A 72,089-nucleotide genomic window follows, 5' to 3' on the forward strand; every position below is an offset into this window, starting at 1 on the left:
CGTAAAACAGGAGTTATGCTCACACTCGTCTTGTACTTCTCCCATGACTATTTGCTCAGAGATATGTCAAGTCAGGAATCTTGGATATATTCAGAACATAGAAATAAATCAGAATATATGTAATTCACGCAATCCTAAAATTGGACCAAATGAGTGCCAAAAAGATACAACCTTAATTGTATGTTTAAAGAATTCTACTGAAGTACACAGGAAACCTCCCTGAAGTGCCAACCTGTAACTCCATCCCGCAATACTCAATTTACCTGTTCTGTTTAGATCTCTCATTTTAGGGATCCTAATTTTATAATACTTTAAGGCACTTTAAATACTACTGGGGGAGGTTCCTTCAAGAAAAAGCAGAAACAATAAGCAGTTGTGTTGTAACTTCATCAGCATACCTGTAATTTTCTAATTATAAGAGTCTTAACAGTTAGACTGGGGCTGTTAGGTTTTGCGGTTTTAATGCAGTTCTGATCATATCTGAAGTATAATTTGATGTTTTTAGATTCAGCATCTAACCTTCAGATCACATCAGATTACTCTTTTGACAATTTCTACATGGAAATATGATAGAGGTCATCTAATCCTGAACCAGAGGCATGTACTGTATTGCTCTCCTATCTGCATCCATGGTAAACAGAATCCATACTCTCACTCAGAATTCTGAAATCAAAAGCCACCTTAATGAAAGCTTTAAGTGCTACTTATTAAATTTTGTTTGCACACTGTTTGAAATAATATTTAAATAAATCAGAGAAGCTTAACTCTTTTGTCTCACTAATCCACTTACTACTGATTTATTTGTTACAAATAGCACAACAGGCTATACACACATTTCTACTTTCCTGAGACAGATATGCTACAGAAATAATTTAATTAATGATGAATGTCTTCCAATTCCTCATGAACAACCAGCTTTACACACACCAAACTGTTACAAATTTCAACATGAAATGCAGGTCGCTTCGCTAAGGAATTAGTAGGTCAAGTATGTAAAAAAGCCTTCACTTGTTCAGAGCAGTTTGTTCAGAGCAATGCTAGATGCAGTGACGCTGTATCAACCATACCTTAATTTTCCACTTCCCATGCACAGTACACATTATTGCTTCACACGTACTGCAGATATTTCTCAGGAACTTCACATTTGGTCCCCAGAGCTATTAGGGATCCAGAAATCCAACAGACAGTGGTTTAAATATAAACTGTAAATCTTCACTTAGGAAAACTTAAAACACAGTTGCTACCTAAAGAAGACAGTAAAGTTCAGTAAACACCTCAACAGCAAAAAATAAAAGATATATTTATATATTTTAAGTACATTTAAAAAAAAAAAAAAAGTTTTAGCAAAGAGGTGAGAGAATCTTCTACACTGTCTAAGAACCAGGGGAAGAAAGAGTTCCTTGCTTTAAGTGGTAGATTGATGCCCATGAATGTGAAAAGCACAGGGAACTGTCTTAACATTTAGGGGAAAGAAGTGTCAGTAATCAAGAGCTTGATTGTAAGGAAAGTAATGAGCACTTTCAAGAAGCCAAGCACAATCACTTCCCAGTGAAAACAGTTCACTGGTTACCTGGCCAAAAACTGTTGTCTCACAGATCCAAATACAGTAGAAGATGTTTATCTCAGATAACTTAGTTTTGGTTGATTTCCCATATTAGTATTAAGGACTAACTTATTTCTGAAGAAGAGGTTCCACGCAGTTGTAAATGAAAGACAAAATACAAATTCATATTTTTAGAAAGACTCAGCGTAACTAAGAACAAAGAATACTTCCTCTATTTTCTTCTAAATATATATTTATGTTTTGGATAAAAATGATGAGCAAAGAAACACCAATGCAGGAACAGGAAACAAAGGAGGTTCTAGTTTCAACACAGGTTCCAGCACCTGTCATTCAACCTTGTATGGGCTCAAAAACCAGAATGAGCTCTGAAATGAACGAGTCCCGGCTTTAATTCACTGGCAGCATTCCTCTGGCTGAATTTAGTAATCAGCTTTGCGACTGATCTTGTTTTTATTACTTCCCCAGTGAGAAATTATGCCCAGTTATAATTATGCTTGCACAATTGCAAGTAGAGCAGATAGAATAATCAAGCAATGGAAGTACTAGATAATTCAAGGATGCTCTAAATATAGAAATTATTGAAAACTATTCAGAAAGCATCTGTAACTATAAACATCTATGTGATTTTCAGAGTCTCCAATATGAGCTGAATGCCCAGATTTGGCAAATCTCGATGCAATTTACTTGTCTAGAATATCAGCCTAAAAGAACAAAGGTTCTAAATAAAGATTTACATCTGTAATTAGCTTTAATCTTATTACAAACAAGTTGGTAAATTGAACTTCATAACTATGTTTTAGGAGTAAATGTGTTATGTTGTCATAGCACCTAGGAAATTTAGTCCAAGAACAGGGTAGTACTGTACCAATCACTGGCTGAATAAAGGAAGGGAAAGTACAAACCTTGACCAGACTTTTAACATGCACTGACAAGTACTTCAGCTTTGCACGTCTAACAGCAATTGCAGACTGCAGTGACATCTTCTGACTTGAAATTTCACATTAACCAAATCACACATAACCTTTCTTCAGCTGTCTTATATCACAGTGGTTTCACTAAGGCAAACATCTGAAATACAACTTTTGGCCTTGCTAAAGATTCAGCTCTAATCACCTCCTAGATCTGCACAAAAGATATATGAGAAAATATTTTTCACTTGACTGCATCTTGCCATCGAAACAGTAGTAGGCAGTTACATAAAATGGACACTATATAAAACATCAGTGCCAGCTTTCTAGCTATAAAGGTTTGGTGCTTGACAATGTCAGTGCTTACAGACACTGTACTGCCCATAAAGTTATTGAGTCAGAAAATTTATTTTGATAAAATATTGCTCCTAGTGCAAACACACTTAGATTGAAGCCATCCATATTCATTTTGATGGGCTTACATGAAGACAAAGAATACTTCAGATGAACCTGGTGGCAAGCCTGACTATTTTAAAAAGGCTTTCCTGAGGGAAGTGGCATGTTCAAACAATGAAAACTATTCCAGAGTTTACTAAGGGCCTGACTGCTAAATAAAAGCAAGTAATGCCTAAAATCAGAGCTATATTCTTATTCTGCTCAATGGATTTCCCAATGGATGTGAGATGAGAAAATAGGCTTTGTACTCCTCATCTGGCTTAAACCAGAGAAAAGTGATAAAGTACATCCAAAATATTTCAGTAGTAAATATAAGGAGAAACAGATTCCATAACCCCAATACATTTTAACATATAACTCTCTCTCTCTCTCTCTCTCTCTATATATATATATATATATATATATATATAGCATATAACTTCATGCCACCAGGCTGGAAGCACTGTAAAATTTTGTAATATGTTCTGATACCTTCTGATACATCTGATAGCTCTTTGGAAGACCATAACATAAGGCCAAGATGAAAGAACTTCTGTTCACCAGTTTCGAAAGGATTAACAGCACCAGAAATTTAACAGTTTGTTTTGCTTTGATGCTTAGTTTCACAACACACTATAGCAAAATGATTATGGTATTTCTCTTCACAAACAATCACTTGTCACTGTCCTATCAACTGTGTGAAATTACCAGCAGAACAAGTCGTATTTATAGGTCTTGCTTTAAAGTGGAAACAACTACAATGTTAATGACAATAAATGACAGCTTTTGATACCAACTAGCCTTGAAGTAACACCTCATACTTATGGCAATATATCCTTCCACCCCAAATCAGTTTGATGAGAAACACAAGACAAAACATATGGATAAGACCTTAAAAGGACATTTCAAAGATGGCCAGTCTGAGCAGATGAATAGAGGAATAAACAGACATCAAAATGGCAACAGTAACTACTTAAACAAACATACATTTCATCACATTATCATCAGTATCTGAATTAGCGTAGGTAAGATGTAGACTTTCTTAAAAATAATTTTCTAAAGCAGAAGAATACTTGCTAACTGGTGAAGTCAAGTCAAAAGTAGGTGCTTGGTCTGTCTTCCTAATTTCCAATTATTTATATAGATGAGTATCTTATTTGTTTGGTTACAGCATTACACCAACTGGATAGGAGTACCATAAAACACATGCTGCTAGTTTTCAAGTATACTCTAAGGTGTGTCTGAACATTTCACTACATCTAAATGTGCATTTCAGAAACAGCTCTTAAAAAGTAGATAATTCAGGCTGTGCACTAGGAGACAAACTGTTTTGATTTGTTTGAACAGTTTAACACTAGTGTATAGCTCTCTAGAATCCAACAGCACAGGAGCAGATCCTACCTATAAAACACTGGCTTCTCTATAAACCTTCCTTTGCCTTCATTCTTGTGTAACCACAAGAAAACCACATTGAAAATTTTAGAAAGGAGAATAACAGTACTTAATAAGTTTGACTCACCTAACTTTTGTGCTTAGAGAATGCAAAAAATGCATTTTGCTGAACATTTAAATATTTATACACGCACACAAGCAGGAAACAGACATTCTGAACTTTTCTGTGAAGTATTTTATGATATAGATGCAAAATGAATTTTATTTCATACTAAAGCAGGGAACGAATGTCTTGAGCGGAGTATGAGGAACAGACAATCCATTCAACTCAACCACCATTAACTTTGAAATACTAGGGAAGAATGTGTCAAGAAACTGATAACTGCATGCACGTCATCTATAAACCATCTAGTTATCTAACATTTTTAATTGTGCAAGACATTTCATAGGAGATTTCAGTATCATTTTTTGCCTTAAAGATAAAAACAGTGTGAATTTACTCAGGATAATTAACTAGCCACACAAACTCACATCTCGCTACACTTGTGCCTACCTCAGATTAATATGTTCATATAAAACACTGCATAAAAGCCAAAGCTATTCTTTTAAAAACAAATTCTGTCTGTAAAGTAGAGGGGAAAACTCACACGTACTTGAAGTTAATCAAACAACTCTGAGCAGACTGAATTCACTTCACTCAAATGAAAATAAATATTCCAGAACAGAGACCAATCCATCTTGTCAGGATGCCAAAAGCGATCTAGTTATATAAACTGAGATCCAGACGCTCTTCAAAAAAACACTTGTGAAATGTGAAAATGAGATAATTCCCAATGACTTCAAAGTACTTTAGACAGACAGACCCTTCAGGAAGACAGGAGGGTGTCAAACTCCTATGAAAACAATTCACCAAACTGTTGGCTCTCTCCAATAGGACAAAAGGAGGCACTTCAGAGTTTTTTAAATGACAAGAACAGTGAAAGTTCCCAGACCCCAACCCCAAAAGATGGGCAATGCAGAGAGTTTTTTAGCTGTTTAGATAAAATCCTTATAGAAAGATTATAAAAGAATAAGGTGCAGAGAAACACAAGACTGTTTCTAGTAGGAGGCAACATTTGGAAATATATACCTGATTAGAATTTTAGCACAAATTATCCTGAGCTAGAAGGAAGAGGAGTGTGAAGCACGACTTATCCATGTGATCTGAATCAAATTTTCATGTTGAATTCCCTAGTGTTTGGCTGGCTTGTCCTACTTTTTCAGAGAAATTTCAAATGTCTTGTGCTAAGTTCAATTTTTATTTAAAAAAAAAAAATATATATATATATATATATATATATATATATATATATATATATATATATATATGCATCTGATATATTTGCAATGCCTGTCTCATATCTTGTGGTGAAGTGCAAAGTTTTGTGTACAGAAAGATCAAAAAACATACAAAAGGCTAAACAATGGTTACTGGAAAAGGCTTATATTTCAATTGGATCCCATTTCAAGGTAAATAAAGGACCATTTAACAAGTCTGGTATTTGGTTAGCTATACCATTTACCTCTCAGCAGGTTAGAGCTTTCAAGTTACAGTAGAAAGCTTGCATGGGCTGTTTGTTTCCTAATACAGTATATTACACCAAGCAAAGAAAAAACTACCTCCTCTTCAAATTGTCTCACAGCCACAAAAGATATCATTAAAACATGACAACACTGATATCAAGACAGAGCAGTCCCATGGATGCACACCAAATCTCTGCTGCTGCAGAGGCTGACAAGACATCCAGCTGTCAAAAATATATTTTTGTATCAACCTTATAATTGAACTACATGAAATACAGCACTGTAGGTTTGGATGTATTAGCTAGTGATTAAGGCAGCAGGGATCAGAAAAGGTAGTTCTGATTTTATTTCCTGGTATTGCCACTTTCTTTCAAAACTTCATGAAATACCATTGCTGCTACTTTGACATCCCCTGGGCTGAAAGAACTTTCCCCTCCAATGTATGAGCAGCACCTCACAAGAGCACTAAGAATAACAATGAATAATTCACCTTTTGAGGGCTGTGTGTTGTACCACAGTAGTAGAGAGTAACTCAGGATGCACGAGGCTCTGAAGGGCTGTATACTGATTTCTTAAGAAATCGTGTGCCTGCAGCAGTTACGCCAACAAGGCAGCAATCAGAATAGCACCTGGTGGGGCAAAGCAGCATCTACTAAATCCCACTAAGAGACAACCGAAGTGTGAGCTCTCTGTAACCAGGGCAAATAATGCACAAGAGCATCTGTCACTAGCTCTGCCTATTCTTCAGCCTCCGAGGAGGTCTTTGTTCTGTTCCCAATACACATACTGACACACAGCTGACCAGAGGTTTAGCTGCTAATAGAATATCAAGAATAAATATGCAAGTTGTGCCTATCTTAGGGAGATGGAGAAGTACTGTAGTTCTGAATGTCTCCGCATACCACAGGCACATCTTTAAGAGTAGTTTTGGTACATACACACCTGGGAGGATTTCTTTTGCAAGATACTAAACCAGCAGATATACTTTGAAAGCCCATGGTTAATGCTACCCGAGTCATCCACCTAACACCTTTTCCCTTCAGAAAGCTTTAAATCATTTTCAACCACAGATATGGCAGCACTGTGTAAAGAGATCAAGTACATAAAATAGATGTTTGAATTCACATATGGTAGAGTTAGGAGTAGTCTCAGCATACCAACCATACTTTACTGAAATGCTTCTTAACATAGGCAAATAACTCAACCAGTAATGTTTTCTACAAGACAAATTTGGGGTCAAGATGGAAGTGACAATGAGAACTCACGTGCCTTTCTCTCTGAGTTTTGATTTACCACTGAAAAAAAACAACATTATTCCACAAAGATAATGTTTTTCTGTTTTTAATGATAGATCATGTTTTGCACTGTTCTTTATATAGTACTTTTTGTACAGACTCTCTATTTGCTCTGCAACTTCCAAAACAGTGCAGTATACCTTGCTGGGACATTCTGATTTCCTTCTACTAATACCTCAAAACCCTTGTCCATGTCTCTGCTTTCATTTCTACCAATCTGTGTTGCTGTTAACTACATCCAATAACATTTCTCAAAATCTGTATAATGATACAAAAAGAACTCTGCACAACTGAGTTGTCTCTGCTCACCTGTCATCACATCCTACTTCGTAAGTGTTTCCAAGTCATCAGCTGGTTTCTTGGGTCTGCCATCAGACAGACGCTGTTCTGATTGCAACATAAAGATGAGCTGCCAAGCAGCTACTGAACAACTGGACACTCAGGGAATACTGCCAAAGAAAGGAAAGGTTTTCAAAGTGAATGGCTACAAAAAATGAAAGAACAATATAAATCAGATGGTACAGATTACAGTAAAACTCCTTTAACTGAATTTTGTGAAAAAATTAGAATGATCTTTAAATTGATCAGTTGAAAATATCGTACCCTGCATATCACATTCCCTCCTGCTAATTCATACTCAGAACTCATGTTATTTCAGACAGCCGCATGTGTATGTAAGTAGAGGAGATTATTTTTATATCGCATAATTTGGGATGTTACTGAAAGGGTCTGTAGTATGAATAAGATTTATGAATGAGGACTATGTGAGCTTTCATGTTTGTATGTTCACCACCTTTTCATACATGTCCAGTGACTCCCTAAAGAGACACTAATTTCCAGGAGAATTTATCTATAAACTAAATCTTTCCATGAGCAAGCAGTATACAATTTGGAGAGAAAAAAAAAAAAAAACAAACCCTTGTCTGCATGAAACATTCATTGAATAGCAAACACAGCCTTCAAAACAGCAGTATGTCCACAGGCTATTCACAATTAACACAAAGAGCTGATTCACCATCAGGGCAAAGATATTTGGGTACCACAGATTGTTCAAGCACCTGTGGAACAAAAGGACTATATGGAGATGAGGTTTTAACTATTTTTTACTGGTAAGTACAATGCATCCCAGTTCCTTCCCTCTGCAATGGCCTATATTTGCAATCTAAGGAAAGCAAACACAACATTTCTTTTGGAAATGAAAATCTTGCCACGGAATCACTATGGTTAGCGGAATGAGACAGAATAACTGACTATTTTTGCCTTTATATGGTTTCCTGAATGCTACTGTTTGAAGGATATTAACAAATGATTGCAGTTTCCTTCAGAGATAAAGTGAGAGACATACACTCCAGAAAAGCTAATCCCACAGCTCTGAATCTAGTGCCTACAGTCATAATCTGGAGTCATTCCTGGATGCTTTCACACCTTTTCTAAAGCATAGTAATGAAGAAATAGAGAATCCCATCCATTATGTTATTTAGGAACAGAGTACAACAAAGACAGTTCTGTCAGCTTTCCAACAAGAACAAAGTTCTCCCTGGATTCCCAACTACATGCATCAACTGAATTGTGTGAAAGCAAAATCCTAGCAATTCCCAATGTTGATGTACTAGCATTGAAATGCTAATCTGGTTATTAATTAATGTTAAATTAGTAACGGTATAAAATTACATCAACATAAAAATCAAAAGAGCTAAGTGTAACTTGCCACTTAAGATAAATATTTCTGCTTTAAATGGGAATTACAACAAATGATTTTTATGTCAAGTTAATTGATGTCAAATAGCACTGAAATTCCCTTGGAAGTGAATATCATAATCACATTATTTTCAAGAAAAAAAAAAGTCATTGCATTGCATACTGTTAACACATGAATAAGATTCTTACAGACTCTATACTACAGTTTAAAATACAACACCCCACACTTTCCAAATGGAAGAATTTAAGTTTTAAAAACTCTCCCTGTGCTTAACACTGAAATGTACTTGCAAAAGCAATCACTGCAAAGGGGTGTCTTCATCTCAGAGAGCACTGGATATGTCCTAAACATCTAAAAGCATCCTTGGCAGCTAATACTTGTTTTGACTTAATGAAACTACTGAAGGAGTAGATATGAGGCCAAACATCTCATTTCTAATGACATTTTGCCTTCTAGTGATGATTATCAAATTCAGACTGCACTTAACATTGGCTCTTACCTGTGGTAGAAACAAACTGAGATTTTGTGGTTTTTCTCCCCTTCAAAAACTTGTCTCAGTTCTAGACAATATTTTAGACAGCTCTGGAGGATAGGGAAAATGCAATACAACAACCATTTTGGAAGAAATCTGAATGCTCAATTACACAATCTTAACCCATTTTATAAGCAGGATGTATATCTTAATACATTTTTACTGCTATATTATATTGAATCCACAACACAGTTGTTCAGATATGCAAATAAAAGTACAGCATCTTCAATATAAACTGTACACATTAGAGAACTTATTATTAGCATGTGTATGAAAGGTAGAATTGTTTTATGTAACTACAGGCTATTCTTGGTTAGCTAAAATACATGGGATGAATCATCGTGGTCTGTTAACATGAGGGAGCCCAGATATTTCATTTAGACTAAACGTCTAACTGTAACATAGTTGCAATTAGATGAGATAAATCCCCCTTTCACCTCAGAATTTTTCAAGTAATAGTCAAGTCTCCAAGGCTCTTGTAAACCTTATTTCATTTGAGTACGTAATTCCCTAAGTCTTCTTTGGAAATTCGGGCCTTTAGTCCAATTGATCTCAGCAAGTGTTAGCAATGGATGAGTCTTTCATCCATTAGTCCTTCAGATGAATAAGTAGAATTACCCATCAATAAGGCAATATATCAATCATCAAAACGTATTCTGATTCTTTGGAAAAGCTTAAGGTTGGTCAAGGGGAATTGTATATACCTATAACCACATTGCGTTGCCCACAGAATATTTTCATCCACTTCCAACTTAAGACCTAACCCTTATTTTGGGAATAGCAAAACTCCTCGCAAGTAAATTATATCATTCTGCCTTTAATTCTTATTATTAATTTTTTTAGTAAACTCTAAAAACAGAACATAAAAAGCATCAGAAATAAAGCTGTGTTCCTCAGACAATATTCTAAATAAGACATCAGATTTCAATGCTGACTTATTTTTCTCTTTCTATATTTTTTCTGTTAATTAAATTATTTCTTTTCAGCTTATCCTCTTTCTTGGTCAAACAAAAGATAAGAGCTAAAAATAGATTTAATTAGACAAACTTCAGAAGTTGCATTCTATCAAAAATTCTCTCATAATAAACAGGACAAAAAACCCTTCTCTACTCAGATAAAGCAGCAGTTTATCACGCACATAACCACAATGGATTGACATGTTATTTTTTGGATAAACCTCACCAGGATACGTTTTAAGGTGACTATAAAACTTTTCCTCCATCCTCTCTATAAGTTTAACTCATTTTCCAAAAATGAACACGGTATTTTAGTTATGCAAATATATACCAAAAAAAAAAAAAAAAAAAAAGAAAAAAAAAATTCCTTCAGTCCATCCTCATTATTAATATTTGATCATTTAAATTATGTGAGATTACAAGCACTGCAACACCGGTTACATTTTCCAAGGGTTTGTGTCACTGAAATGGATCCATGCATCTGTGTATAAAAGATTAGAGTGTGCACCTGCTGAATATTTTCAAAGGAAAGTTCAAGCAGGGTCTTGTATATAATTTGTCTGTGCAAGCATATAAATTACTATGTAATTGCCAATCTATTTATTTTTCATTTCTACATAATTGTGCTTCAAAACACAAACTTCCATTCACAAACTTGTCAGACTCGTACTCTTGCTCCTTCAACTTCAGGACCAGCAGAGTAACTATAAACTGGGATTAACAGGCTGGTTAGACAGTTTTATAGTTGCTTTATATCCTTCTGGTAGTAGATACCAAGAATAACGTAGTCAAATTTGAGCCTAAGGCTCTGAACATTATTCCAGATACAGAGCTAACCTTTTAAATGTAGCATGCATAGGATGTCTGCCTAAGGCTGCAGACAGCTGGAAACAGTCACATGACAAGGTAGATAATATCCCCATCATTTCAGGGCAGCATTAGCTCTTTATTCTAGACTGGATGGATATTAAGAATGTTAACTGTTTAAGTGGTGCTTACCTTACTATTTTCTGATTTACTGAACTACAGAGAAGAGGAATTTAATTATTAATTAGCTTTAACGTTTCATCTAAAGATTATCTTTACATAAATCCTATTCCTCAAGTCAGCACACAATAGGGGAGAACAGCATCATGTATTTTTCTCTCAGGAATACTACAGTTAGTATCTTTTCTTTAGAAAAAAAGATTATCAAGAGGCTGTAGGGATGAAAGGTAGCTTTCTATAGGCTTAATTTATATTTATTACTGTATTATACATATTTATAGCTTAAATTTAAAATTAAAAGTCTTATAAATTCAATTTCTTGTTTATGCTGTATTTCCTATCTTTAAAGCAATGGTTGGTGAACTGGAAAATCATTACTGAAGCCCTCTGCCTTAATCATTAGAGCGTACTACTGATAATATATGTTGTGTGAATAAACCAGACTCCAATGAGCATTTCTTCTGTTCATATCTTTCCTGTAAGTGGAACATACAGTAGCAAACAACACTGTGATCACTTGCTGTCATTCCTGAAATGTCATGGTGAACAGGGGAGGTTCCTGATGTCTGCAAAAAGCCAATCATCACACTCAAGGGCAAAACCTCTGCTTTGAGTAGGGGCTTGGCCTCACCCCAACCTTGAGCTCACCAACTTTCAGCCTAAATTACTGTGTGATAACTACTTCTACCACTCTTCCACTGCTCTGTTGTTTATGACTGGAAAATTGCCTTTTAAATGGATCTCTGATAGCAATCAGGGTTTGCTACATAAAGTATTTTATAATTCTTATATTTTTATTTGCCTTTTCTAGTTTAGCGTTAGGCATTCATTGGAGAATCCAGATAATGTCACCATCACATGACTGAGCTGAGAACCGCTGATTTAAAATAGAAATGCTCACTAATTAATCATAGTAATTTTCCCAGAAAGAGAAACTAAATGCAGCACAACAGAAAATTACCTTTAAAATAAGCACAGAAGATGGATTATATTTTGGATCAAAATTTGATTAAAAGATATCTAAATACGCTCAAGATTTATGCCACCAGAAACCTTTAGTTAATTACTTCAAGTATTTTATTCTCTTCATCACCAGGAAATCAAGAAAGTTATTTGCTACTACAAAAGCACAGAACATATTTGTCAAGACTTATTTCAGTTCCAAACACTTCAGGTTTGGCAAGTGGTCTAAATATACAATTAATATTAATTGATCCCATTGCCACGTCAAATCCTCTAATCCACAAATACAGACGCTTGACTACTTTTAAGTACCATGAAATAATATAAATATTTTCTTTTTCTTCTGAATATATCAGATAAGATGTTGAGAGGTTTTTAGCCATTAGAGCAGACCAAGATGCTCCAATATGAACTGTGTTATTTTACGTCTTTTTCTACAGGAAAAAGAGATAATTTACAGTAATCCATCCTACAAATAGACTGCTAAATACATAACTTCTCTCAGTTACTTACGCATCAAAATTTAATAACTCAAAATAGGTTTGGAAAACATATGGACTATCCCTCTAATATTGCAATCAACATAAGGCTATGATTGCTTGTCTGGAAATCACTTCTTTATACACAACTGCATTCTGATCACTTCCTATTGAAAAAGAATTCTACCATCAAAACATCTGAAATTTTTGATCTTTTTTTTTCCCCTCATCAAATATATCTGAAGTGTAACAAGGTAAACAAATTATTAAATAACAGGTACCAATTTTTATTGGTGGGGGACATGAAAGCTGTGCACTTGTAATAGCAATCTTAACTATCCTTCGACAAAATCTAGGTCCACTGTTTTTTCAGAGTGCTTGAGGTCAACACTGATAAGTGCTCAACACATGTAGCTCTTTTACCAGCTTAAATGAGAGGATTCTTGTGCCATTTAAGAGATTAGTTTGTCCTCTCCCAGATCAGGTCCTACATGTGATTCTGCATTCATCCCCTTCTGAGAAAGGAGATTGTACATAGCAGAAAGCCAGCCACGATTAAATCTGAGTTATGCGTCGCTGATTAAATTTAAATAAGTCTTTTATGCACGTTTAAACAATGCAAACTTTTTTTATAGCTCCAATAAAAAAAATTACTAAAACCCTACAGCTGTAGAATTCATTTAATAAACTATAGCTAAAAGAACTGTTGCCAAACTCCCAACTACATTTTCAGAGTAAAATGAAATTGGATATTTAAAGAATTAAAATGATTGCGCGTCATCTGTGGGAAAGCAACAGTGCCTCTGAAAATAATTATTGTGCTTCAGCACAATGGGATGGGATCCAAAAAGTGGATTTTAGATGTCCTAAAGGGAATTTTAAGAAGAACCCAGATCTCTTATATCCAAAATTAAGACACAAAATCTAAGGATTAACCACTCCACATCCTAAGAAAGCTTAGTCAGGAGTTCAAAGTTCAATTCCTCTTTACATTTTGAGACACCATTCTCCCAGCTTAGCATCCTCTTATCGAGCATGTTGTTTGTAAATATGCACTCTCAATATAGCCTCCCACAAGATCCAGGCTTATAGAATAACCTGTCCTCAGTATTCACTCAAGACTGATTTTGTTGTTACCTAAACCTCATCAGGAAATTCCGTCCTCTCAATCCTTATTCCTTAGGTGCCTGCTGTGCCTTATTTTTGCAACAACACACAATAAAAGTTTCTAAATATTTATATAACATAATCACGAGCCATTCCCAAGTTTACACAGGATTTCTCTGCAACTGTCCATCTTTATAGTAAAAGGAGAATGCACATAAGAAAAGCACTGGGACATTTTCCTCACCAAACTACTGGAATACCTTACTGCATTATGTATTGAACTCAAGTCCTACATTCCAGTGATTCACTCAAGAAATACTTACAAAAATACATTCTTCAGCAATTAAAATAAACTTTCAAGCATATCTGAAACAGAAAGTCTTTGCCACCTTGTCCCCTTAAACTGTTTTCTTCCCCAGTGGTGCCTATAATATGTACTTATTGAATTTAAGTCTTTAAAATTCTAATATCCCTCCAGGGCTGAAAATTTTAATTTGGAAATGCACAAAGGTACTTCATTTCTAGCAGATTTCTCACAGCATTTCAGATCCCATTTTACATCTGAAACCGAAAGGAATTCATATACACCTACTTTTCTGGAGTGTAAATTAATTAAACTATCAAAATTAAATATAAACACAGTTTATTTGGGCTTCTTTCAAATAGTGAAACAAACCCAGTGCAGCAGTCTAGTTCTTCCAACAATCACTGGGGTAAGAAAAACCAAACTGCCCATCTATTTTTCTGCCCAGCATTACTCAAATTCCTGTCTACCAAGCAAGAATTCTGAACAATTGTTTTACTGACAGTTTAACATGGGAGATAAAGAAAGACATTCTTCAGCCTTCACACTGACAATGTGTTACTAGAAAGAAAATATTTCAGGCAACATAAAAACTAAGTATGAGGGTGAGAGATGTGATAAGAATCACCATTTAAGACTTAGGGAATTGTGCATTTTATTTTTAGTTCTGTTACACTGAAACGTGATCACAATAGCACTTCAAGGCCAAAATTTTAACAGGACCTCAACATTATACTGATGAACAGATTTTGACATTCAGGGCACAAAAGCATTTCACAGGAAATGCTCGAGGGTGCTTGTGGACCTCACTGCAAATGCAAGGTCACATCTTGCTGTGTGACCAGTATTTAATGTGTGTTAGCAAAACGCTAAACACTCGGGCAGTACTCCAAAAGAGCCGCAACATTTAAAAGAAAAAATCTTCCTACAGAAAAATATTAGACAAAGTGATAAGTAATGCACAACTCAGAAAAGCTCTATGCCTACTCAGATGAAATGATCGCCAGGTAGGTTTCCCAAAGAAACACCTCCCAGGCCCATTATCAGGCATTTTACAAAGACATCATGAATCTTCCTCTGAAAAGCGTCCAGTATTTCTTATGACCAAAGAGAGGATTCCAGTCTCAATCAACTTTTATCCTACAGTATAATTCTTCGGAAATATATATAGAATCCTCCAGAGATCACGTGAGAGGTACCCACTAATATGTAGGCATCAAATAGCCTATAATACAACTTAGTAAATATCATTTGAATTACGTTTTACGTGATGTAAACAAAACTAAATTAAAATACAATACAGAAAGCAGAGAAAGCTCATTTGGTAAACAAGATCCTTCAAAAGACAGCATTTGCAGCGCTCAGAAAGAGCATACCAATTTGAAGCAGATAAGTAAAGACTATTATCAAAGGGATAATAACCATCTCATACTTATGCATGCAGCATAATGAACAGAAAAGCACAATAAGGCAGATACGTTAGATTAGCATAATTCTATTCCACTATTTGAATGTGTAAGTTGGAAATGGATTTTGTTTCAATTACTGCTTTTCTCCATGGGTTTTAAACATTTTATTCAAAATCCAGACTGTTTTATTTTGGCTTTAGCCCATTATCTGCAATTACCATTTACCTTGCCTCTCTTTTACCAATGGACACAGCTTTGCAATCTACCTCAACACTCTTAAGGCCAGATAAGGTCACTACTGATATCATCTGGTAATATCTTCATGGTATTTCAGATGTGTTTTCTGTAATATTTCTCTTAGTTCTTTATCTGCCTCTATAGTTAACCTCTTCTTTTAGCAAAACATTCCCTCCATCCGTTATAAAGCATTTGGAACACTTAACTTGTTCAGAATATTTTAATCCTGATAAAGATATCTCCTTTAACAATTTACATCCAGTACTTAGGCTTTAATATGAGTCAGAAGGCTTTGAAAGGCTAACATACCGCATATGAAAAGCCACTGCATTAAATTCATTTGCTTGTATTCAGCCCAACATTTCGTTCTTGAAGGGAAATATTTCTGCAGAGGTATATAGTTTAAATTTTAACTGGGGGAAAAAAAAACAAAAAAAAACAAAAAAAAACATTCCTTTAGGGAAGTGTTTCAGTGGTTAATCACCTTCACTTTTATCCAAAATGAATACACGGAAGGTTTGTATGACTTTTTGTTTTATCTCAAGTACTGTCTGCTGTATCATTTTCTTTCAGACATGGTGTTTCTCTTCTCTCTCTCTCTTTCTCTCTCTCTACCCTTCTAAAAATAGAAAAAAGCAGAGTCTATCCAAAGGCTGCATCTCACCTGAGACTCTCTAAATAGCAGTAAAATAACTCCAGTACTTTCTTTTGGACTTTTTCCATCTTTTTTTCCTCTGCTTTTCCTGAAGTGCACCAGAACTAGACATACTTCTCTATTAACATCCTAAGCAGCATCATCTATAGAAATTAACTTATATGTACATTCAAGGTTTCTTTCTGCCACGATGCTATTCTGATTATTTGTGTTCAGAATACCAGCATTTCCTTCTGCTGGAACCTCTTGCAACTCCAACATCAGAAGCACAAAAAGCAGACTTCTTTCAGCTTGTTTTGAACCTAAAGATAAGTACAGGCTAAATTCTCTACCTAGCGGTGCAGGAGAAGCATTACACTGCTAGTAGGATGCCACTGGCTTCCTCTTAACGATGCCTTATGTTAACTGTATGAGCCTAGTCCTGGCCCAGCAGGCTTGTTATCAACTCGTCGTAAAATCTTGCTGTGTCAATTACAGTTTAACACTGGGTGTCTCCTGCTCTGATTTGCAGTTGAAGTGCAATATAACAGCAAAGGTCTTTAAAACATAAGCACACACTGAAAACTGTCAGAATTATAAACAATTCATTCTCTGTCAATTACTGGTCAAGTAAGGTGTGCAACTCTAAGCATCAGAACGTGATTGCTTTTGCTTTGAGGATACTACAGCCTTCTGAGAAACAGTTCTACAGATTAAAGATCTTTTATAACAGAACAAAGAAATGTACGCTATTTAACAGGAAGACAATTCAGTGTGAATTGTATTCATCTTTAGATGAGCAACTACATTTGTCTAAGTATAAACAATTACTTTTTTGTTCTTATAGAGATACAATAAGGAGCCCAAAGTACATTACTTTCAGTACTTGCGTCTGATAAGGTAAGGTGCACTAGGAAGAAATATAGGAATTTAAGAGACAACAACCCTCATCTACACCCTTTGAACAGGAATCCGCATAATTATCAAGTGCATATCTTTCCAGGATGGGAAAGAATTACCACAGTATGTAGATACTAAATAAAAGCATGGAAAGATAAAGAAGTTAGTGTGAAACCTTAAATAATTTCCTGCTATCTTTCAGCCAGAAGGCTGTCTGTGAATAAGATGTTCTTTTCTGCTAATATAATTACTTAGTGAAATCACTTTCAGTAATATAAAATAGGCAGCCAGGGAGTAATAAAACTATTAAAATAATACACTGGAAAACAACTAAAACTACAATTATTCTGTTCATATGTTGGCATATTTCCCCATATTACAGTGTTATACTTGCATTTCAAGCAGTGCCCTTGAAAGGGTTTCCTCACAGGTAGGAAGAGATAATCATGTCAGCACTATTTCTCAAGGTACTCAAGAAACTATGGTAATAACAAAAGAACTCTTCATTTATTTACCAAGGTAAACAACATTTCCTGTGCCTAGGTTTTCAGTTCCACAACACACAGTTGTATGGCTTCCTATCAGGTTCCTAATAGAGACTACAGATATTTCATTTGGCACAGCTTGTAACTTCTCTGTGGAAACAAAGTCATTCTTCATTGCATATTTTTGCTTCTGCTCCACTTCACATCTTCATATGCTGTCAGATGACATTTGTTACGTCCTGAAAATCAATTTATTTTCTTTAGCACAAAACCAGCCCTTCCCTAAAAGATCTTATATAAAAGCATAAGAATACTGAACTGCAGAGAGCATACATCATTGTTTAATATAATACTGGCCTACTAATGTATTATGACTTGTTTAAAGGCACTTGGTTGTTTTTAAGCAAATCAGCAAACAACTTAAACCCAAAATATGAGTCTCTCCCATAGGTGTGTTTATAAGTGTATAAAAATCTGTTCAATGCTCTGAAATAAAATATAATTAAATAATCTGCCAATTATTGAAAATAACCTGCTACAACCTAATCAAAAGATACAAAGATTTTATCAAGATTCAAAACATTCCAAGAATCAACTGCATCTTTCTGAACCAGCTGCCATTATGTCAGAGCACAGCTGGATTGTTCACAACAGGGAAATCCCATTACATTCATCTTAGTTGTACAACTTCATGAGATCTTCAAAACACAGATAAGTAGTAAATCAAATACATTAAATATACATTTGCACACGTACAGGCTAGTGCCCAGTAAGAGAAATTTAATTTTTAATTAGAGTTGCAATGAAGCATACATTGAAGCTCAGAGTACTTTTACGGCTCTCTGAACAGAAAAACAGTACAACTGTCAATACATTGAAAAAGATGCGACTCCTGCTGTAATTTTGGTATTGCTAATTAACTTGTGACACTGTCAACAGTGTGTGTACTAGATTTATCCTTATCTGGAGGAGGCAAGAAGGCATGCAATGTAATTCTGCAACAAAAAACTGAAGTCATGGGGAGGTCACTTTTCTACCACCACTCCTCTCCTTCATCAGTGCTTGGTTACACACAGTGAATTCCTGCCTCTGTTGTAATCATTTCTAATTCATTAGAGTTTTTCTGTTGGTTTCTTTGTGTTGTTTTGTTGTTGTTTATTTATTTGTTTTAATAGTCTATCCTTTTACTTCCTTGACAAATGTTAACATCACAGGAATTTCACTGTTTGGGAACTTAAATTTATACTCTCCTTAGTATTCATTCTGAAGCCAATTCATTTCCACATGAAGTTGAAAACATTCTTTTATGTTATAATGCATTTTGATAAGAACCATCTTGCCTATTAAGATTTTAGACCAATAAAAATGGATGATATTTGAATATACTTAGGGACGAAATACTCAAACTATCCTGCTTGAGAGATAATTGTATTTCTTCAATGCTTTGAAAAAATAATTTGACTTCTCTCTCTCATCTCTGGACCAAATCTCTCCTGCTCTGTGAGACTGAACACGTACAGTCATATGATCCACTGACACTAAATCCCCTAAATACACAGATAAACATTAAATTTCCCAAACTTTCAGAGATTAAAAAAAAAAAAAAAAAAAAAAAAAAGCCCAGTCCATTTAAGCATTTAAGTTGGCACCCCTTCCACAATCCTAGGATGGGTAGCACAGTGCCTGCCATAGCAGACATTCTGGCTTAATTATCATTGTTTTACAACATAACCATAAGAGTAAGTCAGTTTCTTAAAGTTTGCTCATGTTTCCATAATCTCAGAAATCTCAAACACATTTGTAAAGACACAAAAAGACGTTTACACTCTTACTTTAATGATGCAAACTTAAAACTGATATTTCAAAGTAAGGTGTATGTTAAAAGTCTGAAATTACCACTGACCCTATGCCGCTCAAAACAGTATAGGACACTTCTATTCCACTCTGAACCTACTAAATATGTCCGCTGACAGGTTTCTTCTGCAGAACATACAAAACAACTTATTCTACTCCCTTGCTTTCCTAAACAGTTTTACTTCTACTGACCTAGGAAGGCTGTACCATTATATGAAAGACAAGCTGGTTGAGATATCACCCAGGAAACAGCAATGTTATGTCCACAACACCCTTCCCTAGCCAACAAAACAAACTATCTTGAGAGAAATTGTCCCACTTCCTCTGTAAACACCACTGAGAGAAAGAGAACATGGAAGAAACTACAACCACAGCTAAGTAGACAGAACAGCTATGAGGTACGAATTTTAGCTCTTGACCCTGCTCCTGAGGTTACTGCTTATTTAATCTAATAACCTTCTGGATAAAACTGAGAACTCTGTGAGCTCTGAGTGTTGTCTCTAAACAGACACACATTTATACTGATAGTTCCAGAGACAAAAGGAATGTTTAAGTAAAAAAAAAAAACCATCAACAGAGACAAAAAAACAAAAACAAAAAAAACCAAAACCTTATGACTGAATCATTTATGACTGAATCCCTGCTTTACTAAAGCACTTCAGATTCAGAATAACAAAGAATGTCATTCATTCTTCATGGATATTCTCTGTCCAACATTTGATTCAAACAGCTGTTTACTGTTAATCACCTGTTTAAATATTATAATGAGTTGAGGCCTGATCTGGCACATTAAAGTTAAGATCAAAGGAGATTTCCTCTAACTGCTATGATACACATAAAAATTTGTGCTTAGCAGCCTGAAATATGGGAATGCCTTACTTGCAGAAGCCAAGGCTGAAATCTGTCCTTGGCAACAGATGATATACATAAGGATACGGAATGGGATATCTGTGCATCACCTATGATGTGAATAACAATGTGACCTAAATCCCAAAGCAAATAAAGATGGCTTTCACTCTGTCTAGGACAAGTTGCTTAAAACCAAAAAAGCAAGAAAGACAATGAGAATACTCTTTAAAAATGTGTGTTCACTTTGAAAATTAAAATCAGGTGAGCTTTCGTTGGGCTGCTCCTGCTCTTTAGGAGCTCATTTTAGTCACCACTAAATAATTATAGAAAGGGATTTGAAATAAAGTAAATGGTTTTTGAGCAGATTATTCATAATTAAATATTTTTATTTCATGTGGACATCAGGTTCTGAAAATCTGCATAAATAACATGAGTACAAGATCCAAGAAAAACTATGCAGACAGCTCTTAAAGCAAAGGTGAATGTTCAGGAATCACTGCCTAAAAATACCTTCTTCCTCTAAGTAAAATAAGAAACCCTCTAGGCAGTATGCTCTCTAATACAAATATGGCTATCACAGGCCACAAAAATGCACACAAGCGTACTAACACACTTTCTTTTCCTCTCACTGTACTATTCACACATTTTGCGGTGCTGTTTTCTCACTGCTATGAGAAAGTACTGAATCATTATCAGATTAATCCTAGAATAGCTTGGTTTGGAACATACCTTAAAAACCACTTAATTCATACCCTCAGCCATGGGCTGGCTCCACACAGTAGAACAGTTTGCCCAGGGCTTCATCCAACTTAACCTTGAACATCTCCATGAAGGGAGCAGCCACTATTACAGAAGTTGAAGTACAGTATTCAAATAGATCTTTCCTTATAGGTGATGATTTGATAATTCAATGCAGTTTCTGAATTAGAAAAACAAAATAATTATTTCCTAAATAAGAGATAATCTATTTCTGTAAAACTGTGTTTTCCTTTTTAGACAAATTACTTTGGCCATGAATTACAATATACCTTATCTACTTCTGACTACAACAGTAATGGTTTGGGTTTTGTGGCTTATTTGCCCTGTATGTCATTAAACTGGTCAACGAAAGACAGTTTTGAAACAATCACTTCCCAAGAAAAGGGGTGCAAGTGAGATGCAGCCTACTGTGTCTTGCACTCCAATAGATGTCATTACTTAATAGTAACTATTCTCTGTGGTGTTTCATGTTCTTTAAACAAAGTCCATACTGCACAGCAGATGTATCTATATGCATTTCTATATGCCAAAATGTACATATAAACAGAGTCTCTATATGCATGTGTAGCTACATGATTTCCTCTGCCTACATACTTGAAATTGTACATGTAATGACCTTTAGGACTCTGACCTGAGCACTGAACAATGATATAAATGTTTTCAGTTAATATACAGAACAAAAAAGCTAAATTTTAAACAAATATTCAGAAAATCTGGAACGTATTCCAGTTTACCTGGAACAGGGATTCAATCTCTTATCCTTCCGGCACTTTTACTAAAAATTATTTCTTCACTATAAAGCTTTTATTAAATATAATCATTTTCATTACTTTAGGGAAAAGTAGTTCCAGAGGGACAAATATCTACAACTGAACAAAAACTTCAATAGATTTTGCACAAGCAGAGCAAGCTCATACTGAAATTGTGCTCTAAAATACACTTTGTCTGTTGTGGTTTAAAAGAGTTCTTGCAATATTCCCATTTTCTCCAGTTTTCTAGTAGTCTGGGTTTTGTTTTGGTTTTTTTTTGTGCATGTGTTATTCTTCCCCTCACTCTTCAAATGCTGAGTGGAGAAAGGAAGATAAATTGTGAAGGAAAAGATGAAGACAATGCAAGTAGACTGAAGAGAGTCTTAAAATATTGCAAAATGAGACTTACGGCTATAAAATTTGAACAATATATATTTCTCTTATTTTCTAAGATCTAACCTGTGTTCATTTTGCGTAACATTTAAGACAGCAAGAACTACACATTTACTTTCATTAACACAAGTTTGTATACTCATGGATCACAGGCATGTTTAAACTCTTAATCTTCAGAATAAATCTGTTAATTTTTTCTTGGGGATAATACCAAGGACAAAAAAAGACACTATATAAAATGACTAATGAAAAATTAAGGAATTTATTCAGTGTGTATTAGGTTTACTATTAGAAGACAGCATTTAGCGTTTATTTACATTTCTTCATTGCTGCTGTCTTGGTAGAAAGATTATCCCATGTCAAAAAAATCATCAATACAATATTATGGCTCCCACCATTTAACCTGTCAATTAAGTCAATTAAATAAAGGTGATACAAACCGTAAGAAATAGTCCTGCAGCCCCAGCAAATTCCAGACTTTACCTCCCTCATCTTTTTTTCTGAACAACATAATTTGAAGCTGCAGAAATCCCCCGTGCAGAGAAGTTCAAAAATGCATCACAGTTCCTATTAGCTCTGCAGTCCTTGGCAGTCAGCACCCTGCATTTCACCTTGCAGCTGGTATTTAATATGTATGATTCCAAAGCAGTTATTCCTCTACTGCTGAGCTGCACAAATCCCATTTTTTCAACCAGTAAATCTACTGCAGATATGGAGGCACCCTACTCTGACTCCCACACAGTTCACAATACTCAGAACATTAACCCATTTATTCCTTTCACTTAACTGAACTAGAAAAGTTTTGCTTCATTTAAGTATGAAAGTGAGGATTTTATAGTTTGATACCTGCAGTCATTAGTACCTTAATATTCTAACTCACTTGAAACGTGTGTTCATACAGTCAGATTAATTTCTCTAGAACCAGTTCTGTATTTTGCCCAATAAATCTACATCAGTAATTCAGAGCAAGCCAAGCCATTGCTGGAATTATATATCACAACCCCTTTTTAACTTGTACTAAAGCACTTTCCAGAGCAGAAAAGCTGTATGTTTGCTACTGCAAATACAAAAATGTTCCTTAGCAGAGCAACTCCCCTCATTTTGGCTTAAGTTTAGAATCTGATATACATAACCACACAATAGCAATAGATTGGAAAAAAAAAAAAAAAAGAAAAAAAAAAAAAAAGCAGTCTATATATTCCTCAACAGGTACAGCGTTACCTAATCCAATACTACGCTTGAATTCGCAGTTAGGCAGTGATGATGGTAGTGCTAAGGTGCAGTCACAGAAATGGTTTCAATAAGGTATTGGCCTTAACAGGAGATCAAGAAGAGAAACAAAGGCTGACCTGCCCCTATGAATTTCTGTAGCCCTTTTAGAATCCATTGTGCCATCACAAAACTGGTCTTGCCCTCCACCCAGACTGGTCAAAATAATCTAACAGAGTTTATTACAACTCACATAAAGGAGTCACACTGAAGCTGGTTCTACCACATACAAGTGCTCCATCTTATGTTCCTCTCTGAGTTTTACAGTGAGTTGCAGTGTTTTAGTGACATACAATTAGCTGCAAATAACTGAGAGTGTCTGCTTTGCATAACAAGCTACATGAAGAAACTGCAAGTTCAGTAAGTCAGCGGTTGTCTCAATTTGCTTTTGATTTATTGTCATTGTTTACTCTGTGCTTAATAGATTGTTGTTGGAGAGAGATACAGTAAAAACTCCTTCTGGTAAACAATTTAGCTTAAGAATTAAAATTAGAGATAAATAACGATGCAATTTTATGAGACTGCACACAATTGAGAACACAAGTTGAAGTATCTTGATGATAAATTAATTTGGTTCATTATCTTTCATAAATTGCTTTGGGAGGGATTCACTCTTGGTTAATGAGTATAAAACTGAAGACCAAGTAGCACATTACTTTTCTTTTTTTTCTTTCCTTTCCTCTAAAAACAGTAAATCAAGTCTTTGAAGTAAAAGAGAATCTCCCAAGTGCTTCCAACACAGCCTGAGCCTTTTACAGTTTTAGAAGCAGCCACAGTTCACCAAAATGTTTCCAAAAAAAAAAAAGAAAAAAAAAAAAGAGAGAGAGAAAAAAACGTAAAAATTGGCTCATTCCTAAATCTAATACATAGTCCAGTTCATGTCTTTTTTTTTCTCAAAGGTCTTCATAAAGTGAATGCTTTCCATTAGGTCTATTATTTGCATTATTTACTTGTGCCGAGATAAGTTTGAATTAACATCTATCATAGAAAAAATTGTACAAAAAAGAAATAATAATAATCACAGAATAATTTACTTTTTAAAGTTTATTTTGCTCAAAATGTCAATTTCCAGTCAAATTATGAATAACATTGTCATACAGAAAGTGTACCTACTTAAAAGTATACAACAAGCAATTCCACAGAGTTAAATCAGGCACTACTGTAAAAGTTAGTAAAGTACTGATGATATTTCTTTATTATTAATACTGACAATCAAAATACCTGTAAAATAGAGTGATTTCTCACACGCATCATTTTTGCACCAACTACACTCCCTGTCCCTTCCATTCAGCATACCGTTGACCCATAGTAACAGGAGCTGGACACTGATGAGCACTCTGCATGCTTGGGACCTGCTGGAGACCCAGCCCCATGCCCTGTGCTTCCCTTGCTGGCTCATACACCTGCAGTGCCATGTGTCTGGGTTTGGGTGTTCTTTACCAGGCATATTGTTGCAGATCAGTCTCTATGATTTTCCTACTCATTAATAGGGATCCGTCTGTATATTACTGCAAGGTTTCGATCAATCTGCATGCTACTACCAGTTTTTGTCTTCCTGCCCCAGCGTGTATGCAGAGTTGTTACAAGTTCTCCTGTATTTCTTTGCCTCTTACTCATATGTATCCATAACATTGCAACAAGACAGATGTAGGGCAAGGCTCTCAGGTAAGCCTTTTCTATAACAATTATCTGTGCTTTGTTTTCCCAGCTCACCTAAGAGCTAGAGAGACGCAAGCCAAAGTCTCAACAATCAGAGCAATGCTTTCATGTAGGTTTCACCCTGCAACAGCACTGAGGAAGAGGGTGTCCCCTCTGTAATATGAGGCTTCACCAGCCACTTTACCCTCTTTGCCATGTACCTAAACCATACCTTAAGGCGTTGATTGAGGTGACAAAGTATTTCGTGATGACTGCTTGGCATAGCTAATATAAAATGGAGATGGCAGCATTCAGTCTTCAACAACAGAGTATAATAAGACAACTAACAGGCAGTACATAGTTACTTCACACCTGCCTGTATAAACAAGAATGAATGGCACCCAGCAGATGTAAACTCACCTGCAAGAGTTCTGGCACTTGAGACTACACTAGTTTTTGTCCACGTAGAAGCCTACATAAACCCCAGTAACACACAGTGAAGATAAGACACTTACTTTGTTTCTGGCTTCCCTTGCCAAGGAGCTGTCTGAGCTCACCTCTCTGCCTTGAAGACTTACACTACCAATTCCTACAACACAACCTCAGACTGATGGTGCCATATTCTTCAGGACCAACAGAAGCCCAAGAAAATGTCACAACTTAGTGCAAAATGGGGATTCAAACACACTTTAAAAAACAAAGTATAATACTGGGGAGCCAGTTGCTACTTTCTGATCTCACAGGCTGCAATCTTCCACAATTCTCTCTTTGGCTCAGTGGTTCAAGCTCAAGAGGGCCTCACTGTACTTTGTAATACAACTTCATAAATGTGCCAAAATACGTGTCTCTAAGCACTGACAAAACCTGTGCACAACCCTAACTGATTTCATTCTACTGTACTGAATTCCATGTCAGATTCCATATTGTATGACTAAGGTTTCTATAAAGCGCTCTGTAGCTTTAAAACGTCGTTATACAGAAAGAGAATACCATCAGATGTAGACTGTATAAAATCACACACAAAGTATTAACATTGAGAATTAGTAATTTCTAAAAATTAATAACTTAATGTATTCTAAACAGAGCCCAGTGGATAACCAAATTACTTCACTACTACACATAAAAATGCATTCATTGCTTTGTTATTACCAGACCCAGCCATCTATAAAAGACAATATACACACAAGTTGCTCCTAACTATCAGTTCCAGTGAAACACATTATTTCTAATACTAATTTGGCACACAACGCAACAAGATAAAGTATATCTGCCACATTCTTAGATAAGAGTCAAAACCAATAAAAACAGCCTTATACTAAATATCTTTAGTACCATTTGCGTATTCAGTAATCCATCAAAATACTGTATTCCTGACCATCAAAATGTACAGAAGTCTCTATGCAAAGTGCAGTGCCATGTCCAAAAAGTCCAATTTGCCGAACAAGTACAACAGTGTAATAAAATAAAGTACCATTTTTTAAGCAGACATCACCTTACTGGTGCCCACTAAGTTGTGCATCTCACCAACAGTGTTTCAGATCTTATGATGATAAATAACTATTTTGCATAACTGACATACACAGTAGTGGTAAATAAAAGGAAGAAATCTTTCTGTATATCCTGCAGTGAAACTCTCAACACAATAACATTAACAGAAGTCAAAGTCATAGCAATTACTCTGGGAATACTCTTAGAAGTACCCTGTTTTCTCCATGGCAGACACATCTCCTGTTGGAGCCAACTCCCAACGCTGCATCAGATGCATGATATTTTTTACAGTTGCAATAAGCAAATTAAATAGCATCAAAATCTCTAGTCTTAACCTGAATATTTCCATGACTAATTCTTATTTTGTGCTTACTTTAGTTGATTATTGATTCCAGTAGGAAAAAGCACACTTGCATCCAGAAGATAATATACCTTCCAGCACGTGGGGTTTAATCTTCAGCAGAAGCAGAAAATTTGTGACTCTCATTAGAGCTATGCTGAATTACCACACCTGAAAATCCTAGTTTTAAGATTCAGCACCCAGCCTTTCAAAACTATATGTTCCTATCATGGCATTGATGTCCAAATCTTTACTACAGGTGGTTCTGAAGTAGTTATAGGAGGTATGAGTTGCAGGCAAACAAATTAACTACCACAACTCAATCATTCTGCATGGATTTTTTTTTAATTTTTTTTTTATGATTACATTAAACACTATTAAATAAGGAAATTTAATTCCATTTCACTTCATTGGCATTTTTCATATCTTAAGAAAAGCTATAGAGAAATAAGACAGTCTATTTATACATAATGGATATCACGAATAGATTGCAATTAATCAAAAGCTCTTCAAATTATTTTGACTCATCCTTCAAATCAAGAATAGAAATCAATAACAGGAAATACATGCACTGAACTATTTCAGAAATCAAGAAGATAATTACAGAAAGCTTTGACAACTCAGAAAATAAATAATCATGAGCTCAGCTTTCCAGACTAAATCTCTATGCCGTGAGGTTCATTATCAATTAACTACTTTTATTTTTTTAACTGTACACTGTCCTTCTAAATAATTCAAGTCTAAAGTTTATAGGTGGTACAGTAACTAATTACACTAAATGTAGGGATTTTTACACTATGCTGCATACAAAAACTCTCCCTCAATTTTTTTTTTCTTGAATTTTTCACACATTTTTTCCAGTTGCATTGAGTTTGGATTGAGTGGAATGGAGGAGACCCACAAATTCCTCAGAAGTAAAAAAACCAAACTGTTCCAGTATATATGAAAGAAGACGTGGTTTTGAACTGCAGAATTAAGATTCGGATCTGCAATTCTTCTCATTCTTTTCAGCTAAGAGGATTTGGTCTAAAACTTTGCTTCTTTGCAAACGCCAGAAAAAAAAAGTAATCACTTCTTAAGCCTGAAAGAAGCAATCTTTCTTCTGTTGACTTTTGAATTTTAGTCTCTTAACTAAATATAAAATACTTACTTCAGTAGCTTTGTTTTTAAACATTCAATTAAAAGCGCAATATATAATAAGCTGTTAGTTTCACTCCTTTCTGTTGTCATTCGCTTCTACGTCTTTTGGGTTGTATAAAACAGCCAGAACCCCATGGTTTAGGAGCGTATTGCACTGATTTACTGTATGCATCTAAACTGAAAATGCTAACAGCAGAATCCTGAAAGTAGTGGCAAAATGGAGAATTGAATGAGACCTGCACTGGGAGCAAGTTCACATCAGTAAGAATCAAACTATCCAAGTATTCACTGAGGTTGTGTATGCTTCATCTTTCCAGATAACTGTCTGCCTATCCTATTATCCAAAAAAAAAAAAGGAAACAATCAGGAAATATTGATGACAACACTAAACCGGTAACAGGCAAAAATGGAACATGGTAGAATAAGGAGTGACAAATATGCTGCTGCAGGCACAGGGGAGGTGCAAATCCAAATCACTTCTTTTTTTCCTCCCCAAGTCATTTATGTAGACAAGGTAAGGAACATAGAGATTTACAAATACCTGTGGTTCTATAGTCAGATCATTTACATCAAGGACTCCCCACTTAAGTCTCAGTATTAAGTTAATTTCTGTAATACCTTTAGTAGAAAAAAAGAAGTCAGAAAACATCCAATTTCCATCACAATTTTTGAGGCATAAGCAATTAATGGGAGCCCCAATTCATCCACCTTGTAAATGAAGTTCAAAGATCAAGAAAGAGGACCAAGATTGTTAAATACAAAGTTTCATAATTTAGCCAGAGCTTTTTTAGCCAGGGCTTAGTTAGGTTAGTAAAAGTGAAGTGACAAGACTTGCCTAAAGAACCACATTTAGGGAAAGGGAAATGTAAGATCTGCATCCTCAATAATAACTTCCTTTTTAACTTCACTTTCAAACAGCAACAACAGGTATCAGGACAATACTGCAAGGTCATGCTAAATGTTTCATACTCAACACCTCAAGCCCAAGTCTGCAGTCAAATCATTCTAAGATGCACACTATCCACAGCGGAACAATTCAATGACTTAGACAGTATCTGAAAAAGCTCTTTTGACATCTGTCTACAACATAGATCAGAGATAAAAATCCTTATTGTCATCCATAGCATGACACAGGATAACAATAAAAGGCACTCTCAATGGTATCTTCTCAAACTGCCATTGGAAAAAAACAAACAAACAAAAACAAAAAACAAAACAACAAAAAAAAAAGCACCACAGATTAAAAAAGAAAAATAAGGTGCACTTACCTTAAATACTAATCATATTAAAGCCATTTTAAAGTCAAACTGAAAGTATTGTAGTTACACAGCATCATCACTATCATCAGTGTTAGCTCTCATGCAAAGAGTGATAAATAAGGCAAAACCAACCTGATGTGTTTATAAAGCATTAAAAGTTATTGTGAGACTGGTGCTTCCCATCGATACTTATATACAGCTTTCTAACCAACTACCCTCCTCTAAGAGGAATTTTTTATGCATTCTCCATTTGAAAGGCAGTACTTCAAGAAATGTATAATTCTTTCAGTGTGATCTTCTGAAAACCACGACATTTCAGGGTTTATACTAGCTCCCTATTCTGTTCTCTGAGAGGATTTTGGCTTTGTACAAAGCAGATGCACAGCACCTAGACATGATTTTTATCTGCTAGAATGCTCTGGTTGAAATCTTGAGCCTGTTCAATGGTAAAACTCTCAGTGACTTCAGAGATGCCAGACTGACTTTTCCAATATTGCTGATTTTGAAGACAGCACAGAATTCTTCCATGCAAGAATGAAGTCAAGCCAGAAAAACATCAAATGTGTATAAAAAGGAAACACGATGGGGAGCTTGGAAATCTTTCATTACAAATTTGAGCTATACTTGGCTCAGACAAACATTTTGGCACAAACATCAGCACTCTGTTAGTCTTTATGCTTCTTCAAGGGATGAAAGGGTAGTTTATTCCTCATTTACCAGATTCCTTAAGCTAGTTAAGTACCTATAAAAATGTGCTTACTGAAATCCAGTTTTTAAGTTTTTTAAGGATAAAATTAATAGGATTCACAATATAATCCACCCTGTTCATCTACACACAGCAAATAAACACTTTTTTTCTAACCAAATAATCTCCATAAACAAATAGATCAGTTGACTTGCTTCTGAGATCTGGACACTGAGACGTCATGAGCTGAAATGCGGGATCACCAATGCAGAGTAGAGGTTATTGATTTATCTAAATGTGTAACATTATGACTACAATTTATATTTGTATTGTCTCAAAAATTCCTCACCACAGAGCAGAACACAACCCTGTCACTACATTTTAGAAAGTAATGGAGTCACAAATGAGAGGACTGCTACTACCCTATGTGTTACTGCATGTGCAGACACATAACAGTCACCTTCCAGTTTGCTGCTTAAGTACCAGGCTTGCTTTATGTATTAGTGAGCCAAGAACTCAGTCCAGCCTCCAAATTTATTCTTGTAAGTCAGCTGGAGACTTGGAGCCTTTCATCTTGATTATAATGAATAGTATCTAATTTCTTAAGTAGAAAGCCAACTGTGAGCCAAACTTTTGGTGTAACAAAACTATTTAAGTAATGGAGAGATGGAAAAAAACTTCTGATTTTGGATCACAGCTGCACACAGCACAGAATGTTTCTTTACTCAACTATTTAGCATTGATTATATTATCACAAAGTACAAATCATATTTAGGTGAATATGCTGACAGCCAACTGCAGCATTAAGACTGGCTTTTCTGCTGGCTTGCCAAAGAACAGCTTGAACCTTGTCTTCCCCCTCACAGAAAAGGTTGCTACTCTTTTCAGTAAACCTTTTCTTTGACTTTCTCAAAAGTGGGTCAAGACATTCCCAGACAAAATCTGTGCTATAGTTCAAAGCATGTATTTTCAATGGTTAAAGTAAATGGTCAGTAGAAATGCTGTAAGCTCTTTCCAGCCCTGCAAACACAGACTTTTTCAATAAACAAACTTGAGAAAAGTCTCCAAAACCAAAGCATAACTGAAACTAAGCGATGAGCATCTACACCCATTTTGACCTGCTCTTCATATTTCTCACAGTTCTAATTGTCTAAACAACTACTTGTTCTCTAGATCTCTAGAAAATAAATAAACAAAGAAAGAGACTGTTAAATAAGCTGACTGAAGCTAAGAATTTCACAGCTATGAAATTCACATAGCTCTGTCATCTTCCATAATGGTCTCTTATCACAGTAAGCACCAAGAAAGATATATGAGATTTTTACTTCACATGCACGGGCCTTCCAGATAATTGGCAGAGATCTAAGCAGAAAGTATAGTCCCAGAGCACTAGGGTTGTAAATGAGATGGTATTTGAAACTGAGCCAATTTGCAGTTCAATATTTCAATGATACAACGGGCAGAAAGAATTGTGTAATCAGAGCCTTTGTCAAGGAATGGAAACTGGTAAGTTAACCTATGCTCATTGCAATTGTCTAATTGTCCAATAAAATTATTTATTACCAGGACCTATAAACTCAATAAAAGACCTTTTACAGGATTTCTCGTTTTTTTTTTCAATGTAGACTACACAATGACAGGATAAGCAACTCAACTCTGTAGCTTATAAGTGTATTGTGCATATAAGCCAACAGCAGATATTTACTATAAGGAAGTATGATTTGGAGCTTTTACACTGTCTGCAGCTTCAGCATTTTTAATAAGCTTTGTCCATATAAGCATCAGAAAATGAAAATCAAGTGATTGCTGCTGCCTCCTTCAACATTACTGAGAAGCAACAAAATTCCCACATACTTCTATTTCTGAGAATGAGATTCCTTGGTCCTGCATCTTTTTCCTTGAAGCTCTTGGTAAATAATCTCTCCTTCTCCTGCATATCAGCGTAAATATGCACAATGCAATTACTTGCACATTAGTTATTTATTTATATTATATTTACACATTACTTATTTAATTACAGCTACCTTGAGGCTGCGGATCCTGGAGACAAAGACTTTCCAGAAAAATGGACTATAATGAATCCTGATCAAATTCTGTGATTCTCTCCTTCCCCATCACAACTGCTAAGATTTTGTAAATAAACCAAATAAATAAATAAAATCTGTGGCTCTACAGAGATCTAATTTTATTTTTTTCCTTGCTATCTCATATCAGGTATAAGTCATAAATGATGCATTTGAGTTTGGGATAAATAAAGAAATAAACTCAATATGACTCACAAGTAGACTTCAGTCAGGAGTGCCTTGGGAGGTTGCTGTTGTCATTTGTGTTCAACTTCTTTACTTTGTGACTGGTGCAAACTTCCTACAAATATGGGATTCTTTTTAGTGAAGGGCATCTTCTAAAGCTGCATCTCCCCGTATCTATAAACAACAAATGCAGTTAATAAAGACTGGAAGGATAAAATATGCATCTTCTGTTTGCTCCTGTTAAGTTGGAATTCTTTGTGCTTGTTGTTATTTGCGTTTTGGTTTTATTGGTTTTCCTAGTCACAAATAACTCAGCATGAACAGTTTATTCCCCTGAAGGTGAGGCAAACAAGCCTCATGCCTGCACATTACAGTTCTTTGCCAAGTAGTAAGATGGATAATGGGGTAATATAATAAAAGAGTGGTGCATTTTAGCCTCCCAGTTCTACCTCGTTCCTGAGTATTCTCATTCTACTTCTGTTCAAGATCACACCTTTTTTTTTAGTTTCATTTTCCTGTTAGAAGCAGTAAGATCAGTACTAAACAATAAATCTGCAGGTAACTAGATGGAGAGTTTCTATAGCCAGCGTAAAAATCAGATCCTGAAGAAAGATTTTGCATTATTTTGTGAATTAGAAGTAAAAATAATATTCCCAACATATTTATATTAGAAAACAATTTGGTTTGCAGGACTGTTAGAATAAAATATATTTCCGATGTTGCCTTTTTTTGTATATGCATCACTAAGTTTCTATAACCAAGAAATTAGAACCATCACTCAAGAAGTCAAAAGGAAAAATGTGAGGAAAAACATGTAGAGTGCCTGTCACAAACATAATTATTTTCCATACATTAAATTATGATACGAACAAATGTGACAGCAATGTGAAATCACATCTAAGAACGCAGGTAACATATTTCAGAGCAGCCTGCTAATAAAAATTTACTTATTCCAGTTTGCAAACTGAGGGCCTTTGAAAGTCTCTATCAAATACAGCTGGAGGAATAATTTCCTGGATGTTCAGTGAGCATCAGCTTATCAAGGGCACAAGAAATGACTGCAGAATTTTGCGTGTTTATGTACTCACAATAGGACATACACGTGTTCCTTATCTCTAATATTCAAATCCAAACTTGAATTTCACCACAACTGATAGAAGAGTAAAGAGTAAATGTCTGAATTATGCTACTTCACATATACACAAGGGGCAGAAATAGTTTAACACTTGTCTCTGGTTTTGTGTTTCCAAGTTTCGGTCTTAATTGCACGAAGTCTAAATGAACATTAAAAATATAAGCACTCAGTTCTAATTCAGGATTAGAAAACTGCTCAGTTCTGCAACCCTTACTCACTGGAGAAATCCTATTCTTGTTCCTCCCATCAATAGTGAGCGATGCAGAAAAAGTTTCACTTTATACATCTGGAAGAACTGTATTGCATGACACTAATGGCATATACACTGAAGCTAAAGAAAGGAAAAAATGAAAGGAAAAAGTATAGGAACAGAGAGGAGGGCAACATTTGCATTATTTCTACAACCTAAGCACCTTGCTTTGGATATCTTTAATAAAACAGAGGAGTTAAATAAAATCATCCAAAGGAATTTCTCTCTTTGCTTTATTATACAATCAAGGTTTTTCAAAGTCTATACTAATAATGCACAGTACTATACGTTGTCCTCCTGTCACCGGGAAATTAAAAAATATTATGTCTTAAAGGCAGATTAAAACATTGCATTGTTAGTGAAAAGGTGAAACAGGCTACAAAAGCCTATTTTGGAAGACAGCGGTATTTGGTTTACATGAGAACTACCACCACAAACTCATTCACTCCAAAGTCGTGTAATACTCCCCTGAGGAACTCCTCCCTCCCAGTGACTGCTCTAAAACAATTCTTTTCATTTATTTTATGTTTACTTTACACTCCAGGCAATTGCCATTCCATATCTGAGCCATCCCAGTACAATCTCCAGCTTTTCACCTCGTGCCCTTATCTCCTCCTTTGGCGCTTCATGCCAGGAACAACCGTGGAACACAGCTAAAAGCTGCTTTCAGATCATTCATTTTATCAACTAAATAAAAGAAAACAGTAGCGTAGGGTGTAAACAGCATTCTATGAAATAGGAAAAAAAACAAAAACCAAACCCTTCAGAACAGTCCAAGCTCATTCCTTATCCCTACCCCTCCCTTTTCTTAAATCAAAGCAGCAAGAAAGATCTCTACTTATACATACTGAAGAAAAGAGAACCTTTCCAAAACTAATGCATTCAGATGAAAAATACTGTGTTAAAATTCACAATGTACCATGAAACACCACAATAACATGACTAATAATCACCCTTAAATATTAAAAATCAATTAAAACATGGAAATGTGGATCTACACCTCTGACACTACAAATCCACCCTCTTTTTATTTTACGTTTTAAGAGTCTTGATTCTTCTTTGGAAAATGCTGCATACTTAGATGTCTAAATGAGTGATCACAGATGCACACAAGGACAATGTGCTGCACTGAAAGCATACGAAAACATGCATTTTCTCAAGGTCTAATTAACCAGAAGCACTTTAATGACTAAGCTATTACGTTAATATTATGTGAGCTTGCCAATTAATAACAGGACTAATCAGAGCATGACAGCATGGGCACAGTCACTGACTGTTCAGTTAATAGACAAAACCGAAGTGTTGACTTGAAACTCTCCTAAATCAGAGACGTGAATATTTCTTTCATAACATTAAAGCATCAGCTAATATTCCATGCCATTTCCAACAGAAAATTGCATGCATTTTTCTGAAAAGCTGAAAAGTACAGCAATTCCACGGAGTTATTTTCAAGTCAGGTATACCCAGCACTCCTCAATGTAGGTTATTCTGCAATGGCTGGACTTGAACTGTTTTGAAAAAATCTCGTTTAACATTTATTGCTTATTTGGATGTTTAAAAAAATTACCAAGTCTGAGAACCTCCTAAAAAGACGGCACTTGTTGCTACAGGAAACTTGTGGAAAACCTTTTGATTTTCTCCCCAGAAATGTCTCTCTAAGATCTCCATTACAACATATAAGAACACTGCTTCTGTGCTTACATCACAGAAAACAAATCAAATTCAAGCAGTTGTGGATTCAAGGGTGGCAAATCCGCCCAGCATGAGAACACACATTTCTCAGCTGTTTTGTCAGTTGGTAAAAGAGAAATTTGAGGAAAAGCAGAGACCAAGAGATAGCTAAGTTGTACACGCTTATGATCAAAAGACTGCAGTTATTTCCTGATCACTTTAACACAGTTTGAGAAGATTCCTATGTGAACCAATGAAGGAAGAAGTAGTTTGAACACTTTTAAATTGATTAGAAAGCGAAATGAGAGAGGATGAATAACAGCTAGTGAAGGGTAAAACATATTCAGGTCAGAACACATCAGTCTTAATTCTGGGGAAAAAAATGTTGTATATATATATATATATATATATATATATATATATATACACATATACATATATATATACACACATATACATATATATATATACACATATACATATATATATGGATACATAATGCAACCAAACACAAAATACCAACAATCAGTATAGAACTAACCTCTTGATGGCTTAAATGCAGGAGATGGGGCAGAGAAATCTTAGCAAACTAGGGAAGGGTACTTAACCCGCAGTGTCCCAGTTCCTTTCACCCAGTAAATAGAAGCAACATGCATCAGGTCACAGCCATCTCTGCAGCAGACACAGAGAGATAGTAACTGTCTGACATGTATACAGCAAAACAGATTAAAAAGTTTAACAAATCCCCTGCAGCTTGTATTTCTGCACGGTTACATAGAAGACGGGGGTTTTGTTTGGTTGGTTTTGGTGGTTTGTTTTTTTTTTGCGTGTGTATGTGTATTTAGTAGTTTAGGTTTCTTTTGTGTGTGCTTTGCTGTTTTTTGGCTTATAAAAAGGCAACTTACTAATAGAAAAGAGACATTCACAGCAGGACAACAAAAGTATTCATTCCACTTTTCCTGTTTCTCCGCTAAGGAAACTTCTGCTCACTTGATGTTGGTATTCTCTGAACTTTCCTTCCTTTAAGAAAAAACAGGCAAGCACTGGGGATGAGCATGCTCAGCTTTCCCTTATTCTCTTCCTGGAAACACTGCTTCTGAGAGTAACAGTGCTTGCAGCAGCAACGTCTTGAAAAAGAAAATCACAATTTGGGGGTACACAAACAACAGAAGTACTTTCTTAGCTATGTAACGACTTGAACACTGAAGCACTTCATCTTCTTTCAGATTATATTTTGCCACCAGGCTTTATTGATCTTCTGGGCATCTCACGAGCAGTTTTCTTACGAAGCATATTTTCTTATTCATAAAAAGACTGCTCAACATCCCGTTAACAGATACCCAGCATCTTGAATAAGTTTATTTGTTTCATGTGGTCACTGGGCAAACTTCCTTGTATACCTCAATTTCCCTTACTTTGGTTCAATTAAGAATAAGGACTACAAACAATATTTATTTCCTGCACCAGTACCCTGTCTAAAAGGCATATAGACTAAGAAAGGACAGCTGACAAGGATATTCAGCAACTGATCCTTTATTTTTTTCAAATCCTATTATTTCTCATTCATTTAAAATCCATTTTTCGCTGCAACTTCATCCATCACCAAGGAACAGTAAGTAGACAAGCACAAGCATGATTGAAAGGAATGATTAGAAAGGCACTACAACTCCCTCCTGGGTTTAAGGTTTCCAGTGCAACAGCAGATGTTTAGCTACATTTACTTCCATGAACAGCACTACATAATCTGTCAGTTAACACACATTTACACACTGGTATTGGTAAGAAAATACTCAAGCTGTAACTTCTCTTTGGAGCACATATACCGTTCACTATCAGCACTGAAAATTAGATCATTACTGCCTAGAGGATATTAACTGAAATACATATTTGCTCAAGCAATAAAACTTTTCTTGCTCATTACCTTAAAAGTATTCCAACCAAAATTCACATCAGTTGATGACCAAAAATAAATAAATAAATACCTAAATATTTTAAAAGGATGAAAAAGGAATTTGGTAACAACATTAATTCATCAGCAAGTCTGCTTGTTTTCAATAGGACTCATTACAATACCTTAACCTGTACGAAACCACTCAGAGAAGATCACAAAATTTGGGACCATGGCATCAACCTGTGAAGTTATGCTGAGTTCCTGGCTGTAAATCCATAAAAACTGCACCACCAGAAAACATCCCGTTATCCCATTCTTTCAAAATACACAACAACTTTGCTCACTTCTGATTTGTATTCTCCGGCTCCTACTTTTCTTCATGCTCAATTTTAACACCTCAGTACAGAGAAGTTACAACTGTCATAGCAACCACAAGAGTCCATTTACCATTACTTCATTTTCATAGAATGAATGGAGCTTTAAGTCAACCTTTTAGGCATGCCAGCTCTATACGAATAATATTAAGGAGTATTATCAGTATTAAGAAAGATTTTAAGAAAAGTCTGGCAAATTTACTTGATGCAGCCTATAGATGAGAACTAGAGACCATTGTTTGCTGCAGCACTGAAGTTCCTGTAGTTACCAACTTTAGTTTATGTGTTAGATGATTTAAATAAAAAGTTCCATGATCTAAAAAGTGCTTAGATCAATGTCTTTGACACAAACAAACATCTCATACACATACCAGGTCATCCACATAAAACTTCCAATCAGTGTCAGTTTGACAGACTACTCTAAACGCAAAGCATGTAAATCAGTGGAAACTGAGATGAGCAAATATGGTTAATATTGTCATGGACATACTTTGACTACTACTGTGTATATACACGAGGAACCAATTGCAATAAGCTCCTGCCCTCCCTAACTGGCAAACAAATATTTGCTTTTCCCCCAAACAGAAATGCACTTGAATCGGTTTCTAACATTCTTATATTGATTTTAGAATGTGTACTACGCATTCTCATAACAAACCTGCCTTCTGATAAGAGGCATTCACCATTTATTTCAATCTCATTATGATAAAGATGATTATATACATATATATATATGTGTATATATACATATATTATGTGTATATATATATATATATATAAACACACAAACATACAAACACATATAAAGTATATAGAGGCAGTTCTTTATATACACTTTCACATTATCTTCTTACAGGCAGATCTTGAACCACGATGATCCAACCTATCAGCTACTTCAGCACACACCCCACTATATTATATCAGGCTCAGGTAGTCTGTGAAATACAAACACTGCTATAGTTCACTGTCAGAAAACAGCAAATAAGTTAAAAATAAAAAGACAGCAAAATGCTCTTAAAACTCATCAGGGGTGTAATTAAAGAGTCAGAGAACTGCAATAGTTTCACTTAGCCCCTCTAGCAAAGGAAAAATGATTGCAAATTTTATTGAAGTTATATTTTCTGACTTTCACACAGTTTTAATTCCTTCCTTTATCAGAAGGAGACAACTTGTTTGGAACTACCTAATAGGAAGACCAATAAAAGAATATGTTTAGATGACAAAAAATGTTTTAGTAGAAATAAAGGAAAAAACACTAAAGATTAGAAATCTTTAAAAATGAACAAAAATATTTCTTTATTAAGTGATCACAAATTCTAAATTGGGCATAACATTTGAATACAATTTAAGATAGCTCTTTGCAGGGTATACTGACATCTCAGTTTTGTTCTTCTAGCCATAATATCTGACTGTGGGGTAGTTACTTTGTTTTATTGTTCTTACTTTACATGTCCAGAGGCAATTTTCTACAAGGCCACATATAGACCTGGAGCCACCGACACACTACTTTTCATTCTACCTCACTATTTACTATCATTATAAAATCACCAGTTGATACAACTGATGGGAGGAATGCCATTCAGAGAGACTTTAACAAGCTTGAAAAGTGGGCCCATGTGAACTAAATGAGTCTCAACAAGGCCAAGTACAAAGTGTAGCAATTGGGTCAGAACAATACTAGATACATGTACAGACTGGGAGCTGAACTCACTGGGAGCAGCCTTGCAGAGAAGGGCTTAGGAGTGGACATATAGTGGACATCTCATTCTTGGATGCATTCAAGACCAGGCTGGATAGGATTCTGGGCAGCCTGATGTAATAGCTGCCAACCCTGCCCATGATAGAGGGGTTGGAACTACGTGGTCATTGAGGTCGCTTCCAACTTAAGCCATTCTCTGATTCCCAAATTCCTTGGCGAAATGAGTTCTGCTCAGGCAGATTTAGTTGCTTTTTAAAATGCTAAAAAGTCACTGAGAATAGAACAAAGCCTATAAAAGACAACAACAGATCAAAGTAAGTATAAAAGGAAACTGTGAGATTAGCTGTTGTAACATTTGACAGCAAGAAAAATGAATGGTATCTCCAGGTACCTGCACAGATATCTAAATAATTTGATATTTAAATACAATGGAACAACTCTTCTGCACATTTAGGGTACTCTGATTCATAACTTCCTGTTAAGAAACACAACTCTGATTCATTTCAGACAGAAATAATTTCCTTTAAATCATAAACTTGGGAGAGTAAACCATCTTCTTTTTTTCCTTCAGTAACTAATGATTTTCACATTGTTTCATAGTTTAGTCTTGTTTACAATTCCATTCTGTTTGCACCTGGTTAAGCTTTACTAATATATCCTACTGCAGTAATTGCTACCTTATAATTCACATTTTCCACATACCGTTATGTGATGTTATCTCACATTAGAAATATGTGAATTTTGTATATTAACTATACTCTAATGCTATTCAGAACACTATCTCTAAGTTGTCAAGCTAGTAGAATCTACAGTGTATTACTTAAGTACCAATCCAATACTGTATAATAGTAAATAGCAAGTGAACAAATTAAACAATTCGTGATTAAATAAATATGTCAAAGGCTACTTTCTCAAAACACGCAAGTATATAAAGGTATAAAACCATCTGCAAAAGCTGAAGATGCTTCAGAGGTTCATTAGCAGAAAATTTAACACAAATGTTTTACCACTGAGAAAAACCATTTCCACAGTTATAATATTCAAGTCACACACGCACTTCAAAGATCTCATATAACAATGCATTTTTTCAAGAGGTTCCCGCTTTTAATTTCCACAAAGAATAGGCACAACCCAATTCACACTTAGCTGAAGCATCAGCACTCCACACCTCCCTTCTCTTTGTCATTTCTCATTCCCCCATCTTCCCCGTTGCATATTTTTCTCTTAACCTCACAGGAATAGCACTTTACACTCAATCTTCTTTGAATTCACATTCCTTGATCTTGAGCAACCAGAGACAGTCACAGTACCCTGTGACAATCTCACCAACTCTTTGTACAACTGCACTTCTTTCTCTGTGAAAGTACCCTGGCTGAATAGACAATAAATTTCTGTCTCAGTCATCCTATGATCTGTTGACGCACTTTCTCCTTCCCTTCTCATTCCCTATTCAAAACATTTCAGCCATCAGTAGGAATTTGGTTACTAGTTTCAAAAGCATAAACGTGCAATTGTGGATTAAACAATGGTATTTTGACTGTAGCTTATATCAAGGACATCCAATTGAAGTCCAACAAAATCTAAGCATCCTTAGGATTTCTTTTAAGGGAGGGAGAGAAGGAAGAAATGTCAGGGGGGCCCCACTCACTGCCAAAAAAAAAAAGGCACAAGGGACCCAGGGATTTACATGTTCTTATTATGCAAGTTTAATTGTTCACTGCAGAACATAGGAAGTAAAATAAAGAACTGAAACATTACAAAGTATCAATAGCAATTTAAAAAAAAAAACCAAAAAAACAAAAAAAACCAAACTGAGCAATATCAAAAAATATAGTTCTTCTCAACTAATAGTCAGGATTTCACACACAAACAAATTGGGTTTCAGAACATCTTCCTAAAACCACTTATTGTACAGTCATTATTACAGCACTGCTCCACTAGAGCTGCTGGATGCGATGTGGACTGACACATCCGTGACAGGAGGCTCCAGCACACAAGGAAGCGAATGACAATCCACATTCTCGCTAGGACCAAAATAGAACAATACTGCAAAAATGTTGCTCAAGATCACATCCCTTCTCTTTCTCAAATATTTGCATGCAGCTCTTCTCAAGATTCATAAAACACGTTCCTGTTTCCATAGCAAAATTAATCAGATGGCTGTAATTTAAACACCAAAGGTCACGTACTTAGAGAAGTGAGAAGTTTAGAAGTAGAGTTTTAGGGATTTCAATCACTCTTCTGTAAACTTCAAAATAAAATAGCCTAGCAATATGATCAAGAAACATCATGAATGCTGAACAGCCATTTGTGGTAGCTAAATTAAGTCCCAGCTTTCCAGCTCTCAGCAGAAGATTCATGATTTTGGTTCTGTGGCCAAAACTGAAATTCAGAATACACAGACTGGAATTGAAATAGCAAGCAGCAGAACAGAAAATGTTTGGGACATTTTCTACTTGATTCAAATTCACAGCTATTTTTGGAGGCCTTTTTCTTGCCAGTTTATAGAAAAAAGCAAGTTATTCAAACCGCTTTTGTTTAGGGGAGCCCATCTAGATTAGAACCCAAGGCACACTCAAAGAAAACTGGCCTCTTGAAGTTGGCCTCTAACATGGTGCTTGTATGTTTTTTTCCTCTTGTATTCAATGCTTCAAATAATAATATAAAAAGAAAATATGTGTGTGTGTAAATACCCAAGCACTTCTTGTTTGTTGTATTTTAAAATGCTTCACGTTCACCTGCCCTGTGATACAGGGCTTGATATCAAGGCCTCAGAACATCTTGAACAACACTCTGTTCTGAAGCCTGCAGAGAAAGACAAAAACCTTATAAAGACTGTAATCTACCACCTCTCCATTTGATCTGTCATGCTGAATACTTCAGACCAGCTGAATACTTTACCAGCTCTTCTGCTTTTCCACATCAAATCCAAGGGTTTCCTTAGCAAATCACTGAACAGAGACAAGAAACTCTGCATAACCACGCCTGACCAACAAGAATCTGAGTGTCAGCACGTAGGCATCCCAGGGTCTGCTACACAGTGACAGTCTACTTTTCAGTACACTGAATAACAGAAAGTAGTTTCAAGGTCAAACCAGGAGTGAGGAAAAAAGAGAGGATATCAGAATTTTCCATAGATGTAGGTCAGACACTGTACTCCAAGTGTAACTATGTTCTGTCAAAGTCAGCATTGCTGAATTCTTGTATCACCGTGAAGATTCTCAGGGTATTATCTCTGCCCATCACTCACTGACTGTACTCCTTGCATCTGCTGGCATAGGAGGGCGCAAATGAGGCAGCTCCATCAGACTCTGATGTGGCTGCTACCAAAGCAGGGAAACCTTACATCAGGGCACAAGGATTCCTAAGGTGAGGAGAAACACATGGTGCAGAGATTCACTCACAGACCCTGAGCACGAGGGAGCTGAAGTTTGGATGTCACCAGCAATCAGAAATGACAGCACACTCTTTCCTTTCTTAGCCCAGTGCTGTGAGCAGCAGCACCAGAAAAGCAAGAGCATCCCATTTAGTGACACTGCAGTTGAATTTCTGGTCTCCTGAGACAGGGCAGGAGTGACTGCATTCACTGTCAGAAAGCACAGGTGCTGCAAGCTTAACATGCTTCCATCTCACTGCACTGTTTTTCAATGCATAATGATCAATTCCTCATATAATCAGGAGAGCCTCTTAATATACAATACACAGAATCACTCTGCATGCTTGCATGTGCATCAAGTGGATGGTACAGTTTCTCTGTTTTAATTACTTCCACACTTACATTCAAGTTCGTACTAACAAGACCCCTAACTACAACCCCTAACTGCAGTGACTGCATATTTATGTTGACTGTTCATAATCAAAATTCTCAAACACATCAACTGATAGAAAATACACACAGCAAAACACAGCTTGTGTATAGTGACATCATTGGAGTATCGTATCCCGGATATCAAATTTGAGGCTAAATAGAAAACTCTTGAAAATACACAAGTAAATCAATGGTTACCTGAACAAATGAGCCGGCAGCTTCATTCCAGCCTGCCGTGACAGTCTGAGTAACTGATCTGGACACTACCTAATTCTCAACAGTCACTTATGTCAGAAGTCTTTTTAGCACATGTCATACATTTGGAGTAGTCTTCTCCTCCTTATTCCATCTGAATTTCAAGCATTAAGCAAACAATTTAAAAACTCTTTTGCATAGCAGTTGTTGCAGTTGTTCGATTGTATTTGCCTATTTTCTTCACCTGCCCTTAACCTACTATCATTTTAAATTCATAATATTTAAAAGAACATTGACACTGAGATCAGTTAAATAAACAGACTTAGTCTGCAAAGAATGTGTTTTTGTAAGTATAATTATATTTCCGTCCTTTCTATTATATATTATGCTTCAAGTGAAGAATTTAACCCAGGACAAGGACACGTTGAAATTGTGTAACCATTTTGTTAACTTTAAGAGAAAGTATTTTCAACAGAGGCAATCCTGTACTGTCAATATTGCCTTGAACTTCATTTTTGATATCTGATGGCATACATTACTGACTATTAAATGATAACATAAATAGTGAAACATTGAGCATTCAGTAATAAAATGCTGTGTCATTATAGAAAAAGACAGTGCAGGTATTCAGTTTTCAAAGAGGTTTCTGCCTTAGACAAATTCCAAGATGCTGGAAAAAAAAAAAAAGAGAGAGAGAGAAAAAAAGTCTCATTCCACTTCAATTTACACAATGTATTTCTTAACACATTTCAAAAGCAAATTGAAGTACGTACTGGCAAATGGTTTCAGATACAAATTTGAACTTCACAGCTTCTCTGCAAAAGCCTTTTAAGTATTAACAGCTCAATCACACAAGATGCAATGCATTTTATTTTAGTATAACTTTATTAAGCAGTATCAATGCAGACTAGCACCCTCAAACTACTCTTCTGACAAGACAGAGGAAGGACCACACACAGATGGCATAAACTGTACAATTTCCAATAACAGCAGTATGTTATTCTTTCTACATTCTGCCAGTCTCATTTTCATGAGTCCTTCAGACACATTCATTAAAGGCAGTAACAACTGAATTTCAGCAAAACATGCGTTCTTTCTATCTAAAAAACGATCAATCCATCAATGCCATACCATTTTGTTTCCATACATTATCCATACGTTAAGCGAGAATGATTTTTTTCACAAGCCGATTTCACAAAACACTTTGAAATCTTAATCAAATTGGTAAAAACACATTGGTGTCGCTTTTCTGGTGTCCCTTTTCTTTTTGGGGTCATAAGTTTCTTGGCTTTTTCAACGATACATTTTAAAAGCCACTGAGGACATTTCCTCTTCAATAAGGCTATGCAGCATGCAGCTGCAGGAGAGAAAGGAATAAGAGAGAGGTGAAGTCAGCAAATACTAATAGGAATCTCCACTAGGAATTTCATTACAAGATGCCTGAGACATGGCCATCAGTCACTTCCTCATGGAACAGACCAGGGTTGGGAATGTGGGCATTAAAAGAACGATCAGGAAAAAAAAAAAAAGAAAGAAAGAAAAAAAAAGCAGACTTTGGTAAGCACAAAGGAAGAAAATTTTTACACAAATTCAATACAAACTGCCATTGTGATGGGAAACCCTGCACATAACACGGGGGTTGTAACTAGGATGATCATTATAGTACTTTTCAACCCAGGCCATTCTGTGATTCCATAACACATCTCCAAATAGTGTAGCTCCACCTATTTTGATAGCGGAAAACAAATAAATTTATGTCTTTAAGTATTTATAAGTCCTTTATACAGGGCACTGGCCTTTAAGCGCTTCTATTTCAAAAAATCTATTTCATCTGAATCTAACATAACACTTCCTCTTTATCACACACTTACTCATATTTCTTCATCTTCAGTGTCCATAATTGTTTATGAATTAGTTTTAGTAGTCCTCACTGAATTGTGAACAATTTTTAAATTCCCTTTTACCTTTCCTATACTGATATCCTCATAGAAATCTGGAAGCCTTTAACTCACCTACAAGGTTTTATGTTACCACATCTGACATATTCGGTTAGTGCCAACATATTCTTGTCTTAAAAATCCATTTTTTTGTGTTTTTTTTTTTTTTTTTTTTTTTTTGTGGGGTTTTTTTTCCCCACAAGCACATAAGAAAACATTTCAGCACACTCCAATGCTGATGCACCAGCATAATGAGTGTTTTTGCCAATGCACCTCTGGGAAAAGTGTAAGCAATTAACTGCAACTGCTACAGCTGAGAGGATACAAAGAAAGACTTTGTGTTGATTTCATGAATGCTTCAGCTATCTAATAGTCAAAGAACACTTTTCAGTTCTTTTTATATTAAGTATAGGCATTCAGAAAAACATTTTACTCCTTTTTATGGAGTAGAAAATTGTATTAAGTGCAAATTGTGAGACAGTATGAACTCAGAAGGCAATCATAGCTTCCAACACTGGTTACAAAACTCTGGGTGACTGCTACGTCTGAGATTTCCAAGTCTGTATTAAACTTCCTAAAAGTAAATATCTATTCAATGTATAACACATGCAAGGATTCCTCTAAGGAAGCCTACTGAAACTACTGTCTCATTGTGGCCAACTTACTGTCAACTGACTAACACCAAATACTGTCATACCCACAGCTGGTAGAATAAGTAATTCTCATCACCTAATTACATTATTTTTCTTGAAAGAGGAGACAGCAGGTAAATAGAGCAGAATGGAAAGAAAGAACCCAAGCCTTTGTTACTGCTCTGTATTAGTAATTTTTTTAAATATATACATTTATATATGTATAAATATGATATTCATTCACAACCTACATTTCTGCTCATTAGGCAAGCTTAACAAACATGTAACCCCCAAAAAGCAACATATCAAACCAGTACAAGCTTTTCAAGAAGTCCTGCAGGACCTTTTGTTTTACTTCAAGGCAGTCCTGTATTAGGAACTTATATCTTTCAGAGTTTTGACCAGTTTTCTGAAACTGAAATACAATCAAGGATATAAACTGCACTGGAATCCTTAGAATTGTTTTTGTCCTTAATTCAACCTAGTCACTACTTTGCCAAACAAACCAGATCATCCACTTCCTTTTTTATGTTAAGAGGTTCCAGGCTATCCAGAGATGCTTGACAACGCAAATTGGCTCAATTCCAAAGGCTTCAGGTTTGGTTTACAGAGCTCAAGTTTTTCAGCACCTTGAAGAATCACTGAAGCACAAGAATTAAGCTTGTCATGGCATTTCTAATTGCAGAAATTTACGTCTAGATGCCCTATACTGAGAAATAATAGCAAACATTAACCGAAGAGGCTTTTTTTTTACTGCCCATAAAATTAATGAGAGTCAAACTGAAGGACAGATCAAGTGAATCTGCTTTTTTTCCAGTATGAATAATTAATTTTAAAAATCCAGTTTTGAAGCTAGAATGTAGAGGTTTGTATTTTTTAAAAGTGACACACTAAGGGAAGAATCCAAACCTGGGCATTCAGTAATTTAAGTTACAATTTCTCATAATTTCCACAATTAAATTCAAGTGGTTTCCTGGATGTCCAAGAAATCTCTTTCCCACAGGTGACATTTTAAAGTATTACAAGGTTTTGTGCTTTTTATTTAACCAAATCATTTGATGGTTCTCCTTTTACTATCTGTAGGTACTCATAAGTCATATGTAGCCATTATCTCTATCTCTGGGTTTACTTCTTTTAAATGTCAAGATCTAAGACAAATTTTAAACACACAAGTAATCTCTTTAATAAGGTGAAAAGTCACACAGAGTTAACAATCTCACAAGCTGGTGATCAGACATATTCCTAAGCCTTTTTAGAAAAGGGGTTTTGAAGGTCACAAGTAAGGCCTCTAGCAAGGACTGATGAAGCAGCAGTGCACATGCACTGTCTGCAGGACGCAGGTTAACAGGAAGCTCTCTGAGAACAGTGGCCCAAGTATGCTTGAACTAAGAAAATATCACCTTACTTCAATTATTATTAGCTGGGACTCGGCTCAAACTTACATAAAAGTGACTCTTCAAGCTCAGATTCAGGATCCTTTGCTACTACATAGATCACGGGAAGCTGCGGTTGAACCTCTTCACAAAGAAAACAGCTGTAAAGGCTACACTCAACATGACTGCTAGATTTCGCTCTATGAAGATAAACTCTAATTCCTAAGAAACATTCAAGACTGAAGTAATGCTCCATAGTTTAATAACATTAATCAGAATAAATTTGCAAACAAGCTTTAGCTACATGTATTATCAGCCTGACTGTATTAACACCAGGAAGAGCAATTCTCTTGCACAGCAAAACTTACTGGGTATTTACTGTTCTGTATGCTAACTTCCCTTTACTTTATCTGCATATTTATTCAACATAAGTACTTGAGTTTTGCTGCACAAGCTATCCAAACACAGAACAACAGCAACAAGAACCACAATCACCTCTGCATAATTTTCTCTGCATCAGTCAATACTTTTTCCTCCAAAGAAAGATTTACACTCTAGTCAAGGGTAGAGTCTCCCAAAGTGCAGTTTTCCTATGTAAATTCATCAAAAAGACAGAATTAATAGCAGTGGTACACAAAGTAAATGCTAATTGTGCTATGAAGAAATATATGAGCAGATGGATCAAGGCTGAGCATGGCAAAGGACAGAAGGGAAGCATGCAACACTAACCAGAGCCATGAGAATGAAAAACTTCCCTCTGTGTCTTACAAAAAGATCCTGAATTCTGTACTCAAAATGCTTGTTTTTCAAGTTAAAAAAAATAAAAAATAAAAAATGCTGTATTATCAGTGACCCAGATTTTTTAATTAGTACTGCATTACACAGTGGAAAGTTACTGTAGAAATGGTACCCATCATTAGCAGCACACATACTGACCCATGAGGGATACATACTATCTACTTTCAGATGTGCATTGTAACACTCACTGACCCGAGTGTCACAGACAACTTGTGTTCAACTTCTAATGCACAAGCACTGAATGGAGCTGAATTCTAGAACAGAAGTTTTCGATTGAAAGCATCTTTTGACAGACAGAAACAGAAAGCTGAAAAACGAAGGGCAAGCCAAGGAAAATCATGGAAGCTGAACCTCAGCACTAAACATTGTTGCAGGAAAATCAAAACCTTTTTTTTTTCCTTTTAAATTTCAAACCTACCATATATTCTGCCATAATCAAGAACACACGACCAAAACCAGACATAGAGATAAATTAGATATAACAATGTCTTAATTCAGAGTTTATAAGAAGTTCTTAACAGGTGAAAGCAATTCTGAATTTGGTCTTTTTCTTTCTCGGCAAAATCAGATACCATTGTCAAATTATTGAACTACATCAGAGCATCAGATACCCAAACCCTTATATTTATGTCTGCAGTGAAAATGGCTTTACTTACATCTAAAAATGAAGAATAATAATAATAAAAAAACCAGCAACAGAAAAATATCAGGAGATTCTCCTTACATTACCAAAGAATTAACGTTGAGGTATTTATTTCTTTGTATTGCCAATGTAACCAGAAGACCTCTGCCTTTTTTGCTTGTTGCAGTCTACTTCCTCGGCAGGTGTAAACATGCTGTGAAAGCTGGAACAGAGTGCATTTAGGCCAAGCCAACCCACCAAATGTTTCAGTTGCACATGAAGGCACACAATTTGAACAGGTATTGCAATCACGTTAATGCTATCAGCTTCCACTGTCACAGACACATTTATTCAAGCCTTATTTCTCCATTCTTGTTTATTTGAAAGCCTGATACACGCTTCTTTGCCTTTACATTTAATGTGAGTTTTTCTAACTAACTAACTAGCTTCCTCACTTGTGTAGGAATGGCAAGAGTAAAGCCAACCACCTGCTTTGTAGATGAATCCCCCCCACAAAGAACTACCTGTTAATGTGAAAAAATAAAATACTGCTGTAAGCTGCATTGTTTCACGTGGCTTCAAGAACAAAGTCTTGGCTACGCACAGAACTCTGAGTACAAACATCTCCTGCATGACCGATTTCTTTAAAATGAAAAACCAAACCAAACAAACTCCAAAGCACCAGAAGCATGACTCCACTTTAGACTTCAAATGAAGGCCTGAAACTCTGCATCCTTGCTGATTGCTCTTTTTGCTGGGTCTCAGAGGCTGGGAGCACTTCTACTCTGTGCTCTTGAAAGGCCTCAAGTGGAGCTACAGGAAGCCTTTCATCTGTTGCAGCTGTATCAGGAACTTCATTTTTCTACCTTACCATTTTAAAAAGTAGCATCTCCCCTTCTCAGTGAAAATCTGGACATGGTAAAATGAGACAGACTGAATCGTGAAGCATAGAATTTACAATTCAAAATGCTTTAGTGATTAACAGGAATATTCCATTTTGGTCTAGCCTGAAAAATACACTTATATTCAGATTTACTAAATCATGCTTCCAAGCAAAAATTAGGCAGGTAATGCTTGTTTTTGTGGCTCAAATGTTTAGTTGCAGAGTTCTGCTACAAAACATTCTGGAATGACTACAGCAAAACAGAAGCACTACCAGGTTTTGCATCAAAGTTGAAAAAATAAAACCTGAAAAGTTCATTTCACGCCTCTGCTCAATTCCTGAAATTCATTAGCATCCTTCCAGGAAACTCACAGTAAAATCTTGTGTATTCTTTCTATTTGATTACAATTTCAGGTTCACAACCACTGAGAATACATCCATTTTCAGGGGTGTAATGTACACAAAACGTTTTATTTATATCTCTGTGATCTACTGCAGCTAAAATAAAGCTGTAAGAAATTACGCACAATACACATCACTTCAGAAAAAGTAGCTACAAAATCCAACCTAAAAATGACAAAGGATAGCTGAATGAAAAGGCAGGATTTGTAAGTTGCCAACATTTGTTACAGTGAGCTCGCACAGAGTTAAAACTCTCCTGTGATTAATGTAAAGCTTCCCTGGTTACACCACCAGCAGCAGAAACCTTTGTATTGCTCCTCAGCTATGAAAACCCATTAAATGAAGGTTCCATAAAGCACTCCTGCTTTTCCATTTAGTACTATCCAATGCTCTCAGAAGTGATTTATATAAATGAACAAATCCACAAATCAACTGCAGCTTGAAAAACATGAGTTGCAAGGCAAATTGCAATCTCTGTCAGCATTTTCCTGATTAACTAGAGAAATGACAAGAAAACAATAAGATGCACTTGGACTAAGAAAACTACTACATATCAGAAGGCAGAAGCTCATTAAGAAAGCCATAGGTTTGGTAACTACAGTCGAACAAATATTGGGAGAAATGCTAAGAATTATCAGCTGAACAAATCAACAGCTCAATTGCTCTTGTGAAAAGAATAGGATGTGTTCAGTCACAGGACAAAGCAGCAGCACTGTCTCCTGAAGGATTGTCTACTCATCCCAAGGGAGATCTCTAGAGTACTGAACATCATACTTCTAACAAATGCATGAAGAAATTGAAGATCAAGTTGTTGTTTTTTAAATACGGATCAAACCAGATTAAGGATACACAAAGAGACTAAGAGATAAGTCTGATGTGAAAAGAACTGATCAACCTTTATAATTATTATCCTAGGTGAACATTGGAATATAGTATTTAATTTAGGTTATGAACATCCTTTGTTGGCAGTTTCCAAGAGCAAGTGTGCTGTTGAAGGTTATGGTTCCTGTTGTATGAGAGGAGCCGACTAGCTTGATAGTCTGTATTTCCAAACAGGTACTTTTATGACTATACGTCCCTCTAACTAAACATGAGATTTAGTCTGTGCAGCTGCTGTGAGAGCATCCTATACAAGAGCTCTGTTCTGACACTCTTGCCAAAGCTGAATTTTACATCACTGGAGCAGAAAAGTTACACTAAATACTTTCAATCGATGCCCGAATGACAGGGACACATCTCCAGCACTGTCTGTATCTTCAAAAGAAGCCTTTTCTGCCAGCTCATTACTTCACAGGAATGGCCTGCTTCTGTACTTCTGCTTGATCTGTAACACCGCTCTGCAAACAAATCCTGTTCTTATCTACCTAGCTGTAGAAAATGTTACTCATCTTCTACTTCCTGCAAACTATTCTGGGAAATACACGGAATACAAACATGTGCTTTTCTGTAAGAGATGGGGAAAGAATCCAAAGAAGTAACTGGCTTCAAAACTGAGTGAACAAATGTCACCAGCTTATGCAAGAGAGAGTGATGCAGAAGGAAGACACAGCCCAGTCTCCTGCTCCTCCTGCAGGCTCAAAGTGGGTTGCAGCCCAGCCCGTCACCGGCAGGGCGCGCCCGCAGGCACGGCGACGGGAGCCGCGGGGCAGCACGGGGAGCTGCGCTCCGCCGACAGAACCCGCAGCTGATACCGATTAACCGGGGGTGAAATTGCATGTAAAATATTCATTTAGCACGTACGTCAAATATCCAAGCTTCTCTACTTCCTGCAGGTTCTGCTCGTTTTTTTCTGGGTCTCATCCAAACCCGTCCAAAGTTATCAGCAGATCGGCGTTATGCTCTGGGTGGGGGAATGAGGGAATTGGCTCTGAATTAGGGAACGAAGTCAGCGTGCTTGAAGCCAGCAGCTGTTTTAGCTCAGAACTGTGGCTATGGTCTGCTGCACAGTCACCCTCCACCCTCAGGAGGAAACAGCTCCATTATTATTTCCTAGACAATCACGTTCGTCATTAATTTATCCAGGGCTATTAACCCCACAAAACTAATATCATTTTTAAAAAGCCTGTGTATCCCTCCCCTCCAACACAGTTAACACAGATTTGTTGCTAACCCCAGCAACAAGATTCAGAAGCTTCTTTAAAATAAATAAATAAATAAATAAAAGTAAATCTTCTATTATCTCAAGTGAAGATTGTTGTAAACATCCGTGCCTGACATTTTAGGGACTGTTTGTCACTTAAGGAACTGCAGCGTAGACCTCTGCTGCTTTCAGAACATGCTGAGAAAACTGTGGCTGGCACATAATGCCTGCAGCAAGATTAATCACCAGCACAGAGAACAGCCGCTGCCATGCTGCCCCTTCTTCAGTGCCTGCCCTGATTTCTTAAAGTTTCAGGCTCATTTACAAATGATTATTCTAATGTGGAACATCCTGTAAAGCCATGCCCGTTCTTATTGGTTTGAAGAAACATGGGTCCCTTTATACTTTCCATTGACAGTTTATGTTCTCTATAGCTTAGTCTATTAATTATCCGCAAATAGAAACACAAGCTGGCAGACATCAGAGCTGTTGTACATTCTGCCTCATTGGGACTGCTGGGTTAGACATCCAGCAGTCTGTTATGTATATGAGTCTAAGAAAAAAATAAAACATTTCTGAGGATTTTCTGCAGGCTTTTAAGTGCATCTGAAAATATCTTTCTGCCTGAATCCTTCTCCCTGCACTAAGCTTGTTACACGCCATTATTAGAGACTCTTTAATAGGAGATTTATTGTACTCTGATACTCAACAAAGACTGAAGCACAATCTCAAGTAGGTAGCAAGGCCTCCTCACAGAGTGACTGAACTCAAAAAAAACACCAGCAAATGCTAATAAGCTCACCATATTGATGGGAGTAAATAGACCAAAATATGTCCAGCAACAACATATGCATTCAACAATTATAAACNAGAAGGCAGAAGAGATAAGAGCAAATGCTAATAAGCTCACCATATTGATGGGAGTAAATAGACCAAAATATGTCCAGCAACAACATATGCATTCAACAATTATAAACATGCTGGCTAAATATTAGCTCTCTGGACCTTATACCAATAATAATTACTTAAAATCAGGGCAAGAATAAAAAAAAAAAAAATCAACTCCTTGTAGTTATCTCTTCTCAATTGAAAATACTAAAGGCAACATAAAACACACACCAGTGCTTCTAATTGCAGCGTGATACTGATCTACTTTCAACAATTTCCAAGAAAATATTTTCCTGGGTTCCATGTTCTTACTGTATCTGCTCCTCCCTGCTTCCTCATTTCCCATTTCAGTCCTCAGTAGGAAAACCATTTCAAGGAGACACTGAAAAAATGCACGCCGGCCAACACAAAGCACTTTGTTGTGATATTTTGTTCCCTCCTCTCTCCCTTCCAGTGGTCAAACAGACTTTTTCAAAACACAAGCGTTTTTATAACCATAATAATGAAAGAGCGCTGACTGAAATCAACACTTGTGTCATAGGAATGATTTTCTTACTCAGGAACAGCTACAACTCACCCACTAGAAACTCATATTAGATTACATCTCCCTCCACTTATCTGTCAGCTACTTGTGAAAAGTACTGCAAACATCTGAGACAACCTCTATTTAGTAATCTGAATAGTTCTGGATTAAGAACTTTCACAATTACATTTACATTATATGTATAAAAATATGACTTAAGTTTGATGCATAAATATAAAATTAATAGAGAGAAGCAATTACTAGATTTTTAATACTTACAAAGGCAACAACGACGGGGTCAGATGTAGCGATATACTGAAAAAAACAATCTGCTGGCACTAGCTAGGAGTCGGTGAGTCATCTAACTTTGTAGAGTGAAAAATAACAATATGGTGAAATCAAAATCTCTAGGCAAGATAGCAATCTAAATAGTTTCTTCTTTAAGTCTCCAACATGCAAGTTCTATATTATCCTCAGACCTGAGGCTGGCCTCTCCAATCACACAGGATTTTTTTTCCTAGCCAGAAGAGAGTTACTGAATTAAGTTCCTCATAAGGCCTTGGCCATTCGGTCCAGGCTCTGAATCACCTGCTTTCAGCCCCACAACCCCAGGGTTTTATTTGTTTATTTGTTTTAAACAGGACCAGCAACATCTTCAATATGAGCTGGGGGATGAGATGCTCCTGCATCTGTACCTCAGCAATAAGAAAATCTTCCTTTGAAAATCCATGTGTGTTTGAAAGAATGTGAGAATGCATGATGGCCATATGTTAAGTGCACAAACCTTATTAGGCTGCTGACTTAGTAAGCTTCACATTGTCTCTAACCTTTAAAATATTTTAATTTCATGCTATGACATATTGCAGTTCATGGAGCAGCTACGATAATACCTGATAATAACAGATGTCATTACTGATAGGAAAAACAGTTCCAAATCTGTAAGCACAACAGCTCCCCAGTACTGTTCATCTTGCAGGGATCCAAAGCCTCGGCCTGATACAATTAGCAAGATGGTTTATTAAACTGCTGTGCTGAGCAGTGAGCAAAAGCCCCAGGGCCTTCACAGGAGGAGGAACTGCTGAAGTCAGGACTGCTGGTTACTCTGTTATTCAACAAAAATACACGGGGAGATAGAACGTTATACAACCCTAACAAATCCAACAGGCTGTGTCTAGAAGAGGGCAAGTGAGCAACATCGTAATTCTGGTTTGGCAGGGCCAAGATTAACATTGTCCTCTCTCCTCCTAGTATCAGCCTGCTAGCCAAAGTTCTTTGGTCTTCTTATAATGAGCAGTGAACATACTAATCCTGACATTAGTATATCATTAAGTCCTAGTTATCTACTGCATGTGTTACCAATATACAACTGTTTTTTTAACAGCCTGTTCACAGATTCTCCTTTCAAGTATCTTCAGTTGTGCACAAGACAACCCCAAAATAAAGAGTAACAGCACCAAATTTTCAAAAGAATTAAGAAGATTAAGCATTGAGATTTTCAAACCAGATCCAAATCCTAATTGGATTTGTGACTGTTAAGAAATTAAGATATTTCTAAAAATCCACAGTTACCATTTACACATCTAAATAGCTCAGAAAAAAATTACCAGCGTTGATCAGAAACCAATAAGCAGAACAGGCCAGTAATCTAAAAAGCAACACAACTGGGACTACAAATGAGTAAGGTCCCAAGAACCATAGTACTCAAGCTGGGAGGTGCTGCATATCTAACTGCTGTCACTGCATGAAATCTCTCTACTGAGGAAAGGAACACTCATTCTTTATTGAGGGAAGGATATTTCCTCCACCACAAGGCTGGCAAGGCATCTGCACAGACTGCCCAGAGAAGGAGATGTTCAAGGAATGGTGGGATGGGCTTTGGGCAAGCAAACCTAGTGGGAGATGCCCCTGCCCATGGCAGAGGTAGAACTGGATAAGCTTCTAGTTCCTTCCAACCCAAGCTATATATGATTCCATGCAAGATAGTTTGTGGAAATTCAGTCTTCCGAGTTTAAGGAAACTGGTCCCACATAACTGCCATCTGGTCATACTGCTCACAGGACTGATATCAAAGAGCTTCAGATGAGGACTGAGGATGTGCGTGGGAAAGGCTGTGTAAATTGTTCACTTCTTGAACCTGAAGTGCTCTGTATTCATCTCGTGCTGGTATATTTACCAGTTTGTTAAGCATGGTCTTGACTGTTTAAAACTCCAAGAAATTACCAATTGAATCAATCAACTCTGATTGCTCAACATTTAGAAAATACCTTACCTTGAAAGAGATAGAAATAGCATAAACAGCTATTCGCTGAACATCCAGCCTTTATTATGTTCTAAGGACCTCACTCAGGAGACCCAGTGCTTTCTTAAGCCATGAATATGTAAGCTCAGTTCTCTATAGGTTTTCTTAAACTCATTTTACAATGGACTTATGTATTATCTTTTTTTTCCTTCTTTTTTTTTTTTTTTCAGTGGCAGTTCATTCTCTGACTTTTATTCTTTCTGCACACCCACTTTTTCAGTGTGCTTGATTCTGCACTTTGTTTTTTGCTGCCATGAAGCAAGCATGCAGTAAAGTTTTACATACATTGCATACTCTGCACACGCTGGTTTGTGTGACTATAGTCATGGAGTAGCCTCTGATATAATGAGGAAAAGGGAAGGTGTGCAGGGAAGGTTATTTCTGCACACAAAGAAAGCAGACATTAAAAAAGACACAGGAATACTATCAAAGTGCCTCAGTGCAGCAATAATCAGAACTGCAAGGTCACAATCATGGCACTAAAACTAATTCCAATACTGCATTTCATTACTATTAAAAACACATGCATTGAATTACTGATAACTCCGATCCTACTGTACTGTATTCAAATACTGGTCCGCCTCTAGAAATATGACCCAATATCATCAACAGCCCATTATCAGGAATGGCAGAAAGAGTAGGTCCCTGAAGATGAGCCATGCAGTACATCATACATAGAAAAATGAGACAACATTCCCAGTCTCATCTGCAATCTAACCTTCATTATACTATCCTATTCAGGGTGGGTACTTTCTGCCTTTTACTGAGACAAGATTTCGTGTACTGTCATTAGCTTGGAGCTTTCCTTGAGGATTTTGAAGCCTTAGTGCAAGACAGCTACAAATGCTTTAGTTGTACAGATACTTAGTTCAATACTAATTTTCTTAATATATTCTAAAGCCTACCATTCGACCATTTAAAAGTAGCAGCTCTATTTTTCCAGGGGGAAAAAAATGCACTCTTGCTTTTTATTTCTTCATGACACTCCTTTTCCATTTTTATATAGTTTTGAGTAACACTATATTACATAAACTCATTGCTTAAGAAATGTTAACAATATTAGCCATCTTCTAAAACTCTAGCTTGAGGGTTTAGAGCTAAAAACAAAAGACTGAGTAGTATCCTTGGCAGGAAGAAAAAGGGCAGGCAAAACAAGACTTCAAACAACTCTATTCATTATACATGAAGTACTTCGTCTTCCTCAGCATGCTATGTCTGAAGTCTTTGAGCTACACACATTCTCTATTTTTTTAATTTATTTTTCTCATTTTTCATTTTAAAAAAAGGAGGGGCAAAATGTATTCTAATGGTAAAGGAAGTGATGTTAGAAACCAATTTACTGCCATAGAAGCAGGAGCATTCATTGATGCACAAAATGTATATCTCAGTACATCAGGCAAAGGACAGAACTGCCTTCTGGAATCCTAAAGCAGTATTTTCTTTAACATTTAGGAACAGAAAAACACCAAAATGACTGTGAACTTAAATCACTTTTCTTCTTTCCTTGCAGTTGCAGTAATGTTTTATGTGCTGACTACAGGCATTTTACTGTATTTTTCTCCCATTTTAGGTGGTACTCAACAAAAAAAGATGGTTACCAAGCATTGGATTATGGTATTTATTTTGAGTTACCTTTCCTCTAATATTTCCATGGTTCAGAGTGGAGAATATAAACTCAGATGACGAAACAGAAATACTCTCTACATTTGTAACAGTAGCAAAACAAATAATGCTTCTGTGTATACATGGTCTTACTAGGTCTTGTAATATTCAGACAATCTTTCTCACACACAGAGAGTCATTTTCATTGGGACAAATCTAAAGGTTTTTCTGACACCAAGTTTTCCTCATCAATATTTCATTAAACATCTTCACTGCTGACAAGTGAACTAATATGTTCAGAATTGTCTAAGAGCTAAATTAAGAGTCCGTTGTTGCACAGACTGTACCTTACTGTGATGTTGTGTTACATTTTATCTGTAATGTTATTGTCCACCACACAGTGAGGTGTGGAGCAATTGTTGGCAGATAGCATTAGCTTTGATTAAGTACCAGCTTTGTATGAAATAATTCACTGAGTTAGTAATGATCCAATATTAACAGCAACTAATAACTTACTTTCTTGACTGCACGGTCAAAGAAAGACAGCGCAAGAATTGAGACAATAAGTGCAGCAGTCAGACCACTAAGGAAGTCCTGCAGTCAGGTACGCTATGCATTACAAGTTCATCTACATGCATCTGAATTCGTCTTCCCAAAAAGCTCCACATATAACTTTGCTTGAATTTTAATGCAGAATCTGCAAATCACTTGAATGCTGCTCAAATTTATCAAAGTGTTATAAACTTGAAAATGGAAGTTTGCCTCATTTACATTCCTCTCTGCACTTTCTCCAACTGCCTCAATTGCTGCCTGAACAAGCATTTATAGCACTTTTCATATTATATACTATGCATGATGCTGTTTCTGTCAAAAACAAACAGTAAAATGAACAGCAAGCTAAAACCAGATGAAGTAGTTTCATCACTTTTCTAAGTTGTATCTTTGAATTTGAACAAAAAACAATAAGCTACAAAATGCTTCAGCTGACCAGTAAATTGGATATGTTCTGTATTAGGCATAATACATATTACAACTGGATAAGCCACTGCATTGCTGAAACAACCAACAACATCCTAGACTTGCATAGTTACGAAAGGGGAGGCTTGGATATTATATCAGATATTTTTCACTGAAAATAAAAGAGGGGAAAATAATGCAAAAGTTGTCTGTTAAGTCTGAGAAAACTCAATTGGTTCCTCTGATTTTAATAACAATGGATTAGAAACCTAGATGGAAAGTTTTTAATTGGCTGGACATAGAGAGAAGGGTTTTAATGCTCAGGTCTGTTAAGATTTCCTGTGAAATTCAAGTTTATCTTCATTTCCAAAATTTTCACTAGGAAAACTGAGTTTTGGGGCCTAAGCTAAACAGGAGAAAATCCTTAGTAGGTAACATAAATGTCAAGTAATTGCTTCACATTTACTTTCCTTGCAAATGGTGTCATTCTATACAAAGAATTTCAATCCCTTTTATAGTCTTATACATTAAGTGTAATACAGTGCATGATGCCATGATATCTAATGAAATGCGAGGGGAAAAAAAATCTCAGTATATATGTAAGATTTTTACACAGTAATTATTATTATTCATATTATTGTATTTAATTCTCATAATATGAATCTTCATGAGAAGCACTCTCAAACCATTGTAAAAAATAATTAAGACTCACATAGTAGCTACACAGTGATATATTTTTCTCAAGTTTATATCACACCTTTTAAAATAGCGTCCAATGTAAAGATTACAAGCCTTCTGGTTAATGAGTTTAATAAATGGCATCCTTAAAGGTCATGAGGAATGTGTTGACAACATAACATAAATTAGCTGTTCTTATCTATTCCCAGATGTCTGCTCAGGGCATTTCTCCTGCCACATTAGTCGTAATACCCCTAAGAATGACAAAAAAAAAGGTGCATATATTTATATGTACTTTAAATATAAAGTATTTAAAACATAAAGAATTTATATTAATGAATAAAGAAGATTGTATTTGAAATTTATTTGTCAAAGGTTCACTTTAGATTAAAATACACAGAAATTGATGGCCATTTAGAACTTTTTAGTCCAAGTCCAGCTGTAAACAAACAAGTATTTATGAGTGAAGATAAACACAAATTCTCCATAATCAAATCGTCATCGCCAATCCCAACTAAGATCAGGAGAAATACTTCTCCTGACTTCATAAGACAATTGGATTACAAGAGACTTGGGACCAAAGCCTGCATGTAGTTGAAACGGGCATGACACATTAAGAGACTTGCCTTACCCTACCACTAAACAATTAAACCAGGCCTCATAAACAGATCAGTCAAAAATGTTATTTCATTTGAACTAAAAGAGGTGAGAAACCAACTGAAAAAGGAAAGCGTGATCATATAATATTGGTTTTGTTTCAATCATTCAGCAATCATTCAAATGCAGAAATTTTTCAGGACAGCTTAGCTAATGACAAACGTACCAATGTACTGTACCTGGGAATGGCCTCATTTTTGACATGAAATGTTAGCAAAATTATTTTACTAACTAATAGTGAAAGTATTTCCCATTTCTGAAAGTAGTTGAAAAGGCAAGAAAACTTCACCTAAAAACTAAAACCATTAAGAAAAAGTGTATTGATTTCAGGAGTGATAATGCTGACTTACTACATAAGAGGTAGTTATGTGTAGGGCGTGGTATTTGTCTAAACAGACACTAAACAAGACAACTGCATAAAAATTCAACTATGCCATTAGCCAGTCAATAAAATCTTACGCAGAGGTTTTTAACAAGGAAGAACGGGAGACAGCCCTGCAATATTGTTAAGGAACTTCTGAAGCTGTTTCTTCAATTTATATATTTGAAAAGTTCATCTGTTTAGGATTATACAGCTATAGTAAATGAAAGTAATTTATAATGCAAGATTAGTGTGTTACTTTAGGTTATATGAAAACGTAAAGTAATTTCTTTTCTTCCTCCCCCAAAAGAAATATTTTTCTCCTCTATGCATTATTTACCATCTTAAACCTTCAAGCCATTGCTTTTTGATGCAAGCTTATAAATCATCTCTTCTACATCTACATCTACCCCTTAAAAAGCATACCAAATAGGACTTGTTATATGTTATCTCTCTAAGCGTAATTACTTTACCAGATATTCTGTAAATACTTCAAATGGAAGCATTTTTCATCCACAGACTAATATGAGCTGATTTTTATATAGTACTATGTTAGATCATTAGCAAATAAATGTCTGTGTCTGACCCTGATAGAGCTATTTCATGAGGAAAATTTATTCATGAGACAAGCAAAACAAAACTGGACTGTCCCAAAGCATGTGCTACCAATATGGAAAGTCATGGCTTTTATTTTTCTGTTTCCTCATAGCAAATAGATAAAAAAAAGGGTCAGTACCAGCCTCAGGTTCAGCCTGTCACAAACAATTACAATACACACTGCATAATCTCTAGAAAACGTTTCTTAGTTGTTTTTATTTCACCTGTTGTTATCATTGATAAAAGATGACAACATTTGTTATGGTTAACTTTCCAGTCTGAAGCAATTACATTTTCCCTTATCTGCAATGTGTTCTAGGAAACAGTAATCACTTTCATTCACGTCAGGCTTTCTGGAGGAAGGGTGATTCTTCCAATGACAGAACACCACAAAACATCACAGATTGCGACAAAAGGTCAACATAGAAATAATTACAATGTATTTAGGAGAAAGCATTCAGTAAAAAGTGTCCCTCCCAGTAGCCCTCAGCTCTACCAGGTTAAAGAGAGGACACCGAGAATTACATACAAACCTGCATTTGATGGTTTGCCTAAATATTATTATTTAGAGTTTGCCAATCCATCTATCAAAAGTGGCACCACTGAACTCCAGTCTCAGCGCACGCAGTGTGATGTTTATGGAAATGATGGTTTCATTCACCTAGAAAGCCACATGCGAATTACTCTGAATAAATAATTCTGAAGACTATGAAAACTATCAATACGTGTGTGTATAACACACACACTAGACATTTTTTTATTTAAAACACTAAAAAAACCTGCAAGTGCAGGTATACAGTAACATAACCAAGGGGACGCTGTCTACCTGTTCAGAAAATCACCTGGTGCTAATTGTCAGGATTCTATTATTGACCAGTCAAAATACCCACTGCATGCAGCTATACACGTGGCATAAAACCTAAGATTAACACCATGTTTTAACTGGTTATGTATTGAACATTCACTGTGGCAGGTATGTATACCAACAAAAAAATGGGAGGAAAACCACACGCAGACAGAGAGAAGGCAATAGCTAATGATGGAGAGAACGGCTCACTAGCACTTATATAAATGGAAGCCATCAGTACGAGCACACTGAACACTAATACATGATGAAATAAAGCCTTGGAATGACAAAGGCTGGCTAAAGGAATGCCAAAATCGATAGAAACTGATTAAAAACACAACACAAATATTGAGAAAATTAGAAGACTATTATAACTGCAGAATGTTAAAGAAAGGTAATTGTCAATATAAAGTAGAAAAATTTTAAAAAACCCTCTATCTTACAAAATGTATCCTAAACTCCCCACCCCTAAATACTGTTCATGTCAACAATTAAAAAATAAATAAAAAAGGGGGGGGAAAAAAAGGGGGGGGGGGGGCTTAGCATCTACATCTACTATTTAATGCCTGTCGTAGGATGAGAGCGATATGAATACACCAAAGAACAAAAGTAAGTACATTTGTCATGTATCACTTGCTACATTTCTATACTTTTCTTTTAATTATTTCAAAATATGTCTGTCACGCTGCTATCAAATGCCATTCATTTTGTCACACTATGTAGCTTTTCATTTAATTTGACTTGTTTGAATTTTTTTTTTTAATACTTTCCTTGTCTAATTTTATCAGACTTGAGCAAATATAAATGAACTTTAATACAGAGGCAAAGGACACATTTTATCTAGCATGACAAGCTGAACCACCTTTAGGGTGTCCATCTACTGAGGAAGTCATATTCTATATTATCCAATGCTGTTATGAAATGTGACAATACTACCCAGCAGATATCAGCGCTCTTGAGCAGACTGTTCAGTCGGGCCATTACAAAATCTATTTGACTGATTTCCTCGTGGTATTATTCATGAGTCAGGACTGCAAAGCAGGTCCTAAAACATCACTTTCACACACATATGTGACAGTCTGCTTGCTATGGTCTGTCCACATTAACAGATTACCTTTAAATCATCTTTATATGCATTTCAGTTCTACATAGAAGAAATCACTTGTTCACAAGTCTGAACAAACACAGCAGTTCCAGTTCCTACAGTTTTATGAAGTGCATCAGAATACTTGTATGTTTTCTTTCTTCCTTGAAGACCAGCCAGCTGATGTGAATATCAGATTTATTTTTCCTGAGCAATAGTTAGGAAGATACAAATTTTTGGTCTTCATAAGCTCTGGGAAAAGATACTGAAATCAGGGACTCCATGAAGCTTTTGAGTGTTATAGCTAAAAGATGTTTTACTTTTTTCTTTTTTAATGGTTCCGTGTTTCTGGACACAAAACCATATAACGTCTGGTTCTATTCACATGAACAGCAATAAGCTACATAAGATAGGCAGTAGTTGTGCCCTCCTCCTTCAGCAGCGTAATCTGTAGGAAGGCACCAGCCATGCTGCTGGCCAGCAGACCACAGAGCCAGCTAACCCACTTAACTGCTTTGCAGGAAAGGCTGCTCTCCTGTCTCAGCAGCTCTAGAGATGCTGGGAACACTACCAGGGGAGCACAAACCATAGGCTTCATACACTGCCAGGGTATTGACTTGACAGATGTATAGTTTTGCTCAAGCCACTACTGAGATAACTTCAGAAATGAAAATAGAAGTAAATAGAGCTGACTGTTTCCAGCACCATAAGAGACTACCGCCACTGAATGAGACTTACAATCACTATTGAATTTGCTATTGAATGATTGCTACAGAATCATTTTTATAATTCTCTGACTATTCCATTGGATCATTCTCAGTCCTGACAGGAGATAACTCTTTTCTATAGAGCACTTCTGCAATATACTTTGATTCAACTATTTCAGTGTTATATGCTGTCACAGAGTGAAATCAACTCAATAGCATCACTCGAGAGAGAGACCTTGACTGTATGTCTGCCCAGTTCTGTCTCATGGGCCCATGTGCAGCAAAGCACAGCTGATGAAGACGATCATATTTTCTTCAGAAACCACACTCCTGACCCTGAGAAATTTTACTGCAGAGCTACATGCTATTTTAGATTAAAAAATGAGTACAGATTATTTCTCCTAACAATTCATTTACTGTAAATAATATCCCCACATCATCTGGAGCCTTCTGTATGTGTCTAACTTTGGTTTCCACAAGCTATGCAGGTACTTAAAGTGGTGTTCAAGAGCTTCATTGAGTAAGGCTTTTATGACAAAGCAGCTGAGTGGTCACAGTTCTGGGAAGTCTGTACCAAGGAGCACGGGAAAAAAAAACAAAAAACCAAAAAAACAGTGCCTTGCATATATTTTGTTAACAGATTAGCATTTAATCTATTCTTCCTAACCTTTTGGCCTACCAGCACTACGAAAATGACTGATACTGTGCAAGTTCTTAACACTGGAGCTCTTAGAGACTTTTAAACACCAACATGACACAACAGATGAAGTACAGTTATCTTTCCACTGCTGGCAGATGAGCACTCACCATCTTAAGTGTGTCAAAGCTCTATAAAAACTGTCACAATTTCCCAATGCCTGCTGAAAGCTCCGTGATGTCTTCTTGATTTGTTAAAGCTCCATTCTATTAATCCCTCAGAAAGGTGGGGATTCTGTGAAGTATCTACCTGCATATGTCTAAACATAGAGTGTATATACTGTAAATGCATGGACATTAAACGTGATATTTCATTTTCCCCAGTGCTCCACTCGTCACAGTATGATATAATAGACAACACTTCAAACACTTTGCATTTTGTGCTCATCCCCAGGGTATTCTGTGATTCTCAGCTCTGTGTTGTTTCACCATAGCTAAAGTGAATGCTCCTAAACGATATAATGCACACCTATCTTCTCATGCAACTCTTGTAAAAATTCCCCCTTTCAGGAAGTGACTTCTAACAGATGCTCAGTTCATAGCATACAACAAGCTTCTGTGCATACGACTACGGTGGCATGAATAAATACTAGAAAAATTAGCACAAACTAAAATCCAAACAAGTTACATTCAAAGATCAGGTAGTTTTCAGCAGGAAAAAAAAACAACAACAACAACAACAACAAAAAACCACAGCAGAATTATTTATGGACTGCACAGTCCTTAGTACTTTTTTTTTCTTAACAAAATCCTTCAATGTAATCTTAAACTTATGGAAACAAGAACTTTTTCTTCTAGGCTAGAAACAGTCTTGTTAAATACTTTAACCATATTACAGTATGCCTGCTGATACACAATTCATATCTTTTGTCACAAACCTGCAACCTTTGCTTTTATTTCTTATGCTGACTGTTTTGCTGCTAAGAAAAGATGAGTATGCAAGCTTAAAATTAGACTATTTGTTCCCCTATAGTAAAAAAATCCAAACAACAGCTTTTACTGGCAGACTGCCTATATAAGCAGTCACTTCAGTGTCGCATAGCATAGATATTAATTAAACCAGTGACTTTTTCCTCTTTTCTCAAAGAGAGAAGCAATGATGCAAGTAAAGTGAGCTTCATTTTTAAAGATGACCTTACACTGATATTTCTCCTAACAGACCACTATTTGCATTATTGATTTTTCAGAATTTAGCTGCTTGTGGTCACCTTGACTAAATGTCAAATACTTTCAAATGTCTTTTTTTTTTAAAAAAAAAAAAAAAAAAGAGGGCTGATTTTCAATTATGTGCACAAATGAACAAAACATTCAAGGAATCATCCGAAATAAATCATGGTCACACCTTAAGTCTGACTCGTGATTTATGATTCAGTGCTTTCTGAAATCAAGACACTATGGTGCAGCTCACGCTGTCCTTGTGCAAGCGCTTTGTTTCTGAAGTGCTCTGGGGTTTGAGGCACTACAGGAATGTCACACTTACCTTTGCATATTGCTCATTAAGATTTGGAGTCCACCTTTAAGTATGACAGTCAAATTAACATACAGAGACTTTATGGTTACTAAAGTTTGGAAAGCCTACAGATTTTCGACATGCACTTTGTCAAAATCCTCTGAAGGTAACCTATCTCTCTGGAGCTAAAGTTGTCATATTCTGCATACACACACAACAAAAATACAGATTTATGTATCCAACAGAAAGATTTCACATGAGTGATGAAGAGATGCACAGCTCAGCCATCAGAGAGAACTGGAACTTAGCAGATTTAAACTAAGGGTGACATTGTTGCTACAGATCCAGCTCAAGTCACCACCAAGCAGCCCCTCAATATACAGTATAATGCAGTCTCCTTCCTTCACCACCCAACCGCGCACTCTCATCCCTCCAGCCAAACAAATCCCTGCCGTCCTGTTCTCAGAAACTTCTACCTGACAGCACTTCAAGCATGCAAGGCTTGAGAATGCTGCTGGAGAATGGCCAAATTAGTATTTCTACAGTGTCTCTAAAGCTAAGAAATCACATGAAAATAATATTTGTCTTGCTTCATTACCCAATTAACATTAAGTGAAGTCTCCATCACAACCCTATATAAACTGCTTATAAGAATCAGATGCTTGCAGTCTAATTTTCTGGGACAGTGTAAGTGCTATAAATAGCTATGCTTTTCCGTAAAATAGAGAACAAACCATTATTTATCCTAACATGTTAAGTGCTGACAATTTTCTTAGCTGCTTTTAGCTTAGCACATCACAGACAATTTACAAGACTTGAGCTAGCAAGATCTGGGGGCAGACTATTTTCACTTCAGAGGTGACTAGAAGTGCAAAGGGTCCTGAAATTACAATGTGAGATGGGGCCATGGTCTTCCTGCCACAGGTTGTGAGAGTAGGCAGCATCAAAGGCAGGGGTGATGCACTTATAGAACCCCAGTCCTCAGCGAGCCATAAACTGGAGACAGCACAAGCACCTCTGATAGGCTTAACTTACAACATTCTCAGGAGTGCTAAACTGGGCTATACTCCTATCAAACAACCTTTAATATTTATATGCTCTTCTCGAGTATTTGATCCATATGATTTTTGTCTAAAATTTAAAAAATTGGGCTAAAAAACAGACGTTTACAGTTTACACTTTTGCCACATGGATCTGAGTCCATATCACAGTGTCTTCACCAAAAGAAATGTGCTTCTCATACTGATTTACTGCTCTGCTGGCCAGCTTGGGTTTCTTTCTGTACTCCTATTGTTGCACAGAAACAGCTTTGCTATTTTTTTCTAGGCTATTTTTAATGCTGTAGCTGGTTCTCATTAAATATTTGCAGTACTGCTTAGTTGCCACGTTTCACACACTATCAGTTAAATTTAAAACAGTTTCAAGTTTCCCAGATTTGAGATATATTTGGGATTCACCATTTTGACTTAAATAGATCTTCAGTAAATATTAATGGTCACCTACAAGTGAAAGGATTGTTATTGTTCTTCATGTCTCATTCGTAATTCTGTTGCCTATACAAAACAACTGAAGCAGGTAAACTAAAGCTTCTGCCTCAATAATGGCATGATCACAACTGTGGATTGCATTTCAGACTCAAATTACAGTGAAAACTCCAACCATGCACAGTAGACTCATTTGCATTAACAACAGCGTCCTAAGTTTGATAAGGTAACAGCTCCTGAGATTTCACTTCAAATAAGCATGACTTGAGGTTCTCTGTGTGGCAGAAATACAACTCTGCATATAAAGGTTTGTCTAATTAGGAATTATAAATCCTAAATGTTGAGAAGGTGTGCCCTTTCATATAGACTATCCCAAGAAGAAAAGAAGAATGACAAAGCACAATTACTGCCAATAAATTACATTGTGCTAATAAAAAGCGAGGATCGTGGCCTTGAACTTTTACTAATACCAGCAACACAACTCGATCACAATAACTATTACTATCAGTAATTACTGTTTAACTGTGACAGCACAAAAAATAATAATAAATGGAAATCCTTCACTCTCAGAGATATTTTAGCTGATATGCTGTTCTGACAAAAAGTTGAATATCCCTGATTCTGTCAGCAGCTGTTAGACTCAAAATTGTAACTTACATACTTAAAATCAGCAAAGCGACATACCCTCCAGATAGTTCTTTCTCTAGAGCAATTGCTTCTCCACTGAAAATACTCTCCACGTTATCTCCAAGTCTGAGAGAAACTGCAACTCATTCGGCATTTGTTTCTAAAACAGTGAAAGACAATTAAAAATATCTGTCTTTCAGATTTACAGGCACTTAGAATCTAGTTATCATCCAATTTTATCAGACTGCAGTTTCACTTTGGTACACACTTAAAAGCTATTCTTGCAAAAGATAACTCATTGAGAAGCAGTAACTTTATAAGCAATAGTTAGGGGAATCATATCAGATTAATAACTTCTTTTGATAGTTTTGTCCATCAAAATCAGGAAACAATTTTCCCATTCTGTGTATGCAGCCAAATAACTCTGAGTTTCACTAAGAGTTAGAAGAAGCAGGTAAACAAGGAAAAAGGACTGGGAGAAGGTCTTGGCATAATGAGTAATTTATTTCTTAAGCATTCCTTAAAATTGTGTTTCAGAAAATAATCCACTGAATGACACACATGCATAAAAAGGGTCAACTCTGCAACAGTATTTCACCATTTCCAGAGCTTTTTGGCCCATCGCATTTTTAACAGTAGAGCTGATTAGCTGATTAAAGACACTTTCTGAAAAACAGCTTGGGTCCATAATCAAAAATCATTAGAAGCTCTAATTTAAGATAAGTCAGCAGAAGGGAAATGTTTCTTGCCAATTTGGGCAGATAAATTGTTAATTATTAGAAGACATTTTTTTTGATGGATAGCTATATCAGAAATAGTCTACTTCCCTTAACGCCTTCCTTTCATGCATTCATCCCCTCCAAAAGAGAAAAGGGTAAGAAAATGAACACAGCTCACATCCCACAACACTGATCATTACAGGTCAAACCTTTCTCCTTTCTTGTCTCTGTGGGCCACAAACTGAACATGATTTGATGAAAAATATGTATGCTTGAGATAAGAATTTCTTTGAATAATACTGCATATTCCTAAAAAAATGAAAACACGTTTCACTAAAAAACTCTACATTGAAGAATATTGAGTTACTTGTTAATCAGTATGAGGACACATCTATGAAGCAAATATTGTTATTACATCTCTCTGCCAGATGGTTAATCCCTCTTCAATCAGCATAATACCTCCCCAGAGAAATTACGCAGGACTGGAAGGACCCTCCCTTAGCGGACTGACAAAGACTCACTGCAGCATCCCATTCATTTCTTATTTGCAATTACTTAAAAACACAATATTCAGACTTCATTTTTTTTCTGGATATAGAGATATTCTGCAGACACGTATGTAAAATTATTGTTCTAGCATCTTAAATATGACTACCTACTATAAAATATCTCCTCAACTAAGATTCATACAAATATTTAAATAGTTGTAAGTAACAATGCTTAATCTAAGATTAAATTCATCCTCCAGAGTAAAGATGATAAGACCAGCAGTTCATATATGTAACAAGCATGGCTTTAAACCACAAAATGTCTAGGAAAACTCCCTAAGAAGCACTTCCAAGAAGCTGACCTCCTCTATCAGTTTGAACCTTATAACAAAGGATAACCATCCCGAATAATAAAGCTCCTTAAAATTTTCTCTTAATTCTTTGTAAATACTTTGGGTAAAGTTACAGACAACCATCAAGAGGACTTCAAAAAACACAGATCTGATTCTGCCACTCAGAGACACCTTGAATCTGAAAGTTTTAAGCAGACTACAGACTTGAAAAAAAAAAACATCATGCGCTTCTTATCATTAGAATTAAAACGGTACCACCACTGACTACCAAATCAGATTTAGATAGTCAAAATTCACCTCAATCAACTGGAACATTTCTACTGTCTTCTTTTATGTTTAAGACAATATCAAATGCTTATTTTGGGAGTTTCATTATGGCAGCAGCTTTCACTAAAGTCAGATGATGCAGACAAGAAGAAACCCCAGCTTTACAGCATGCCTGCTGCTTCCTGCAACCTGCTAATCCACGCACTGCTAAAAAAGCTGTCACAGTGACACATACAGATATTCATGGGGTTCCTGCTGCTGCCATGACAGTCTTTGAGCTGGATGCAGTTGTTACATATTTTCATGTTTCTTTCAAACTTCTAAAAGCTGTCACCTTTGTTTCACATATCTATTTAATCACCTATTTTTTTGTTTTGTTTTGTTTTACTTTCAAAGACAGCTATGTTTAGCATGATCACTTTTTGGACCAATGACCTCTTGGGCAATTCTGTCTGCTCCAGACTTCCTCTTACAGTCCGTTACACACCCTGCACATCCCTCTGGGCCATTTCACCAAGAGAAACATCCATCAAGAACTGTACCTCCACACCCTAAAACACACTTCTTTATGTTTCCAAGGTTAAACAGCTGCCATGGGTTTTACTTTTTCTTTCAAATAAAATCATTTTTATCTTCTCTAATGAACTTCAAAAGTTTTATCAAACTACAGAACTGACTTTAAAAAAAAAAAAAAAAAAAGGTACAATCCCTTTGCTCCTTTTGAGTTACAAATATGTGAGGGAAATGTCCATAGACTAACATGAAAATACCCGTGCACTGGATATCTCCAAAAAAGATCTGTAGCTCACAGAAAATTAAAGGGCAAATTTAAGACAATGAAGCGTAAGTTCCTTCCCTAGAGGATCTTTGCGCACACTTCAAGGGGAGCAATCATCCATTGATTTTGTATTCCAGTGAATACATCAAGAGTGTCATACATAATAGACTAAGACTGTTATTACTATTACTGGATCCTCACTCCAAATATCAAATATTCAGGTAATATAATAAGATAATATTTCATTCTTTGATGGCATTTTCAAATTGAAATAACTGCATTTGAATACAGACGAGTTGTAAGATATCAGGTTAAGCTGCATTCTCTGAATGTAGCAGAGTGTGAAAGAGAAAGAAAAATATACACTGTAATAACATGAGCTCTGTAGTTAATGAAACGGCAATGAATCAAAGTAATCAGATTTTTCCAATGACCTTTGCAAATGGATCCATAAAAAGTCTGAGACAAAATATAGTATGGTACATCACATTATCGTAAAGTACAATAATGGTTGTACCATGACCTGGTAAGCACCAATAACTGAAATAAGTTTTTTGCTCTCCTATCCTGTTCATATTTGGAACAGAACAGCTGCTACCCAATATAAACACACATTGGCCAGTAACAGGACAAAAAATTATGAATTTTCTCAAAACCTAGAAATACAGCACAATTCTCAATCTATCGAAATCCTCATGAGATAAAATTATACCTTTGGAGTTTTCATGTACCAGAGCATGTTTTTAATGCTTAAGCATACAAATTACCAGCACCAAGGAGTCATGATCCATCAGCAAAACATTTTCACTCTTTGTACAAAAGAAGATTNAACTGAATTGTATGCAGTTCCTGACAATGAAATGCATTTTCCTTATTGCAGTATGAATAAACCATTTCCCAGGGAAAGTAATGAATTTTCTAAACCATATTGCACAACCTCACCGACTAACACCTCAGAGGCAAACTGTCATTAAAAAAAGCAATTTGATGAGTTTGATTCCAAGAATTCTACCAGAAGTACATCATCTAAATGGAATTATTAAAGTTAATTCTATGATAAAGACTGGGGAAAAAAAATAACTGAAAAATCAACACCAAAACAAACTACATAAGAAGAGATTCTGAAATAGGAAATACATTATCTACTCTGTATTAGTGCAAGAAGGTATGCATTTTCCTCATGAAACTGAAAAAGCAGTTAAGTTTCTCAGCACCTTCACTGTTGTCAAATCAAAGTGCATAAGTAGAGAAAAGAAAACATCATGTAGTATACCTCCTTGGTGTCAAACAGCAACAATGGGCACTGACAGCCTATCCATTTTTGGATCACAGAAACTGTGCTTCCTTTCATGCATGGGCAGTTACTGCTGTAAGTAGTTTCACTCCATCAGACAACAGGTTCAAAACGTGAGGCCCTAAGTTCTCCTCTTGGCTGAAAAGATCTGTCTTTGAAGTCACACACGGTACTTACTGTAAAGTACTGTAAAACTTATGTGAAGTCTCAACAACCTCAGTTCAAGATCCACAGAATTTCTTGGTTATTTAGGGATGTTTATCCCCCATTCAGATGAGACTTGCTTTCTGACGACAAAAGTATCTAAGAACACAAAACCTTCCTGGTTTCTAATTGCAGGTACATATAATCCTAATAAGGTGATATAAATGACAGTAGAAAACCATGAATTAAGGTCACAACTGGAAATGAACATATTTAGCAATTAATTCCTCAATAAGAAAAAAATAAATATAGTCGTTT

Source organism: Coturnix japonica, chromosome 8, assembly GCF_001577835.2.
Source record: "Coturnix japonica isolate 7356 chromosome 8, Coturnix japonica 2.1, whole genome shotgun sequence".
Lineage (NCBI taxonomy): Eukaryota > Metazoa > Chordata > Aves > Galliformes > Phasianidae > Coturnix > Coturnix japonica.